The 60,948-nt window shown below is 40.7% G+C and overlaps 2 protein-coding genes across 2 annotated transcripts; both read left to right on the top strand.

Moving 5' to 3' along the window:
* Positions 1 to 4,026: 4,026 nt before the first annotated feature.
* On the top strand, positions 4,027 to 32,414 carry GPR149 (G protein-coupled receptor 149). The gene is made up of 4 exons (XM_072868686.1): positions 4,027 to 4,995; positions 6,038 to 6,230; positions 9,189 to 9,646; positions 31,842 to 32,414. Exons 1-4 carry the CDS (start codon positions 4,027 to 4,029, stop codon positions 32,412 to 32,414), a joined length of 2,193 nt encoding a protein of 730 aa, XP_072724787.1.
* A 7,085-nt stretch (positions 32,415 to 39,499) lies between these two features.
* DHX36 (DEAH-box helicase 36) lies at positions 39,500 to 60,705 on the top strand. The gene is made up of 25 exons (XM_072867674.1): positions 39,500 to 39,748; positions 40,324 to 40,445; positions 41,263 to 41,464; positions 42,161 to 42,199; positions 43,440 to 43,610; positions 44,536 to 44,615; positions 45,622 to 45,696; positions 45,833 to 45,999; positions 46,585 to 46,666; positions 47,159 to 47,299; positions 48,567 to 48,669; positions 50,276 to 50,363; positions 51,250 to 51,305; positions 51,408 to 51,472; positions 51,966 to 52,109; positions 52,767 to 52,884; positions 53,537 to 53,635; positions 54,635 to 54,808; positions 55,110 to 55,196; positions 55,854 to 55,937; positions 56,040 to 56,139; positions 56,226 to 56,316; positions 57,935 to 58,055; positions 58,615 to 58,767; positions 59,793 to 60,705. Exons 1-25 carry the CDS (start codon positions 39,500 to 39,502, stop codon positions 59,976 to 59,978), a joined length of 2,997 nt encoding a protein of 998 aa, XP_072723775.1. The 3' UTR covers positions 59,979 to 60,705.
* The last annotated feature ends 243 nt before the right edge of the window (positions 60,706 to 60,948 follow it).

The raw sequence follows: 60,948 nt of genomic DNA on the forward strand, positions 1-60,948 counted from the left end.
GAATATTTAATTCTCTTTACAAGCACTTCTGAATTGTTACATGCAGCATGTCTCTTAGACATCATTTCACAGACTGTTGAGTAGTGCTGACTCTTCCTTTGAAGAGACATCGTTGTGCAGTGCTGTTTGAAATAAGGCCAGAGAGGAGATTTCCATGCCTAACGTATTTTCTCTTTGTGATCATTCCTTAGCAAAGAGAATTCACGCCAGGATAAAGAATATATACCTATATTGCAAAGGACAGTATTTGTATTAGGATAAGTCATGAGGCTCAATGCAGAGAAGAAAGGGAATAGGTAGTAAGGATGTTAATCTACAAATTCATGCCTGCCTTGACACAGTCCAAACCAAGGACACAGCAGCAGACAAAGGTATCTTTTTCTTTATCTTGGTTTCTGCAAGATCATTACCCATGGCTTTTTGGCAGTGCTGTATTATTCCATTCTAGCACCGTTTCTTTAGAAAATTTGGGAGAAGGGGGGTTGTCATGACACTGTCTACCTCTCTGCTTGCTTACCTGTCCTTGCCACCCCCAGCCCTAGTTGAGTCTGTTCACGAATTTCAGGGAAATTTGGGAGTGAAATTACAATTGCAAAGATAGTGTTCCTGTAAGTTTTGAAAGATTGCAATATAAACTCATCCTTTAGAAGAGATCAGAGAATCTAATTCACATTCATTTGCCCCAGCCGCAAGAGAAGTTTCAGAGCTTACACCTTACTGGGCGTGCAAGTCAACTACCTGGAGGCACAGCTGTGTGGAAAATCATGCTTCTCTTTGTAGAGTTGCTTGTTTCTTACTGCAACTGAATTCTCTCTTTAGTTTTAAGATGAATTTATCAGTCATGTTAAAGATAAGAAGGGAAGCTGCTTGAATTCATCGCTCCTAAGACCTTCGATTTATAACTATGAAATGACCAGAGGAAAGAACATTTCACCATATTGTAAGTTACGGTAAAAGCTGCCACAGAGAATGGCAAGGTGCAGTTCATATAATAAAATACATTCTGTGGGAAGGTAAACTGAAGTGAGTAATATGTGATCTGCCTTGAATGGATATGGTGATAAATAAAAATGACTTTCTTCTTAAAAACACTGATGAGCATTTCATTCCAAATACAGACAGAAAGCACAGGATGGACTGCTCTTACCAAAGTGTCCAAAAAGCTACAGAGGGGCATAGAGGCTGTATATGCACAGCCAATAAAGCAAGGTCAGTAAAGTGTGTGAAGAGGGTTGTACTGAGGGAACTTTCAGAAAATTTGTGATTGATATCCACTGTCAGGGCTATTGGACATCCAGTGTAGGTACAATGACTCAGGATACAGGAGAAAAATTTTCCAAAGTAGGGAAAATAAATTTCCCAAGCATCATTAAATTTGTTTCTAAACACCCAGCAGTAATGTGGCAAGAGCAAATGAAGATGACACAGGCAATGGAAACAGGGAATTTAAGAATGAAAGTAACTGATCGCGTCTCAGGAAGCACGAAGGCATGCCAGAGTGAATGAAGCTGGTTTCCTGCAGTTTAGCATCCAGGCTAATTGAAATTTCAGCTGAAGCTTTCTTTATGCTTGGCGTATTTATAAAGCCTCTGCTTTGGGTTCACTAGTTTCTACTGAAGAGGGAACTCTGCTGCAGCCTGCTGTGATCTGTCTCCTCTGATCAGCTGCTCATTTTCATAAAACTTGTGGGAACTTAATAGCTTCAACACTGTCAGACTGAGATGAAAACAATCATTTTGTCAAAAGGTATTGAGGGATGGGGAGTGGAAGAGGGAAACATGCACACGTATGTACCCCCACTCAGGAAGCATGATCATGTGTTTCCTGAGGAAGCCAGGCTAAAAAATAAGGGTCCAAACAAGGGTGAATGATGCTTCTTTCTCTTCTTATCTCTTGACTGTACATCTGACCAGGCTCACACTGTTAATCTTAAGATTTAGAACACTGTCCTCAATTTAAAGTTGACTTGCGGGGGCAGAGGTGACTGTGATTTGTAAATAGAAGGAAATGAGCCCTGGCCTTTAGCTGGCACAGCACAGATTAACAATCAATAGTCCAGCAGGACAGATAAATCACACAAGCCAAGTCAAATCCTATACAGTTAAAGGCCAGATGGATGGTCCAGATCCAGGACTGTGCCTTGTGTGGAAGGCAGGATGGATGTTCCTCTCTTCTGCAAATTTCTGACATGAGGGTTGACAGCAGGTCCTGATAAATAATGCAGAATCCTCAAAAGAGGGGCAGCTGCCATGTGTACGGGAGAACGCAGAGGCAAAGGCTCCCAGTCAGGCTGCATAGGAGGAGCGTGGCTTTACGACAGGTCCTGCAATGAGGACAGTTCTATGGCTATATGGGGCACATGGTGTGACTGGAAGACCTAGCCTTTGGGGCATAAGCCTTCCCAGTGCCATGGCAGGGCAGCTTGGAAATCGGAAATGAAAGAGGGGTTATTCAGATAAGTTGTCATTGCCCTTAGCTGTGATCCTTGTATTGTGGGCTCTTGTCACACGACACAGCTGCGGCCCTGTGTTCTCTTCCACTACCTGTCCCGTTCGGGGCTCCAGCACCTCTGAAAATCGCTGCCTCCAACACTTCCCTGCCCTGGCAGGAGGGAAAACACCCGAGGAATCCAGCTGTTGGCTTCACACAGCTAATACATTTCAAAGTGGGTAGAATTGAGCAAGGATCAGGTTCTTAATAACACAGATTTCTAACTGAGTGGATTTGTAATGTTACCCAGACTAACAAGTAATTGCAGCATCCTTACAATATTACCCTTAGTCAGGAAATGTTTGTCCTGCATCCCTATCACGTATTTGAACTCAGAGTGGTGCCAAAAAGAAAAGAGAGGCAGAGTCCTCAAGAGCATTGCGTTGAACCTATCTATCCACTTACCATCTGAGTGTTGGAAATTTCATCAGCTTATAAGTTTCACTGGTATTGCACTTTCCCAAGAGAAAACATTCATAACGTGCCAAAATGCACTTGGCTGTGATTCTATCCATGTATTCAGCTAGAGCAGACAGTCAGCATTTGATGCGGCTCAGGTTTGAATCATGCGGGGAATGAAAGTTTTATAAACCTCAGACTGAGTTGAGATACCACATAGGCAGGCAACACCCGGCTAACATGCATGGCAGTTACCTGTCATTAATGAAAGGTTGTCACTAAGTAACTGTACGGTTAGCATCCATGTGCAGTGTATGCACGTACGCACGCACGCTTGCAGTGGGAGTAGGAATACAAAAAGGCAGAGCAGACACACCCCTTCTGTTTCATCTTCGTAAAAGGCTCCTGTGGCTTTTCCCCTTGCTAAGCTTGGAGTACAGAAGTGCGAAAGAATAAAAGCAGCACTCTAGCTCGTGATGCACAGTCCTGGAGCAGCCATGGGCTTTACGGGAATGACATTTATGGCTGACATCAGATCTGAGTATTTGCATTGGATTTCAGTGTCGGCATCGGAGGTGTGGCTTAGCAGGGACACTGTTTCAGTCTTCTGATCCAGCTAACAGGCAGCTCCATCTGAGAAGATACTCACTCCCCTCGGCTCTGCTACCCTGCTTGCATCTGACTCCTCCCTCCTGCAGCTCCGAACAGCGCAGGGTGAATCCAACAGCCTCTCATTTCTACTATGTTTCTCCCTGAGCTACTAGAGCTTGAACACACCTGATATTCTGCCTTCGTTTCAACTGAACTCGTGAGTAAGGCACATCGCCTGATATCTGTCAAAAGTGAATGGCATGTTATTACCTGAAGAGCCTAAATTAACCATCTTCCAGTACTGAAAGGATTAGGAAGAATTGCATTTTTTTCAGCACCTTTGATACTTCGTTGTTGCCTGATTTTTCGAGAGCATGAGTTCTGGTTATCAAGGGTGCTTTCACCTGAATATTTCTTCATCAGATGCCAGAAAAGAGAGTCTAGGAAAACAAAGAAACTTGTGATGTGGAGCTAACAGTTCTGGTTTTAGCTAGTGAAAACTTGCAGAGTCAGTGAGAAGGCAAAGAAAAAAAATTGCCAAGGACAATGTCGGTAACGCCTAGTAATTTGTCACTCAATGGGACAAGCTTCTTCGCTGAAAATCATAGCATTATGGATAAGCCTAGCGAGCAGAGAACTTTGAATGTCTTTCTGTTTTGCTTGACTTTTATCATTGCATTCACAGCACTTCTGGGCAGCATTTATTCACTAGTTTCCCTGTTGAAAATGCAAAACAAAACCACCGTTTCAATGATTGTGACCTCTTTGTCAATAGACGATTTGATCAGCACTGTGCCAGTGATTATTTTCATGCTCACCCAGTGGTCAAGTGATGTCCTCCCCCAGCCTCTGTGCACCACCTCAGCGCTTGTATATTTATTCCAGGGCATTTCTAGCAACCTGAAAGGGTCTCTTATAGTTTCTTACAACTTCTACACCATCAACAAAACTGAGACAATGAGCTGCAGCACTTCCAAGCGACAAGTGAGCATGGTATGGGCCATTCTTACCATTTGGATTGTCAGTTTGCTGATCTGCATTTTGCCTCTCTGTGGTTGGGGCAAGTACATCCCCACCTCCTGGGGTTGCTTCACTGACTGTGCCAGTTCCTACATCTTGTTTTTATTTATTGTCTACTCGCTGTGCTTTTGCCTCCTCACAGTGCTGTCTGTCCCTCTAACTTACCAGCTGTTGTGCTCAGATGAGCAACAGCTATTACACATTGATTACCAGGAAATCTCTCGAGGCTACATCACCCCTGGGACACCTGCAGGCTGCAGTACTGCCACCCTATCTCTGTCACCGGTGGACCCTGTGGATAAAACCCTGAAGCACTTCCAAAACGCGTGTCCAAGCTCGGAGGCAGTTTTTAGGAAAGATGTGGCTGAGAGTGGTGCACTCGAGCCCGGTTGCGTGAACAGCATACAGAGCAGGAGCTTCACGGTGGGCTTTGCCCAGAAACGATTCTCACTGATTCTTGCATTGACAAAAGTCATTCTCTGGCTTCCAATGATGGTAAATCCTCAGATTGTTTTACTTTCTAACGTTTACTTACATTTAAATGGCATGTGAGTTGGTGTGCCGTGAATTGAAACAGATGAACAGTAGCCATTGCAATTGTTCCTTATAGTATAGTTTGTGCCGGCAAAAGTCCTTTTAAGCAGGTCTGTGTCACCACATGAATTTAACTGGCTTTCAGCAGGTTTGGCAGAGCCTGATTCATCAGTATGTTACTCCATCATCACATCATTTGTATCACCCGAATACAGGGATGAATAAGGTCCACCCTTTTGTATTGCCAGCTGTCTGACAAGCGTTTGTTCAGCACTATGGGGTCTGTGAATCGTACTAAGCTAGCTCTTCTGCCCCTCCCCACAGCTGTGAGTCATGTCCTTTGCCAGACTCGTTAAAAAATAGGAATATGTTAGAAAAATGAGGTTTGCTTGCATCTTTGTAATCTCTGTAGCATTGGCGGATTGGGGAGGGGGGACGGAGGGCAGGCTATCCATGTGCATGCACCAGTGTATTTGGGAACAGGTACATTCATGTATAACTAGAAAGGAGTCTGTTGAGAACATGGAACGTGGGTCTGGGGCAGTGTTATCCCTGTCCCCGGGACGTGTATAGACTCAGCACCTGAGCTTCTCTCAATGGAAAGAGAGCATTGCAGAGCATCTGCAGCGCAGCCCTGTGTGGTGCTAAGTTCTCTCTCCTGTTCCCCATCAGGAGTTGGGGTTCCTCAGTACCATGCAGGAGAGACTGAGCTAGCAGTCTCTTCTAAGTTGCTTGGATTGCGAGTTGCTTGTTTTAATAGTGCTCAGGCATCTATATTTAGCTTAAGCAAGGGTTTTTCTGAGAAATGCAGCATGAGGAGGAGAGCCTCTGTCAGTGTGTTGTGTCCACTCTCTGTTAGAAACAAAATTGTTAGGCTCAGCAAACATTAATGACAACCTGTGTCTTTTACTTGTGTCATATTCATAGTGAGATGTTCTGTTTATTCCTGGAAGTATCTCATGTGCCTGAAGCGATTTACATTTCAAAATGCTTTGTCTTTCAGATACAAATGGTTGTCCAGCACATCACTGGTTTTCAAAGCCTTTCATTTGAGACACTTAGCTTCCTGCTGACTTTGCTGGCTGCCACAGTCACCCCAGTATTTGTCCTGTCGGAACACTGGATCCACCTGCCCTGTGGATGCATCATCAATTGCAGGCGGAATTCGTATGCAGTGTCTTCAGAAGAACTCAAAAGTAAGTATAGAAGGATGACACACAGCTGGAACGTATCTCGTAGTAAAAAGCATAGGGAGTTAGCGTCAGTAACAGTACTTTGTGCTCCTTGAAATAATTTACCTGAATTATACAGACATTATTCAGAACAGTAAATGAGACTCACAACATTCATGCAAGACAGCTGGATGGAAATAGTGGATACTGAGGCACAGAAGCTTGGCTGATTTTCCCAGGTCACTGTTGGATCTTTTAGCAGAGTCCAACAGACTCTGAATCCTAGTTCCGCTCTCCTCTCCTACCCTGGGAAAAATGTATCTGCCAAAATCTGACTTTTACTAATCAAATACATGGACCATGCTAAACATGTTTAATGTCATGGGGTAAAAAACCCATGCTAATAGTGAGCAAATTCTAAGAAGGAGAGGAGCTACTGTTTGTACACCTGCGCTGTAGGTACTAACCAGAAATCACAGCGACACCAATAAGTGCACAGCAAAGGATGTGATTTATGGGAGGGGCCTGTATCGCAGGGCATTCATGCTGCTTGTTGAAAGCAGAGAAACTCCTACACAGCTTTTGCCTAAAAATATTTCCCTTCATGCTTATAAAATTTACCTAGGTGTAACAGAGGATGCCAGACCTTCACTGGTAACCTTCTTGGAATCTTCTGAAGCCCTGTTTTTCTCTGGGCCTCCATGGAAAACCAGCTGGAGGAATCCCTGCACACCCTGACTGCCACAGCCTGTCTCCCAGTTACACGACTTTTGTTCTTTTCATAAAGAACTTGATCATGTGGTAATAGACAGAGAAACAGAAGACAAAGAAATACAGCTATCAGTCCACGAACTTATCTCTACTGAAAAACACATTTAGGCTTCTGCAAACATGAATGACACTGTCATACGTGTGGCTAAAAGACTGCATAATGCTTTCCTGTAAATTTCCTGGCCACAGGTATTTATGAAATACCTCAGTCTCCAACATTCCTGTATCTGCACAGAGGGATTGCATTTTGAATTACAAATGAAAATACGTTTCCAGTATTCTTCTGAGAGAAGTATTTGTTATTAAAATGTTTTATTGAACCTTATTATACCTACTGATGTAAGTTCAGTATCGTTAGTAGTGATTAATTTACATTAATTACACACAAATGTATGCATATATGTTCATACATGTTTGCTCTCTGGGACAACTGAAAATGTACGAACTTACAAATCAGCTGTTCAACGGTCGGTAATTACGGAAGGCAGAAATCTGCCACAGGATATTAAATATATCTGTATCTGTTAGATCTCTCTTAACATATAACAAATACGTTCTGGTAAAAATATCAGTAAGGAAGCCTACAAGGAGGGAAGATAGAGCAATAGCTGATTTTTTGATTTATGATCATAATTATTATCAAGAATAATTTTAACAGAAAAATAATTTCCATTTCCTATTTATAATGCTGCAATTATATTCATATATAAAAATGACAGATTTATGCATTAATCTTTCAGAAGTGAGAGTTGCAGTGCTAGAGTTTGATACAGTTGTCCCTTGAGGCCTGGTCAAAGGGAATTGAAAGTGCTGGCAAGTTTTATTTAGAAAGTTAGAATTAGAATTAGAATTAGAATAGAATAGAATGGAATGGAATAGAATAGAATAGAATAGAATAGTTCAGTTGGAAGGAACCTACAAGGATCATCTAGTCCAACTGCAAAAATTAAGAGCTAAATACTTCTGAGGATCTGGATGGTGTGATGGTCATTCTCTGGAGTGAAAGTCCTCTGACATCTGTGGATGAATTCCTGACATTCTCTGCATGTTTAGGGAGATAGCGAGCTCCTGAACCTTAGAGAAAAGCCACTCTCATTCATGGCTTCCACTTGCTTTGAACACGTTCTCCAAGTGCAGAATGGCTTGTGCTGCGGCTGATGCCGTTATAACTGCTTTCCTGGAGAGGATGACTGCAGCTCCTCAAGAAGGCAGTTTATTTCAGATGTGTTTAATAATGCTATTTAGAGAGATAAATGTACAACAGATGGAAAACTAGCAATTATAAAATTATTTTAAATAAATCTGTGACTTAGATATTTGTACTAAAGACTATTCTCAAGTTTAATGCACTGACGGCTAAGGGCAGAATTTCACCTATAGTTATAGGTGATCCAGTAAGCACGCAAACTGTTGAGTAGAAATAGAGGTTGTATAAGTCTATCCTCATACCTTTTATTTTATAATTTAGCATGAAAGGTTTGGTGGGAAGGTGATTTCATTAGTTAAATAAAAGGCACTTCTTTAGTTACTACATAGCGTAAGGTGAAAAGGGGAAGGATGAAGAATCTCAGGTGATTTGTGTTAGAAAGAGGGAGAATGAAAGGGTATTAAAAATGATTGAGAATTTTTACTTAATTGTTCAATTACTGAGTAAGATTAGTTGGAGCACTGAATTTAGAATGGAGAATATACAAAAAATTAATTGTGTAAATACTTCAAATATATTTTTTTTTGTAGAATTCTGTTTTTCTTGCTTGACTATTGATATTGAAGGTCAGTTATAGATTCTCAGAAATGTTTTCTCATTTGGTACAATTTTTCACCTTTAGGAATATAGCTGAAATAGGCTGTGAAAAAAACAGTATTACAAAATTTAAATATTTTCTTCTTGTGTGTATCCCATAAAGCATCATATATCGTGTGTTTTTGAAAATGGCAGATTATCTGCCAGATTACCAGTTTCTGGGAATCCATTAACTTTGGAATGTGTAATTTCTGAATTCATTAAGAAGGCAGTATAATAACATACTATCTGAGAAGTCGTTCTTCTCAACAGTGCCTTCCTTTTATGGATAGAAAATTGACTGTTTCTGACAGTAGTTAAAGAATTTATTCCATGTTCTAGAATGTAATTTTAATTGTGTATGCAATCTCATTTTTCTTCTCGGTTTTGACTCTTCTGAACACGGCATTTCTTCCCTTTCTGTTTAGCCAAACGCAGGGGTTTCGAATTCAGCCTGTCGTTCCAGCAAGGTTATGGAATCTACAGAATATCCCATGAAAGCCACCACCACCGGCATGGCGATGGTAAATCCACGTCCTACCACAACCTGGTGAGCTACGACTGCGGTAACTCGACAGAACCGGGGCGAGGCAGCGGCGATCCCCCCCGCGCCGGGACGGCGGGGTTCAGCACCACGGCCCCGGCGGACAGCTCCCGGGACGCGCCGGCGGCACCCGGGGCCGGGCGAGAGGCTGGCGAGGAGAGGAGCACCGACCGCCTCCTTCCTGACAAGCTGGGAGCCTTTAAAAGAGAAGAGGCCAGAAGTTTGGAGAAGTCGACTTTTTCTGAAGGACCAGAAAGGAGGCTGTCTCATGAGGAAAGCCATAAACCTGAACTCACAGACTGGGAGTGGTGCAGGAGTAAATCAGAGAGGACCCCTCGGCAGGTAAGATACGAATTTGCCCTTATTTTTTTCTGATCATAACAATTACCTTACAAAAAAATAAGAATAAGTTTTACTTACATTGAAATTACTGTTACTCCTGTTGGTAGTGTAGTTACTTTTAGTAAAAATCATACTTAGCCTTGTGTATTTTAGTAACCACACACCTATTTGCAGATTCTGATCCTGCAATAATTTCTCACTCGTCTTCTTAATCATGGGTGTTTAATTATTATTATTACTTTGTGTGCACCTGCATGATCTGTATATGGTAAGAATGCAGTATGAATTATGTTAATTCATCTTAATGCATAGGGCTTTTCTCTCCAAAAGACTGCAAAAGATTACATTTTCAAGAGTGTTTCCAAGAATCTGGTGACTTTTTTTGTCATGCTTATATTTTGGGTAGGGGAAAAAAGAGAACTGCAAAACCAAACGTGAATGGTAAGTCCACAGATAAATGCAGATTTCAATCTGGGCACAAAGATTCCTTTTAGATTCAAACAAAAAGGTTCCAAATATTATGTTGTTCATCCCTTTCCTTTAGATTGTGGACAGTTGTTGGGAAGAAGAAATTCTGAGAAATTTACTAGTTTTCAGGAGCTCTGAGAGAAAAGTGAAGGTGGAGTCTTAATACATTAGCACTTGAAATTGGAAGACTTATTAAAGGTGTCTGTAACCTCAGCTTGTGTCATTCTTTGCACGGAGGTTCTGATTCTGCACTCTCACATTTGCTGTGCACTGTATTGAATCCAACAGAGCTTTTCACAGCTTGGGAGAAGAGGAATATCAAAAACCATAGCCTTTAAGGACATACTGTCTAAAATTAGTAGAGAGAGCTCCAGTCTTGCTATGTGACTCTTTCATCTAAATGTGTGTCCTGTTGAATGTACCACCATTGCCACAAAAGTTGGGGTTTGCTTTCAGTTATCAGATAGCAGGGTTATGGTCAGTTCTCAGTGCAGAGCCTTCATTTGCCTGTTCCTTGCCATCCTGATAGTGGCATATAAAGAACAGCAGGATCACTGATTTCCTCAGCTTGGAGGCGTTTTGGTTCTGCCATGACAAACCTTGTTGTTAGAGCCCATACTGGGAGGGTCTGCACTGACTTCTGGCTAGAGTTGGGTTCAACACTAAAGAAGAGCTGTGAGAGAGAATGGCCCAAAACTGCCATTTGTAGAATGGCAGACTGAAACTGGATCTAGCAAAAGGACAGTGTGGGCCTAAAGGAGAACTGCCAAGCTCTACTTTTATTTTCCATAATCAGTGTTTGTTTAAGGAGAAAAATGTCACAACAACTACTGCAAGTAGAATGCTCTTAATGAAAGAAGGGAAAGATCGTTAGCCATTCCTTGTCAACTGTCTGTTAAGCAGGCAATGAGGATTTTCTGTCTCCTAAAAATTCATTATTATGAACCAAAGGCCAAACACTGGCACAAGGCACCAGGTGAGCCTGCAGTGTGATATCTGTAGTGGAAACTGAAATGAGCAACAGCTCTTTATCCCTGTGGAATTTACATGCTGCTTTCGTCACATACTGGACTCTAAAAAGTGTCTCACAGTGGCCTAAGGAGTGAAAAGAGGTAACACCGTATTGTGCAGTTATCTGCTCCTTCTGTGTGCACCTTTCCCACGCTATGGCATTTATGCCCTGGTGCACAATTTTGGTCTACATAAATAGCGTATATAATGGTCTTCTGGCAGCATAGCTATATACCCATTTTCAAGATAAACCAGGGCAGTTCTATGTACATGTAAGTACAGTTTTCATGTTTTATATGTGACACAGTCACAGGTTCATCTTGCTGCTGTAAACTGACTCTGAGACAACTTAAAATGTCAGTTCTGCCTGCTCACCTTTGGAAGTTTCACTTGGTGGAATCCAAAAGGAGCCAGTATCAGCTTATCATGGAACAGGAAACACATGCAAAAGGACTAAACGAAAGAACATTGAAGTATTTTTAAAAATATTTTATTACTATTTGAGTAATAAATAGTAATACTATTTGAAGTTGAGTTTTCATTTTATTTGATTAAATTTCAGGATCTTTTGTATTACATGGCAAAATTACTGCTTTTCTTCTGCTACATTTGCACAGTGAGAAGTTCATATTGGCCATAGGAAAAGCATATCTTTGGTTTTTCTCTTGGATTGTGACATTGAGAGAAGACAAGAGTGTGTATCTCTCTTCTGAGGAATGAACAAAAACTTAATTGAAAACTTAAATGCTCAGGAGGATGATTTTATATTTGGGGAAAGCTGTTTCCCGTGTCGTGTGGAAGCAGTTATTCTCCCACTGTCGTTCAGTGGTCACAGAAACTAAAGTATCAGTTGCCTGTCAAGGGGGTTTACGTGTCTCCATTGAAATAAGCAGAAGTCTGTAAATCTGAGAACACGTTTCCAGGTGATGTAGTTGCATGGTTATGCCCTATGCAAGGACAGCGGAAGATGGTCAGTAGTTTTCCTGGAAGGCTTACTGTTTCCCAAGCTATCCCACCAATGTTTGGAAAGGGAAACTTGCATTAAGGAAGTTGAATTTTAAGGTCCGAATGGGAGGGAAGGACTTGACCTTGCCCGGGTTATGAGAACCCTGTCTTCCGGAGCGTGTGCTGACTGGGCTAGGTGAGACTGTCATGCTTTTGCGGCATTTCCTGAACTGTGGCTTCTGTTAATCTTTCCAGCGTGTCACTTCAATAAACTCCACAGTTGGTACAATCTCTCCTTGTTTATTTGAATTCTGATACCTGCTGATGCCTAGAACCCCAGTCCTTCTTCCCACTTCAACCCCGAGGTGATGCAGGAGGCAGGAATTTGGGGCATGATGAAGTCAGAAGCTAAAGCCAGTCTGCCTGGCTGAGTGTTAACTAGACTGTGAGGGTTTGAGTGTGCACTGTGGAATTCAGTAGACATTTGACATTACAATGGGTGGCAGTGGGGTAAAAGCCTATGTGAAGTCCACAAGACAGGAGCTGCAGAAGGCTTTAGGTTGGAAAGCACCTCTGGAAGTCACCTAATCCAGCCTCCTGCTCCAAGCAGGGCTGACTTCAAAGCTAGATCAACTTGCTCTCGACCTTTGGCACATACATAGGTAAGATGTATAAGATGTATTTTATATCTAAATAAGGGAATCCGCTGTCCCTTGGATAAACACCATTTTATAAATTGAGTCAAAGTAGGAATTTGTTTGATATTTCAGGTTTGATTGATCATCCCCTTCATGAAAGAGCAAATGTTCACTCTATTGCGGTGTGCAGTGATGAACTACTGTGTTTGTGGCCAAAAGTAAATGATGACTCAGCCTGGTTTTAATCTACTAGTTCTTGCTAACCCCTTGTGTGCCATGTATAGTTTGTTTAATAAAGTCAGTATATCACCAGGTTCATCATTAACTGTGGCTCTCCTTGCAGTAGTTTCCAGATGGTGTTTACAAAGAAATTTTAAAAAATTCCTTTTCCTCTCTCTTGTGGCTGCCATTTCAAATTGCTAGGCCTATGACTTCCATTACAGCAGGTACAAGCATCTCCTTGTGAAGCAGCTGGCAATGACTTCATGTGGATGGCTTTATTTGCCCTGGGGCTTTATAAGTCACTTCTGGACATACTTCTTCACTACTTGCATTACAAGGAATCCCAATTCATCCTTTTCTGACATTTTCCAAGTTATAATCCAGTGTGCAGTTGCCAGGCATTAAGGCTCCTATGGTCTAAAAGTTCAAGGCTTCTAAGTTACAGATCTCGGTGTTTCTGACATTCAGCATGAGCTTCCAGAGCTTCACAGCGCTGACATTTGCTTTGCTGCTGAAAAAGGGCAGAATATGAAACTCCAGCAAGCATTGCAAAGATAACTTTAATGCATTTCTCAGATGTATGTTGGATGAAAGATCAATTTGGGCCAAAATTAAATAAGTCAAAACCCACCCCTTTTATTTATCCTGTCTGGAAGTCCCTAAGTATCTAAGAAAAGTCACTTTCCCCTCATCACCTTCCATTTCTCACCTTTGTTAAAAAAGGAGTCTTTCCCTAGCATTTATTTGCCATGTACTTCTGCTTAATTTGTCAATTAAGCTATCCAGCTGGGGAGAAGATAGCAAACCTTACAAAGAAATGGATGATTATCCTAATAGGATAAAAGTTGCCCATCTTCAGTACTTTCAGACTATAAATGCTTGATCACAGAAATAAATATGGATGTTCTTATTAGAGTAATTCCAGCTTTCTTTTCAATAAGCAGAACTTGTAATAACTTAGAGTTGGAAGAAGAATAGCAATTACACATGGATTTTCAGCTTAGCTGTTAAGTGATGTGGTGAATGTGTCCTTACATGCTGAATTTCCCCATAGCAAAGGGCGTAGATGCTCGGCATGAGAACTTGAGAAAAACATAATCTCAGTCCTTCTGAACATACTTGTTGAAAAATGGACAGTGAGTTGTCTTACAGAAAATTAGAATGCATTTTTCTTACATTAAAATTCTTTATCATTTCTGTTGTACTACCTGGTTTGAAAGCTGTTGAAATTCAGAGCTCCCATGATGGCCCTGAGAGCAGCTGGGTCAGGGTGTTCCATTTCCCTGATGCTGTTACTGGGGTTGCCCCTCCTGTCGTTGTGCCTCTGTGCTCTTTTATGTTCAAGGAGAGAATCTTTTGCTCACACAACCAAACAATTTGCAGTTCTGCAGCAAAATGGAGAGCATTGTAGTAATCAAATCTAGAAAATACCATGCCGATTGAAGTTACAGTTGGGAGAACTACAGTCAACTTCAGCCAGGTATTGCAGAAATCATTGTGAGAGTTGCTGCTGCTAAATGAATAATATGATGTGCATTGCTGTAGCTAACAGGTGTCCCATTTGGAATAAAAACTGTTTTGCCAAGTGCAACAAACCGGAACACTTTGGTCAGGGCCAAAAAGGTGGAATAGTCTCATCCTGATCTCCAAACAGCAGCTAGCCAGGCATACAGATTTTTCACAGAGGACAAGTATTTCTTACCAGCAGGACAAGTAAGCCCTTTACAATATAATCCTGCTGTTTCCATCAGTGCATCCGCATTGATTTTGCTATGCACATGAAGCATGAAGTAACTGCCTCAGTCTTCACCTGGTGCTGGCCACAGCATTTTCTGTACTGCGCAGGTCAGCAGAAATGAGCTGGGTGTCACCAGCTTTCTAAGGGCCTGTTGTCATGCCTTTTTATTAATCCTTCTCGTAGTCGCTTTGCAGATTGAACAGGAGAGGAGAGAGAAAAGGGAGATGAGATGTAGTGTGCAAATAAAAGCAGGCTTGAACAAACATCATTTCATGAAAGAATAATTGCCCAAACTTTCTCTGAGAAAGCTCAGGAGGAAAAGAAGCGACATACTGGAGAACAGTCCAGTCTGAGCGTGCTGTGGTCCAGAAACAAACGCAGCACACATCCTGCTCCGGGTACCTGTGGCAGCAGTTTTATCCTTTACAAGGTCACCTACTACTTCAGCCCTTCAAATGGCACAAGTTACCTGGGGGACAGCCTGGCTTGAGGAAGCTGTTGGCACAAGTGGCAGTGACGAGAATCTCGGAGCGGGCTGTGCAGAATGGTCTGATCACCATTTCAATAGAGGGATGGGTATGGGGGAAAGGAAAGGCAAGGAGGGCTTCTCCCACAAAAGAGAGCGCATCCATGCTCCTGTTTTGCTTGAGGCACCTGTCTGAAACACACAGACGTGTCACTCTGTGTTATTTAAACAAGCTATGAAATCATTAAAAGGTAAACTGTTAGCTTGAAATAAATTCTGCTTTCTCTGTAGACCCTGTTATTTAGTGTTGCTTGTGTAAGGAAACGTAATTAGGATGTATACTTCTGCCGCAGATCACCTTACGGCCATGTCGAATTCCAGAGTTCATAGCAGTGAGTGAGATTTTTACTGGCACTGATTTATAAAATTGACATTGTTCAAAGAAATTTGTGTGTGTATGTGCGCATGTTGATTTATCTTAAGTTGGTTAATTAGTTATGCTATTTTTGTAGGTATCTGTAATGATATGGAGGTAGAAGTACATTAATCTGATAACATTAAAATGATGATGCTACTCAGGAGATGCAGTGCAGCTGCATTCCATGTGGTGCGCTTGGTCGGCACATTGCTTCTGAGAGGGTAGCAGGGATTGCACCAGCTCTCCGTTGCCTTGCAAGTCGTCTTACCAGAGAACTGGTGATGAGATCTTTCAGCTGTTAGTTTTGTGCTTCTGTTTACACAGAACTGGGGTAAAAACAGAGAAAAGCAGGACGGGAAAGAGAAAGTTTAGTCACGTGCGTGATTGTAGTTTAGAGAGAAAGGGCTTTATGTCTGCTCTGACAAAAATCACTCTCCAAAGCTACTGAAATAGTGCTGGTCAAATGTAAGACAATTCAAGAAAGATCTGTGTTCTTTTTTAGCCTTCTTTTTTGAGGGGTGTCTAATTTACTATATACCATTATTTATTATTTTTTTTAGCGTTCACCAATTTATTCCGGTTCCTCGCCCAGTCTTGTGCTGTTAGTCAGTTCTAGTAACTTTGCAGCGGCTGCTCTTCAAGCTTGTAACAGACCACAAAAAAAAGTTACTGCAAGATCAGGGTATGACGCGTTCTGTTTTTCATTTCCAGAAACATACATACATACAGACTGTGTTTTCGCTTCTACTTACCTACAAAACTTCTGATTATTTTGCAATACATCTGTTACAAGCTCTGCCTGTACTAGCAGTACTTTAAAGTTCTCTGCAGTTTTTTGCAGGCTGCCATCAAAAAGAATTGACCTAATGTCATGGAAATCAGTTGGTCCCTTGCTTGATCATAGACACTGCTGCTCTCACTGACCGTTGGTCCTAATTCTGGTCTTAAAAAAACTGGGTTACCCAAGGAGTTGAGTACAGGCAGCTCCTGCACCCCTGTGGCTTTATGCTGCTGACAATCTACTGGTTTCTTCTGAAACCCAGATGCATGTAATACAAACACTGCGAGGTACTAAAACTGGAGATCTAGGCTCGTGGAACTGCGGTGTCTCTAATCCATTCCCTCTGCCAGGGAGGAAAACGATGTGTGAAGCAGCAGGCACTCTGCAGTGTCCAGTTCTCTTCTCTGCTCCTCAATCTGCTGGCTCCCGTGCTGGGAGGGCCCAGGGGAAGGAACCCCAGGCTGAACTGGAGATGGGAGTCTGCTTGCTCGGCCAGTACCAAATCCTCTTGAGAATATGGAGGGAACGTGGAGTTTAGCTCTGTCCTGCACATCATCTGGATAAACTCTACTGAGCTTCCCACAAGTCACGTCGGGGCAAAATACACATACAGCCCAGCGGTACTACAAGCTGCTGCTGGCTGCCATCTGCGGTCACAGCACAGGTCCAGAAAAACTAAAGTTTGTTACGGCTCTGAATGACAGCAGATCCTTCGCCTGCCAGTTGCCTGGTTAGAGACAGTTTTGTCTTCACTTTCTGGAAGGAGCCCAACACCAATGCCACAAAAAGCCAGTAGAGATGCAATGTTTGCTTGTTCCTTTTTTTGTCGTATGGGCTGGCAGTCCACTGGGTGGAGTAGGAAGAAATGTCTGATCAGAGGAGTCTGAGCCTGAGGCAGACTTTGGGAGTTTCCTTGCCAGGACTTCAGTGCTGGAGCTGAAGGGCAGCTGGAGCTGGGATGGGGATGGGGTGGGGGCTGGTAGAGCCTTTCTGTGCTATAGGAGAGAGGACACATACAGGAGGAGGTGCTAGGAAGGAAAGGGAATATACAGCTGCCCTCTTAGGCTACTGCAGTAAATTCATCCTTGGAACTCCTTTTATGAATGCTTTTATCCCTATGATATCACAGTCCTAAAGAAATGCAACAATTTCCTTGGCTTGTGTTTAGCCTTTCTTCTAGTTTTCTTTTCATAGCCAGAGCCTGACACATTGCTCCACTGTAGAAGTACTGCAAGTGGCAGTACATTAATTTCAGCAGAACAAAACTTGATGGCAGCTGAAGGGGGACATCACAACGTGGCTCCCTGTGACCGAGAAGCAAGTGGAAGGAGCAATATGGCATAATAAGTGTAAAGCACGTGAATGAAGACATACATTTCTTTAACACTGGTTTACATATTATAAGACTTCAGACTGACGTACCTTCCTGCATGTCAGTATATGAAGAGGCAAAAAATGTCACCTTTTCCACCCCTCCCCCCCCAGCTCCTTCCTGCCATGTCATGTCCAGTTTTTTCTTTCTTTCTTTAGCACTTTCCAGTAAATTTCAGCCCTTTCACCTAAAAGCTGTGGTTTTGCCTCTGTTTCAACCTGGGGAAAAGGACCGCAAAAATAAAGCTTCCATAAATCTTGTCTTGCTGGCACATGGCAATGGCTGTGCTGATGAAATGAAGGCAGAGGTGGGAATACTGGGTGCAGTGCTGTGTACTAAATGGCAGTGCTTACAGGCAAAAATACCCTCTTGGGCTACATCCTGAGGGTAGGGACATAGCAGTGTTTTCCCCATTAACACTAATGGAAGTCAAGAGGCTGAAGCACACGCCATGCCCTGGAAATGTGCCCCCTTATGTTTCTGTCCTACAAAGCCATCTTGTACATTTCCTCCCAGTTCTGCTTCTATAGCAGGAGGTGTTCAGAGGTGTTAAATGGTTATAGTCATCATGCTGATGGTCATATGTGCTATTCTCTCAGTTACAAAGAAATGTTAAATTTCCTGGTTTGCTACCCCCAAACTTACAGTGTATGTTGGGCAGATTGGCCCAGTGTGCACACCACTTCTTGATAGTAAAAAAACCCTGTAAGGCAAAAGACTTGCTAAAGTCGGACTTAATTTTGTGTGATGATTTCCATCTTGCTTGAAGGTGGTTTGCACTGCTCGGTAAGGGTAAGGATCCAGTGAAGGCTTTGTATCTCTGATGGATGCAAAATTAACAGAGTAAGGAAGTAGGACTGCTGGTCTCTCAGTGTTAGGTCAGGTACAGTTGGAAGTAGTGTCTGGTGTTCTGGTATGATCAAACTGCTCAGCTGCACTGTGATTAAGAACTAAAATGTGAAAACCTGTGTACTTGGCTAAAACCTGGTCAGCCACCTTGACAAAAGGTGATTAGTTCCAGCTGAATGGAAATTGGCAAGCATTGAGGACTCTGCAGCTTGAAATTTAAACCCTGCCAATAACACCTGCAACTGCATCCTTGTGAATAGGACTTTGTCTTTGGTGATTTTGAAGTTATCTGCTTCACATAGCGAGATAAAGGCGTAAGGATTTCGTATTCAAACACGCAATCCTGCAGTTACTGTAGAGGTGGTCCTCACTGCCAGCCTCTTCACACACTGTACGAGGGGTGAGAGTTGCAGGCTGACCAGCTGACTGCATGTCAGCAAGCAGAGGCGTGATACTGGAATAGTGTTAAAAAGTACAGCTCTCCCCAAGGAGACTCGGGTAATAAACTGGGGTTGGCTTTGGAAGTTGGAAGGTCAGAAGCAGATGTGAGTATGTTGCCTTTAGCAACTCAAACTTTATCAAAATGGGAAAAAAAATCCAACCACGATTTACTAAAGTTTGTAAATAGCAAGGTTAGTCAACAGTTGGTCTGATCCGAAGGACCCCAAGTCCAAACATCCCAGTTTTTAGTCAGGTAGATATTCCATTATATTTAGTGGGGCTTTGTCACAGTCTGCATAAAGCTTTCATTTGAAAAACTGCTGGTATTTCATATGTCTGATGCCAGCAGCCACACCAGTACTTCAGGGGTAGGTAACGCTTAGCAGGACTGAATATTTTTCAGTGCTGTCTGCTGAGAGGAGGGGTAGCGCATGCTAGCTGGCCTGCGCTGCTCAGTTGGCCTGAAGTGATTCAAGGAAACAAGGGATAAGAAGTCTCTCCCTACATTACTTTTTTTTTCACCCTCTGAGCAACAAATGGTACTTGCAGAAGGCTGCCCATTTTAATTTGTATTGTGAAAGCAGTATTTTTTATTCTGTTATTTTCAGACCTTAAATAAGCAGTGAGAAAGGTATCAATTACTTTGATTTAGCTTTTTGAAGAGGAGGGTGCCAGACAATATATGTGATGCCTTTGATTTTCTGTTGAAGCTCTGTGCTACTTGGAAGATGGCACTACCTTGGAGTGATAGTAATGATGCCGTAGCTGGTTGTCTCCTCATCATCTGTTCTGTGAGTAAAGAGTTACTCCATCAAAGTGATTTCTCTGGAATAAAAGTGGCATGAAAGGAGAATGAGGCAGTGGGTTTTATTTAATACTGATACAGGCTACCTATAATTGAGAGGGAGAGCAAAAATGGTACTTGTCATTTCTAGCTCTTGCTCAGCTGCATTTTTGAAAGATACCTTTAACATATCATAAAATACCAGTGTATCTCCCTTTCCTAAAGAGATTGAGTGTAAATATGTCAGGTAATTTTTTGCCTATACTTAAGTGCCTTCAGGCAACAGAAATCTCACAGGCTTGCAATGTGTTACAGGCTTTCTGATTATTTTTTTTCTTTGACTTGATACCTCATCCATGGGTTGCCTCAAGCAAACTCGTTCAAGAGACTCTCTGTATAGAACCTATTTATGTGCCCTGCAAAGAGAAAGAGGGGGAGGCTGTGTAAATTATTTCACTTAGGAGGAGTCAGCACTGTATCTCTGTACATCTGCAGTTTGAAGTTTTTTTAGCAGTGATAAATACACAGGATCTTTCTCACGCCAGGAAAGTTGTAAACATTCCAGTAAACACCAGGCACAGCATAGAAGCTGAGTTACAAATGGACTTGAAGATTGTATTTGCTTTCCACTGGCCTATACAGCTATACCCATGCTAATCTGCTGTGATGTTCTCGTCTGGTCTCTTCCTGCAGGTGGTGTTCCTTCGGTTGGAAAATCAATGTAGCATTTCACCATCATCTTCTAACTTTGCTCCAAGTGCAACAAAGCGGTGCGGTTCTTGCGATGCTTACTGACTCTCTGCTTGCAGTTAAACTTCCGTTGGCACTCTGTTGAATTGCACAAACAGGAGAAATACTGAGAGTAGAAACATTTGCCCAGGAGGGCAAGGCTGAATATAGGCAAGCTCCTATAGCGCTTCCTTCTCGCTGACACCTCAGTGTGAAGCAGCTAGCTTTCTATGGCTGCTGTTTATTGTCTGGTTCAGATAAATAAGCAACAGCTTTCAGATCTGTTGCTTAAACAGTTTTCTATGGATGCTAGATACAAGGATACATGCACACATGGAACTAGAGAAAAGAAATAAAAAACTGGGCTGTGGAGAAGTAATGAGGATAAATAAGTCTTGTGGAGCTGACCAATGACACTATGTCAGAGGCTCCTAGAGGAATCAATCCTGCAAAAAGCTGCCACTGATTGATATCAATGTTCTTTCTCTGAGAGAACAGACAATGCTGCAAAGAAAATCAATATCACACTGACCAAGGGATCCTTGTACATTGGCCCTAATGCCACTTAATGGAATAGGAGTTACAAAAGCAGTGCAATTTAGACACCTTTCAATAAAGCCATTACATTGTAGGCTGATATGTTCTCCATTTTTTAAAGGCTTGTGCTGTTCTTCAACATATTTTTCTTCATTATATTTTCCTAGTAAGCAAAAACACCATTTCAGTTTAACTTTACAATACCTGCAGCTCAGCAGAAAGCCTGTTAGTATGATGCTTGCAAATGAACTCAGAACTTTTTTCCAGGACTGGCAGTACACAGGTCGAATAAACTTCACCAAGTCTGGTGAAAAGGGTAAGGCCCAGTTTTGCAGCTATTACAAAAAAAGAGAATGCATGTCAGCGCATCATCTCCTGTGCAGAGAGTGACCACCTCCCGATAGTGGCGTGAAGGAGAGAGCTGGCCCAGGCATCCCAGGCTCTGATTTCTGTACCCACCACAAGCTGCCCAATAGACCTCTTCTCCCTTCTGCAATACCAACCTTCTGCAGCAATTAGCCCTGTCAGTCAAGACCATAGGAAGTCATTTTCAAACATTCATGTCTGGAAAGCTTTGGCAGATATATGTGTCTATGCAAAAGCCATATTCTTTAGAGTGTGATATGTAGGTTGCAGAGTTGTACCTTTCTAAAGCAGGAAATGTCAGTTCTGAGTACGCTAACACTGCTTTAGTGGTCCAGTTGACAAAACCCTTATCGCTTGAGACTGATGGATACTGTGTGATGGGGATGCAGGGATGGAGCACTCTTTACAGCTAGGAGCAAGGTGGTTGCCTCAGTGTAGTGCTAGCCTCATTGTTCTGCTTTTAAAACCTCAGGTAGCTTCTCCGCCTGCCTCTCTGTATGAACATAGGTGTACACATAGACCATGACCTTAGCCTTCAATTGCATGGTCAGTTGTTGCCCACATTCACTGTACCACATGAGGAAACCACACAGGACAGAAATACAAGAGCCAGAATTAATTCACCCAGGTAGCCACAGTGCTGGCATTTTTATACTTTCAGGTGCATGACTTCACAATTTCAATGTTCCTCTAGTGTAGATTTCGAATGATATCTCTGTGTCTCTTGCACACCCCAAATGTTTGTCTTCATGCAAATAATTAAAACGAACACTGAAATTTTCATTCTGCGCACTCCTTTTTACCTGAAAGTGTAAATAAATTATTAGAAATTGTCATAAATATCTCACACTGTGTTGTGAGAACAAATGCACAGAATTACATAAGGACCAAGTCTGTACTTGTTCTAAAAATCTTATTAAAAATAACAAACATGCAAATCAAAACAGGCACTCCCGTTTTCCCAGTTATTTTTGAAAGATCAGTGTAGGATGTGAGACAGGTGTCTGGAAGGCAAGAACTTTGGTGAAAGCCAGACATTTCAGCAAATCCCGTCAGGCAAGCCTGTTTCCATATTGAAGAGAGTTGTTTCTTGTAAAAGCAGCTATTCTGTCTGTGAGGAAGGCTATTTAAATGTAATAGATTTGAAACAGCAAATCTTTACATGAAAATATAGATTGTTTGTAATAATTTTAGCATAAGTAGGTGCAGAGCATCTAGATTTCTGTAGGACATCAGCGATTACAGACCACAGAGAAACTGAAGCTCATGGCAGATGACTCCCATGAAGCCCAGCAGTAAGGAGAGCCACGGAGTCATCTGAATGGCCTTAAAGCCAGGCGCCTTCTGAGCTTCTGTCCATGCTGCACCCATGGTGCAGGGAGTCACTAAAGGTGCCATATGCATTATTTGTGGAATATTAAAGGGCTTTCTGTTGAGCTCATTCACTTCAGCCCCAGACAAGTAAGTACAGAAGAAGTAGATGCAAGTATTCTTACTTTGGATGCCTCTGTTGCACTTTCTGTTACTAATTTGCTCCAAATAAAGGTCTGTCCACATTGGGCAGGCCAATGATAAATACTGGTTTTCAGGTCATCTGAGGTGAGCTTGTCTATTCTTGTCATACCCTATTAGCTCTAAATTTACTGCAGTCAGCTTCTCAAAGGGCAAATCATTGCAGTAATTAATTTTACTGCAGCTAATTTTTATTTTTAGGGAAGTGGAAGACTAAGCCTCTATTTTAAAATAAACAGAAAACACATTGTCTCTGGAAAGAAATGTCGGGATCCTTACTGGAAACATTCTAAAAATAGAACTTTTCAGCTAGAGCTGTGTTCCACCAAAGTAATTAGGAATGCAAACTTGTTAGAGCTTTATTTAGATTGCTGCTATTTCTGTTTGGGAAGGCATGGCCCTATGGGAGTGGCATTGGACTGGGACACAGCAAAACCTGCTGTCTGTTCTTGGCTCTACCTCTGCCATTCAGCAGGCTTGGGAGAGTTGCTCTCCATTCTGGGACCTCACATCAGAGCTCTCCTACCTTTGCCAGAGACGAGATACACACTCTAATATGATCTCTATTTCGCTGTAACACTAATGTTACACCTGTCTTATTATTCCAGGGCCTGTGATTCACAATAGTTGAAAATTAGGAATCGTGAGGGAGAGTCTACAAACTGCCTTGTGCTTGAGTCCGTTGCCCAGACACAGGCATGTAGAACCAGTTGAGAAGCCTTAGGATGTCCCACTTGGCCTCCAGCTGCTGCTTCAGGAGGCTGTATGTCTCCCACAGTCCTCTGTTATATTTGAAAGTTTTTTGAGGATATCTTGAATCCTCCATGGCATCTCTAATGGCACTAGGCAACCGTGTCTGGGCAACTAGTTCAAACTTTAAATGTCTGAGTACACGGCCTTCTTGCATAGTCAGGGAGGGTGGCTCCTAGCTTAGGTGTGCTGGATTATCCTCCAGACAAATTTTCTTCTTCCCCTTGATCATGTAGGAATTCCAGGCTCTTGGGAATTTCCTTTCTTCCCCCAGGTAATCTTTTTTTTTTCTCCACTGGCCTCTACCATATTGCAACAGCAATTTATTGTCTTTAAAATCAAACTGAGCTGTGAGCTACATGAGCCACCATTCAGGTCATGTGGCTCTGAACAGTTTATCTTTGATTTTGGTTGCTAACAGGCGTTACCTAGCTAAGGATCCACTTCTGGAACAGAGTCAGCTTTGTTCTTAGGAGGTGAAGTATTACTTGATAACTGTGTTTGGAGAATGGAGCTGTTCATGCTTTCCTTTCCGTGCTGTGCAGTCGTCCGCTTCCTGAAACAAAAAATTACAAGGAAGTCCTGAGAAGTGTGTGCTTATGCAGACTGGACAATGGTTTCTGCAGGTGCTAAGCACTGGAGAACTGGGACCGCTCAGTTTAAGATCCTTGTAACAGGATGAATCCAGTTACACTTAATATAAAATGTGAAAAGTATGTAGAAATGTTTGGTACTTGAGATATTAATATGTTAGCCTTAAAGAATTTTCTAGGCTTCTAGCAGAATAAATTCTTGATCACTTGCAAACAGAGTTTTAAATTATTTTGAACATGACATGTAAATACATCAGAAACAATATTCACAGCTGATTGCAGTCATACATTCCTGACTTTTCTATAAGTGCCCAGCTCTGCAAATTACTGATGAACTCCTGCAGACGCTAAAGGGAAGCAGAGGGAATGTCGTACACCCTTGGGAGGCTCTGCTTTGGCAAGTGATGAAATTAACATCTTCTTCAAGTGTACTTGCAGCTTAATACCCCTTTATTAATATTTCACATAAGTATAACTATTTCATGGCAAACCAGAGAGAAAAGTGTGGTTTTCTTTGGTTTCTGCCAGTTTGCAAGGAGAAATACAGTCATAGATTCTGTAAAAGTGACCTTCCCCTTCCCTTCTCCCTCAAAAAAGCCATAGGGATCAAAAACTTATTTGCTATTCAAGGAACGCTGCAGAGTTTCTAGGTTCCATAAATGGCCTTAGTAGGATCATTTAAAAACTGTAAGTCAGATGGCTCCTGGTGGGCCCTTTCTCACTGCTTTGAGCATTTCCAAATTGAAACCTTTCTGCCAGGGCCCGTTGCCCAGCCGCTGTGGGGCTCGGTTACGTCCTCTGCAGAGGCTGAAGCCTCCCCTGAGTGACAATATTCTCCCCCAGTGAATCTGGCTCAAACTCTGCTCAGGCAGCCGGAACAGGACAGGGGAGCCTGGTCTTAAACTACGATGATTACGGGGAAGGTTTGCCTCATAGCAACAACAATTACTTTCTGTCTTCTGTGAAATCAGGAAGGCGGATAATTTAATTTAATAATGAAAAGATTTGCTTTATCAATTATGCAGAGATTTCTCTGTTCAGAATGCATCAGCACTCCTTAAGGAACAAGTACATTTGTGATTTATTTAATTGTAATTTTTTGTCCTTGCTTGTTAAAGATGCATGTGCTGGTACATGTAGTTCTCCAGTGAAATCCCTGTCCCAGATTCTAACAGACAGAATAGCCTCCAGCCATCTCGGGCATGCCCTGTGGTAGGACGTGATGGAAATAAACGCTCTCCACAAAAAGTAAAACTAGGCAAGGGAAGGGCCAGCTCCCGTTGGCAGGAGCTCGTGGCAGACATCACGGCGTTAGAGATCCTGCAGCGTTCCCGAGTGATGAAATGCGTGTAGATATATATTAAGCAACTTTGAAAATTACCAACTTGTTTCTGTGATGCAAACCTGCAGAAAACGCTCCTCCAAAGGGATCGCTCAGATTTAGTGCTAGACTGCAACTTCTATGAGACCCAGCAGATATTTTGTGGTATTCAGTTAAAGCTGGCCTCAGCATAAAGATAGCGATTTTGGCTTACAGAATGTTTTGATTGGGGAATGCCATGGGGTTTTTAATTGAAACATTTGAGCATTTCCAAATTGAGACCTTTCAATCCTACCAGAAATTAAGAAATTAATTGTAAAAAGGAAATTTTTTATATACATATATGCATGTGTACAATGAATAAATAAATACTTGTGTGTATCTGTGCATGTGTGCATGCAGAGAAAAAGTATCTATAAGTGGGGATAAGAACCAGAACAGACTCAATTTTAAATCTGCTGTGTTCAAGCAGATAAGTGTCTGATCCTTCCTTCACCTCTCCTAGCTGAGAGTAAGGTCTCAGAAAGACAAGCCTCCACTTCACAGGATCAGAATCATTGATAGCAAGGCTTCCTTGTCCTGTGTAGTTGCCATGGATGCCAAACTGGTTTGGGATGCCTGAGGGTTAGAAAGAACGCACTTCAGCTGTGGGGTGTCTTTGTGGTAGTACTACAAATCCTGGTACAACAAACACAGTACTGGAGTTGTAGAAAAATTTCTACATTTTATTCAGGAATAATGATAATTATATATGCGTGTGTAATACGCTGCAAAACTGCTGAGGCACAAAAGCTGCAAAATGGCAGTTTGGTTGAAAAGATAGGGTTTTATTTTATTTCACACAGCTCTCTACCTTTATGCTAGTGCCCGATTCCTGCATGCGTTGTCAAGATAGTGTCAAAACGTTGTCTTTCTGAAGACGATCCAAGAAACAAGTGGCTGTAAGTTTTCTGTACCTTCTTAAAAAATCTGTGTAGAAGTGCTTTAAAAAGAGAATGCGTAACATAAATTGTGTGGGAGGAGTTAATATGTGTGTTTCTTTTAGAAACTAGGTTTTCTTTTAAATACAGGAATACAGAGCGTGTGGGCAAAAGAGTGTGGAAAGAGCCCGGTGGAGCAGTACCCTTTCTAAAAGCATTTTGGGCCCAGGCTGTGGAGAGTGAGATGGCAGATGTTCAGAAACAGCACAGTGGATCTCTTTCTGTTTTCACTGAAGGAAAAATGAATCATAACCCTTCTGCAACTGTGGATGCTCTTGTTCATGCTAAAATAATGTAGAGATGAGATACAGGAACCTGAATGGATGAACTGAAGGCCACTGTTAAGTGTTATTCAAACTGCTTCCTCTTCCTACTGCTTTAGAACTAAATTGCATTGTAAGGCTTAAGATCGGAAAGCTGAACTGTAGGTAACAACGGGAGTGGACGACAAAATACTTCTTCACAGGATGTACCAGTAGAGTCTGGTTTGCTAGTAGATTCCTATTTATTGCCATGAATGTTTAAAAATTAAATGGATATTTAATAACGATATCAAGGACAAGATAAGGGTCACATTCTGTTCTCCTTACTAGTAATTTATACTGAAAGTAATTCCAGTAAGAATCAATTTTACCTGGTTGTACATAAAACCAGAAATACATTATTCCCTCTTTTGGGCTAACAGTGTTTTTACTCATAGCATTTTTCTTTTGGGCTGCTTGACTCCAGAGCGAAGCTTGCCAAGCAAGCGCAAGGTGGGTGACAGCTCTGGACCCATAAGGGAGCCTGGCTATGGTGTTCAGTGCCCTGTGCATTGCTAAGGAGCTGAGGGGCCGGATCCAGTTCTCGGTCGCTAGCCCCTTTCTGGCTCTGGTGCAGAGTCCTTTCAGGTACACTGGTCACAGAGGGACGGCCACCGTCTGTGGCCGCAGTGTCTCCCCTCCAGCGTGGAGCACAGAAGTCTTCCTGTGGCTGTGACATTTTCGGGCCAGCCAAGGTAGTGCTAGTTCCCCTTAGCACTTAGTGGTGAATTTCCAGTTCAGTGGCTCAGATCTCTCCCTCAGGCTTTATTCCTGCCTTCCCCTGTTCATGTAGTTCCAGGGTTTGATTTAATTTTTAATAAACTGCCTAGTAAGTTCTGTGGTATCATGCAAATGCTGCTTACTTTTTTCAGTAATTATTTGGATTTTTTTAAACTTTGAATATTTTGCATTGGTGATGAATGAGGTTGTTTCACACACATGTACTTCATCAAAGCTTGCAGTTAATAGTCTAGTTTCCTTGCAACTTGGTTGCCGCACTGAGGGAGTTTAAGCTGTGATTTGAAAGCTGCTCCCTGCAAGGGCGGTGGTTACTAGGCAGGCGCCTGTCACAGTCACGAGTGCATGGCGTTATGGTGCACAGTGTGCAAAGAGACAAATGGATTCTCTACTTGTAGAAACAGGTGAAGGTGTCTGTAATGGAACAATATTTCTGCTGGAATTGTTCTAGTAGAAAATGATGTCATTTACTGGCTTCCTGGTTGGTGACTGGGAAGTGGCATAGAAGACTTGGTATATCCTTTTCACTTCTAAAAGTAAATACTGATTTCTCAATAGAAAACAGACTTTCGGAAAGAGCCACTAAATCTGTGGTCATTGGAAAATTTCTCTTTCTCCAGGGCTGGAGTATTCATTCCAGCGAGTGAGGATTACTCATTCTCCCTCCAGGTGCCTCAGACATATCCTCCATCTTCTTGACATTCAGTCTGACAAATCTGCAGTGTTTTATTAAGTAGAATGTAACCTTGCACTGAAGTAATCAGTTCTTATTTAACTTTTTTTCTCATACTCTTTAGATGTCTTTCTGTATAATCTAAGTGCTGTTTTAGACTGTTCTTCAGACTCTGAGCTTGATTAACAGCCAGAAATGCAGACACTCGTAACTGACCCTGGAAAGGACTTCCAGTGTTGACTGCAGAAACTAGACAGGGGGCTGGAAACAGAAGCTATGGGGCTTGTATCCAACAGAAACACCATTCTCAATGTGCGTTACCAAAATTGTTAGGTATCCAGCAGGCTCTATCTATAGCAATATCCAAGACACTACCTTGTGCCTCTGTCTGTGCTGCTTAGAACAGTAGGCTTTGCCCACTTGATCTTACCCAGAGCTGGATTTGTTGCTCTGTCCTCTAGTGGCCTAAGTAAGCACCTGGGATGGAAGACAAGTGGTCAAGAGCTTCCTCAAGCTGAGAAAACAGTTATTCTCACATCACTCCTGTCCTGGAGGAGTGATCCTAATTACTAATTACTGCAGAAAATGTAAGTGCCAACACCTAACTGTGCTTGAAATAAAAGCTCCCTCATCATTGCTTTGAAACAAAGGCTGCTGGTGCTTACCTGTAGGAGAGCTACACTTGAGGGAGCCCCTGTACCCGCCATGGCTCTGTACTTGAACAGCGGCCAGGAACTGGCAGTGAGCTGCTCTCCTCTAACATTCACCGATCTAGCACCTTTGCCGGCTCGATGCCACAGCACGATAGCTGCCTCTGTAACTGCACATTGGAAGAACACTTGAGGACCATTTGTCTCTGACAAATCTATTAAGGAGACTAATACAACTTTGATTTCCTTCCAGCAAGGCAAGCCAGCTCCTAGGGTTTTGTCAGGCAAATTCCTTTGTCGAAGGACCACATTAAGTCGCAGTCTGGCAAGATTTTTCTACACAACAAAACCTAATTTCCTTTTCATGCTCTTCAGTGAAGGTGAGGTAATGTGGCACTTGATTTAGCTTTGTGGTTGTAAAGTTGTGCCTAATTCAATAAAAGTCTCATCACAACAGCTTCCTTTAATAATCAGCAAATAATTGCCCTTCCCAGGTCCCTATGAACAATTTCACCTTTCTAATCGGTATCCTAAACCTCTCTGGTTCTACTCACTTTCTCAGTTTTACTAGAAAGGAAACATTAAACAGAACTGGTCCAAGTGGAAGAGGTCCTTTCAGTGCTGAAATAAGGCTAGCTCTTCTCCATACTGCCCATTATTAGACCTGATCTTTCTGTCACTCCTCCTTTTCTTCCTCTGTATTCGCATAGTTCACACAAGACAAATCAGTACCCAGGAGGACAATATTGGAGCTTCTGCTTCTGAGGCTGAGCTCGGGGCGTCCCACTGTAACTTGCCCAGGAAAGACTGGTCCTTTCCAAAGACCAGGGTTTCTGCGGTTTGTCTCTTGGTTGCAGGTAGATTAATCACAACACTCACAAACGAACAGGCATATCCTGCTCTCCTAGACAGCTGTCTCCCTTTCTCATCTTAGCCCTCCCTTGCATGGACAGGAAGAAATGTGAGTGCTGTCCAAACTCCTTAAATGCCTCAGACTTACACATCCTAATAAATCATCTGTCTGTCATTTTTTCACCTCATGCATTGATTGCTGTAATACTGTTTCTTATTCCCAAATCATCCAGAAAGTTACATGCTACTACAGAGGGTCTCTGCGCGTGTGTCTGTGTGTGTATAGAGGAAGGACAGGGGAGGATGAGGTTTGGGCTGGTGATTTGCCCTGCAGGCAGCAGCAGCAGCAGGAGGTAGGGAGGCACCTTAGCTGGAGGGGGAACTGCAGCGCAAGAGGAGTAAGGTTGCAGTTCACATAACAATGTGATCTGGAGATACTTGAGGTAGATCTAAAAGATCATCAACGGGTCCTGAAAGCAGCATAGCAACAGTAACACAGAAGACTGTACAGGGTGATTCACCTTGCTACCTGGCAGCTTTTCATACCCTCAGTGCACACTTCTCCCTAGTGTCTGTGTGGGTGCAGAGCTGGATTCTGCAGCTTCCCCTGTTTTCAGTAGTCTTCTCTGTTGTGCATTTCCCTCTAAACCAGTGCAGCCCTTCCTCGTGAGCTGCCCTGTCCCAAAGTCAGCACTTTGCTGCCTGCCAAGGAGTCTGCTTTTGGCAAAGCTGCGGTTCATTTTAATAGTATTTTTTGCTGAGTAAGGGCAAGTTTTCAAATGGTAACCCCTGCCCTTCTCAGTAAGCAGTCAAAGCCCAACTGTAGCAAAGCAGATGAGAATGGAGCAATAGATGAGCCCTCAATGAGATTCTCCAGAACCTGAGTTTGCTGTGTGTCTACTTCTGCCATCACTTTTGTTCTGTCCAACATGAGTCACTGAATGGACGACCTCCACAGTTAAAAATGAGAGTCTTTATAGCGTGAGAGAAACAGTCAGGATATGTCCTGCAGCAGTATGGAAAGGAACATATAACAACCTACCACTGTGTCAGCTACCACAGTCCACATAGGAGCAAGCCACGTCCTCTGTTCTCCAGACAGGCACTGGCAGTGATTTCTTTGTGTAGTGTCTTTATTTATTTACAGCCTCTGAAACAGTATTTTCAGTGCAACTCCTAAAAACTCTTGGTTTGAGCATGACCTTTAGTACTGCAGAGCTGTAACTGAATTTTCTTTCTCTGCCTTCAAGTGTGTGAAAATTTCTCTACTGATAAGTTCAGCTTTATTCTAGAAAAGATGTCCTCTATTGGCTTCTAGAACCACTGTGAAATGTGTTCGGCAGCGAGGTTCTGGATGGGCCCTCTGGCCATCAGGGTAGTGGCGCTGTAAATCCTTACTATAGATTTCCAGCTGATACCGTTGAATGAACCGTATTTCCACTATAAAAATCAAATGCACAAAAACGTTCCTTGAATAATATCTGACCAGTTGTTTTGGAAAGTTCAGCTTGGTAGCTAAGCCATCTAACTTTAGGCAGCTAATTTAGTTAAGACTAATTAAGACAGGGTGCCCAAGGGAGACAGATGTTGTCAGCGTAGGGTCTTGGTTTTGAACAGTCCTCTACTGTCATTTCTCTCCTTTTGGCCACTGTATGAGAAGCTTTAGGAGATCAGTATCATGATCTCATTTAAGCAGAGTGAAAACACTTTCAGAGGTGCCTGCGAGTACTAGCTAGAGAGGTGCCTGCTAGTGCCGGCTGTCTCGTTGTGGACTAGCTGCAACGAAACGTTGCGTGTAGACTATTCTAATAAAGTGTGTGCATCCATAAGCTGTAGCTGAGTCACAGTCACTTGGGACTTCACTTTTTATACTAAAGTGTATAATTATACAACACTTCTTTCTACTCTTTAAAGTCATAAATACCAGGTTTCTACAATACTGCAAGGAAAAGTCTAGAACAGCAAAATAAGTTAACAAACTAAGCATAAGTGGCTTATTTATAATGGATTCTAACTTCAAAAATTAGCATTAGATAATGGTCATTCTTTCTCTTTTCAGCGATCAGGTGGGGCCTTAGCTATCCCTCTGTGTGCATTTCAAGGAACTGTATCTCTTCAGGCACCCACGGGAAAAACGCTCTCTTTATCTACATATGAGGTAAGCACTGAAGGGCAAAAAATAACACCCACATCAAAGAAAATTGAAGTATATCGATCTAAAAGTGTTGGTCACGAGCCAAACCCAGAGGAGTCTCCTAATACATTTGCTGACACAAGTGTTAAAATTCATTTAGAGGTACTTGAAATTTGTGACAATGAAGAAGCCCTGGATACTGTGTCAATCATCAGTAATATCAGCCAGTCCTCCACACAGGTAAGGTCTCCATCCTTACGTTATTCACGGAAAGAAAACAGGTTTGTCTCATGTGATTTAGGGGAAACTGCCTCCTACTCCCTCTTCATACCATCGAACAATCCTGACAGCGATATTAACATATCAATTCCAGACACTGTTGAAGCTCATCGACAGAATAGTAAAAAGCAGCATATGGAAAGAGGTGGTTATCAGGAAGAAATACAAATGTTGAATAAAGCATACAGAAAACGGGAAGAAGATGGCAACAGCAATTAAAAGGCATTTAATCTAGACATTTAAACTGATTTCACAGACATTGCTTCTCTTGACTCAAGTTACCCTTGCAAATACAATGTCAACTGTTTTTTCCTAACATAGAAATTAATTTTATTTGGGTACACTGTTAAATAGGTGAAAACTTTTAATGATATATGGATGGGATAAGAAGTACTTAAGTGCTTTACAGCTTTGCATAGTGAATTTCAAGTTATTTATATATCTATTTATTTGAGGAACACGTGTGTCTAAATGGAATCCTAAATAAAGTCTTAAAAACCAGCTTTGGTTGCTTGTTGGCACTGGGTGGTCTGTCTGTGGGAACCTGCGGGAAATCAGGGAGCAGCTCCACAGGTGGGAAGTTATAACAGTTTTGGCTGACTTGCAATTCTGCTCTTACTGATGTGCCAGACTTGAAACATTTATCTGAAAAGATGTAGCCCAAACCTAAGACTAGCTCATTTAGTTGACTAAGTAGAGGATTAAGAGATATGTAAATGGTTTAATTTTCTACTGCTCTATACATGATTCATATGTAATACCTATGTAAGTGGCCATTGTATAGACCTTCGAATATGGGTGGCTGAAATGTAAGCATGCACATTTTGTAAATATGACGTTGTGAAACTTATGAGTGTTCTCATGGTTGACATTTCTTTGACCAAATGTGACAAATGTTGGTTAATTTTATGCCAGTTACTCTGAAGAGTCCCCTTTCTTTGCCTCCAGGATCTCTTACCAAGTTAAGAAGTTTCCCAACCTTACAGAATATTTGCAACACAATCCAGATGAAGGCAGCATTTGAAATGTTTGAAGAGTTAGGACGTCAAAATTAATTTGAGTGATTCTTCATGTCTGAGTTGTCCTTAAGCAAGGAATAGTTTTACAATGTCATCTTCCTCCTCAAGGCCCATGTGAAGGTAATACTTTTCTCAACAGAGCCACGAGAGCGGGCATAGGTTGCAGATAGTTGCAGGAGTCCCACTGGCTCACAGCAAGAACTCTACTGTTTTTTCTGCCATATATATTCTGTCAGTAAACCTGTCATCACTCCTCTTTGGATGGACCCTCATGCTTTAGATCTGAGTCAGAAGCTGGGGGTTACAACCGATTTGGCACCCCTTAGGAGAGGGGAAAGGAGCTATTCAAGGTGACCAAACTTAGAGACTGAGCTTAGACATCGACCTCAAGAGAGTGGTCTGGTTACCTAAATCAGGTCCCAACCTGTCCCACCCTCAGGAGGAGCCGGTCTCTCCACTGACTTAAAAGGAACCTAGAACTAAGTCTAAAGCCAACCTAAAACCAGTGAACACTCTAATTTGTGTCAAATTCAGACAAGGCAAGGTGGAAACAGTGAATGGAGTCCTCAAGTCTTGCATATGCTTGAAATGCTAGCGCATTTTGACTGAGAGCTCTTTTTCTGAGGGTTTGTCATTCATTTCAGTTAAACAGAAGTAAATATAATCTCAGGACTTTGAGCAATTTGATTAAAAATTACACTGCTTCTTTAAGGAATAGATTTAATTTCCAGTGGTATGCGTGACGACATAGTCATTTAGGTGTCTGTAGTCACCCTGTTTTCCACTCAGTGAGAACATGCAGGGGAAAATAAGCACAAGCCTATGCAGGATTCCTTTATGGGTTATGAACAGACAGCAAAAGGCCCAAATACTGTGTCTGTTTGCACTCAGCATTCGATATGGAGGCATGAAAACAAGCAGACGACTTGCCTTCTCACTTCACCAAGACAAATCGGGCCTGCCATCGCAATCAGTGGGGCTGTGCTGTTGTGACAGTGATGTAGCACTGAAGAAAATCAGGGTCAAAGACTGCAGGTTGCTGTGATAGAGATGGATCACTCTGCAAGTTGTGCTTTCCGTGTGCTGCCTTTCCAAGGTGAAAACAAGGGCTTTCATAAGATTGCCTCAAGGGTCTTAGTTCCACTAAGATGCTATGTTATATTTCAGATTTAACAAGAAACTACAGTAGAAGGAACAATTAGTGGTAAGTCTGTTGAATAAATCTGTATCCATACACGTAGAGCAAAGAGACACATTCTGCTGTCTCTGAATATGTTGCTTTTCTTTGTGTTCTGTAGAAGGAATGCAGAAAGTGTCTTTATAGCAACAGACACACTCAATCCAGATAAAGGCACTAAAGTTGTGATGGAGGATGCAGTCCATCACAACTTTGGTTTGGTCAGGTGTTCTGTTTTCCCTGGAAGGGATTTGGACTATGTTAACAAGATTACATGCTGATGTGTTAGTCTCTGATGGATATATTTACAAAGGGTTAAAATTTGGAGGCATTAAAATTCTGCATAGCTGTGACCCAGAGCTTGACCTAATTGTAGAGTCTTGTCTTGCTGCTGTAATAAGACATAGATTTTATTTAATGAATCTGTAAATTTGATAATGTACAAATGTCTGATTATTTTTTGCTCTAAACGACTCACATCATTAAACAAAGTGTCTGAAAACCCAAGTTGTAATTATTGAGTAGGTATCAGCTTCTTGCACAACGCATCAGAAAACTTGCTGTTTGAGAAAATTTGCTCCTGGTTTGTTCATTCACGTAAGTGTTAAGGTGTCTTCATTTATCATTTGGACTTAATTTTTAAAACAATTATTTTATAAGAGTTTTTAAGGAAAAATTTTTTCTTCCTCCTCTGTTGTTTTTCCTCTGTCTGACCTTTTAATGTATTTCAGTGACAGCTTGACATTTGAGGGCAAAGTGTTTGTCAATGACCATTTGAAGGTGACTTGAAAGAGACCTCATCTCTGTTCAGACACCACAGCAACTGACTGAAAAAAATCCCTTGGAAAATGTGACTTGAATCAGTGCCCGGGCTTCCCCTTCTCTTAGGACATGGGTTGTTGAATAATGTAAAGGACAGAAAACAAGAAACGGGGAAATAATTTTTGAGATAATCTTGGGTAAGCAGTATATCCAGTGGGTCAGAGTTTCCTTTCAGTGGCTCTCACATACACTGAGAATAGCATTACATTAACAGAGTTAAAAGAAAAATACATCTGTAATACACAGGGCCAGGCCCAAGAATTCCAAATGCCTCAAAGGATTGTGCTTCTTGAAATAAAAGATATAGCCAGGTGCTGAAATGTAAATTTTCTATACTAATCTTGATAGAAAATACCTCTTACAGCATCATACTATTTCAAAATACAGTAATTTCATAAAAAAATAATAAGTGTTACTTATACGTTATTTTACCTTTGTAGATTTGGGGTTGATGCATAGATTCTGGAACATGATTTCACTTCCCGGTATGTATCACTATAATGATTTCCAAGATGAGTGTTATGTTCCTCTCTCTTAATGAATTTTGCAGATTTAGATGTCTCAGAGCAGAATAAATTCTGCTTTTCTAGACTCCAGCAACAGCTCCTATAAGAATTACAGTACCCATATCTGTACACTCCTGTATGTTGTACACTCTATATTTTATAAAACAAACTAATTTTAAAGACCTTCAGTCCTTGCACAAACAACCTTTACTCATAGAGACAGTCCTGACTGCAGTACTGCTGGCGTGCAGTAGCAAGATTTACTCACTGGATTGAGAGCTGTAACATGGGATCCTCTTTTATTGTGTCTCCCCCTTCTCAGTGGTTACCTGATGGGTTTCCTGTTTCCTCGTTAGGAATTCGACTTCAAGGAATCTCACTTCAAAGTACTGAAAGGAGAACACTATCTTCTGTCCTCCTTGAGAGCAGCTACTGTGTAGAGACCGTTATGTACAGATGCATTACTTCACATCATGATAGTGTGCCACGGAAGTGGATAAAAACTGAATGTGAACAGTTGTTAAAAGGCCCAGTAATGTGCAAACCACTGAGATAATTTCAAGAAATGTATCTTTTCATACATATTAGAAAATGATCTTTACATGAATAGGTGCACATTTACTATCTTTCCAACATCTAAGTCTACAAACCTACTAAAAATATCTGAATTTGTAATGTTTTCTTTAGAATGTGTGGTTTCTTCGCAGTGTTAAAAAGACATGGCTGAAATGCAGTTGCTACATGCATGCGTATGGAAATTTCCTCTTGCACTAAAATCCCATTTATTTCAAATGTGTGCACTGCTTAGGTGTCCAAATACACTGTCATGGAGAGATACTGGATCAAACAGAATAAATTTGTTGAAGTCACCCGAGTGATTCAAGGTAACCCTAGAACATTTTTCTTCAATAATTTTAAGGAGATACAACAGACAAAACCACCTTTTTGACGGCTTGCTTAGGCATGCAGAACCTAACACGAGATGCGGCGGCGTGTCGAGGTCAAGCGGCATCTGAGAGTGTGGCCAATGCATTGCTGACGGGATACGTACCGTAAGGCCTGGCAGGTGGTACCTGTTAAGGACGGTCTCCAGAGGCCCTTTCATTCCAGGCTTTGCTAGTTTCAGATTAGCATCAGTCACATCTCCTGTCCTGGTATATCTAAATAACAGAACTAGAGATAATAATTGCCCCAATGTATATTCACCTGTAGGCTAAAGAAGGCCCGGAAGGCAAGCTCGTTTGTGCGTGGGTAATGTGCCACTGACATGCAAGTTCATACGTGAGCAGTAGGATGCGTTTTCCCCTCTAGTATCCTACCCCCTCTGTCCTTTCGGATGGACTTATGCCATTCTTGTTTGGCCTGTATAGGTATGCCAGTGACATATTTCAATGGGATCTTTTAACATGTCTTAGATTTTGGAATAATTTATTTTGTGCTACTTTTCTTTGGCTCTTTTTTTTACTCCCTAGTTGGTTGCTACTGTGAAACTTTTGAAAAATGGTGTGAAATTACTGTTAGTTCATGTAGGATGATGAATGCAAGAAGCCATGCAAGAAGCCATGGAGTGTGCTTCCCTAGTCTGCATTAAGCCGCAGATGCAGGATGAGAAGAGGAGAAGGAAGGAAGTGTCGTGGTTTAACCCCAGCCGGCAACTGAACACCACCCAGCCGCTTGCTCATTCCCCCCCATTTGGATGGGAGAGAGAATTGGGAGAGTGAAAGTGAAAAAATACCTCATGGGTTGAGATAAGAACAGTTTAATAATTGAAATGAAATAGCAATCATAATAAGTGTAAAAGAATATACAAAGCAAGTGATGCACGATGCAATTTCTCACCAGCTACCAACCGATGCCCAGCCGGTCCCCAGGCAGTGGCCCCCCGGCCAGCTTTCCCCCAGTTTATATGCTGAGCATGAGGTCGTATGGTGTGGAATAGCCCTTGGGGCGGTTGGGGTCAGCTGTCCCGGCTGCATCCCCTCCCAGCTCCTTGTGCATCTCCAGCCTTCTCCATCGGTAGAGCATGAGAAGCTGAAAAGTCCTTGACTAGTGTAAGCACTACTTAGCCACAACTAAAACATCAGTGTGTTATCACATTATTCTCGTGCCAGATCCAAAACACAGCACTATACCAGCTACGAGGAAGAACATTAACTCTATCCCAGCCGAAACCAGGACAGGAAGAAGTGTATTTCCTCCTAGATCTCTCATTTCTCTCCCACGCTCCTTCCTGTAATTTGCCTTTTGGATGATGTCCCTCAGTATCCTCCGGTCCTTGTACTCGCTGTTCTTGGTCCCCTCCTTTTCCCTCTTTTCTCTGAGTAACCTCACCCAAAGTTCAGCTACTCGTTGTGCTGATGACTCGGAGATCTTGCTCTCTATTCCTGACTTGTCTGTTTATTCAAATTAAAATCCAAGCTTCTCTGAGATTTCCTTGTACCTGAAACTGGGTGTAGCTAAAAAAAACCCACACGATGTTTCTTGCCCAGACCGTCCCATGCAAGACGGTGGCATGATGCTGTGCCATTTTGTAGACGGACAGATCAGCTCTGGGCGAGCTGGTAGCTCTGTGCAGGACACCGTGGTGCACCGCGGGTCTCGTCCCCAGCACGGTGCAGTTTCGTCCTTGGAGGGACGGCCCTGTCAGCCATCTGCCACCCACTGCCACGGTCACTAAGAGGAGCTCCAGTGGCTGCCTTGGCACTCGTCTCCATCACCCGAGGTGTCTGTGTGAAAGATGTATGCTATGACAAGGCGTTATGATCTTGCTTTGCATGTTTTAAGGCCATAGAAATAAGCATTTCCTTAAGCATGGGGAAGGATAACCCTACCAGCAAGACCAGTGTCTACTTGGATGCATAAAGCATTTTGTGAGGGGAACGGAAAAAAGAAAATGCAGATCTTTAACTCGAGCACCTAGTTCTTATTTCTTTACATAGCCAACTGCTGGGAGTTGTTGGACTAACTGTAGGTAAACTGTAGGCAGAGAAAAAAGGAGATAATGGTTTCCTTTGAAAAACGCAGTCCTTTACCCGAAAGAAGTTTGAAAATCAGTGTGTAACATTGTATTTCAGAGATCTGAATGCTAGTAATTTTTAAATGAATGTAAATCTTACCAACAAAGAAGAAAAGGCAAAAGAATATGTAAAGAGATTGAAAAGGCATTTATAGCTGCACAATGGTATTCAAGGAAACAAAAAGAACATTAATTATCTGTTGAAAGAGTAATAATTCTGTGAATAATTTTATCTAATTTAAAAGGTTTAATTTAGCAGTCCGGAGAACTTGGACAAAGTACGCCACATACAGCAGCAACCAGCCAGCAGGCCCAGAACTGGTAGCTATTTAGATGTGTGTGTTCTATTTAAAAAAGAAGCAATAGAAACGCCCATCAGGTACTCGGAGGGGGTAGTAACCCCACATGTGATGATGGAGGCCAACGTTTGATGTTTCCTTAAAGTCTTACTTGCAGGCTCGGAAAGGGAAATCAGAACTTGGATCTGTAAACTGGAACAAGATGAGGCGTTCGTGCAGGATGAGCCTCAGTGATGTATTGCGGTGAATGTATTGCCTTCTGCAGGCGCTGCCGTGCCTCGCTCCCAGCGGCGTTCCAGGGCAGCGCTGCCGTCCTGACGCCCGGTGCCGCGGGGCCGGCGGAGGCGCGAAGCGCGGCTCTCGGTACGCGGGGCAGTCGGGGGCCGGGCTCGAACCCGCGGCCCCCGCAGCGGGGGCGGGGCGCGGTGGCACGGGGCGGGGCGGCGGGCGGAAGTGAGGCGACGGATGAGGCGGGTCGCGGCGCTGGTGGGTGCCGGCTGCCGGGCGGCCATGAGCTACGAGCACCGCCGGGACTGGGGCCGGGGCCGCGGCGGCGATGGCGGGGCCTCCTCCGCCTCCGCCTCCTCCGCCGGGGGACACGGGGGCCGCGGCGGCGGGCGGGGGCGCCACCCCAGCCACCTCAAGGGCCGCGAGATCGGGCTGTGGTACGCGCGGAAGCAGGGCCAGAAGAGCAAGGAGACGGACCGGCAGCAGGTGAGGGGCGGCCGCGGGCTCAGCCCCGCCGGCCCTCTTCGGGGCCAAGGGCAGCCTTCGTGCTCCCGTGCTGCCGCCGCCAGCTGCGCCCCGGGAGCCTTTTGTCGGGCTGGGCTTGGTCCCGCTCCCCGAAGCAGCGGGGCGGGAAGGAGCGCGGTGGCCAGAGCAGGCGGGGAGGTCCGGCCTAGCTGGTGCCGGTAGGTCAGGGCGCGGGGCGGGTAGCGGGGGAGCGGCGGCTGAGGGGGGCGAGGAGAGCGGCTCCTCCGCCGGGCTCGGGCCCGCGGCTGGCCCGGTCTGCGCCCCGCACTCCGCGCTTTCTGCTTGGCTGCGTGCGCAGAAGCGCCGTGTGCTAGAAACGCCTACGTTGATTAAATGTTTTGCCTGACACGGTGAGGAAGATGTGTTTGTCTGTTTCTGCCCCTTGAAATGACTCGTAAGGAGAAACTTAAACCGTTTCGGATCGTGCCGGAGAGCCTCGCTAGTTTGAGAATAGCATTAAAGTGTTAATAATGTAATATCTGTAGATCTGCTCAGTACGTGTTGATGAAAATTGTACTTCTTTTTTGTTTTACTAGAGAGCTGTTGTGCGTATGGATGAACGCCGGGAAGAGCAAATTGTGCAGCTGTTGAGCACTGTCCAAACTAAAAATGAGAAGGAGCAAGAAGCCATGTCCTGGTGGTCTGGGGATGAAGAAGGGTAAAGAGAAACAATTACTAATGCTCTTATTTACCTTGAATTGAACAAACTTCCCACAAACTGGTAGGAAGATATATCAGGAAATGTTTACGTTTAGTGAGTGAATTAGGTTAACAAATACACTCAGTTTTCTCTACATGTACTGTCATACTGCAACAGTTGGTTGTACCCGTTGCTGTAAAATGCTTTTCCAGGTTATTGTTCAATTTGGGGTGTTAAATTTTTACTTAAAATCATAAAATCTTGTACTTGATCTCCAGGCCTACTAGAGCAGATATACAGAGTTTTTCAGCTGGCTTGGCCTCTGGAATTACTCTTCCAGAGTGACATATGACTTCATTTTTCAGTTATTGTATGGTCTTGGAATGTTTTCTCGACCTCAGTGAAATAGGTTCCGTTCTTTACACTTAAAGGATTTTAATTAAGAGCAGTGAAAAGGGCAGCCAGGTGTGTTACCCTGAGTCCACTGAAATTAGGTGTTTGGATCTCTGTTTGGCTGAACAATCCGGTTACAGGGCAGCGGGTTAAGCAGCAGTTCTCTGGAGGCGTTTCGCTGCTTTGTTAGCTTTGTTTTGATACAAAAGAACGTGTTACATGTCTAGATACTGATGTAAAATTTTTGATGGCTGGTAGTTTTCAGACTTTAATTGCTTTAATGGCATACGCCATATTCTTCTCGGCCGATGGTCAAGTAACTCGTGAATGTAATGTCTGAAAAACAAATGTAAGGTTTGCCTTGAAACGGTTCAGTGTCTCTTCACAGTGGCCAAGCACATCTTGGATAATCTTCAGTTTCTGTTCTCTGCACTTACTTCAGACCTACTCCAGAACAGCCTGCAAAAGTGAAACCAGATGCTGAAAAAGCTCCTGTAAGACAGAGAGCAGTCTTGGAGAAAACATTTCTTGATCGGGATGTGGAATATCTCTTTGAGAAAAGTGAGCAGGATACTGATTTAGATGAGCAACTTAAAGAAGACTTAAGAAAGAAGAAATCTGATCCTAGATATATTGAAATGCAGGTACTTTTCCATGTGCTAAGTAGAAAGCTTTTGATTGGATTTTTTTTATTTTTAATTAAACTAACCGGAAAACATAATTCTTGCAGTTGATTTACTAGGAAGTTGTCATTACGTTACTTTGGCTAAAAATTACCTTCAGAATTTGCAAAATGCATACCTATCAATAGGACAGTGATTAAAAAACAGGCTTTCAGCGGCAACTTCTGATTGCATAAAAGCTAAAATTTTAAGCTTACACATTTAGTCGGGGTGGGGTTTTCTCTTTGTTTTATAATGGACTGTGTCCCTGCATTTATGTCTAAAACTGAAAGCACAAAAATGGGCTCTGAAGGAATTGCCTCTTAAAAATGTAGTTCATGTTGTTCTAATAGCCATATATAAAGCTGTCAAATAAAACAGTCGTACCATGAGCAGGCAGTTCTGCCTTTGATATAAGGCCCTAGTCTTGCAACTGTACATACATACCTCTTCATGTACTGAACTGTTGGTTTTAAATAATTTTGCTAAATTTAATGAAACTGAAAACATGCATGGAATTAAACTTACTTCTAGTGGGCCTGTGTTTATGTAAGTATTAGCCAAATGGTTTGTCATGTTATTTCACAGTTTAGCCTAGATCATAGATGAAATCTGTTATATTACTTCAGTGTTGAAAAGGTGTTTAAAGATACGTACTGTTATTTTCTTTTTCCCCAGAGATTCCGAGAGAAACTCCCTTCATATGGGATGAGACAGGTAAATGTCTATTTAATTTGAAAGAATATGTGTTTCTGTTGCTCTGTTGTAAAATAGGAGAAAACAGTTCTGTAACGGACTAGCAGGAAACCTTTGTTGCTTTTTGTGAAGGTGCTGAAGCTTCCCAGGCTCTGGTGCTGGGTGTGACTTCTTCCCCAAAAGTAGCTCAGGTTCACTGCTTCATGATACGTATGAAGTTACTCTGGGGCTGTATACAGTTTTATCAGTAGGAGCAGCATTATTCATGGAAATGGTATTGAATGCTAGATATGCTTAAGTACACTTTTTTAGAGTACAGGTCTCTTCTTCTTTCTCTGCCAGTTAAACTTCTAGAACCTTCCTAGTTACTTGGATTTTGTGGAGAGTAGTTGACCACTACATAAATTGTTATGCTTTCTTTTTCTTACGTATATAAAATTGTGGCCATTTGTTGAACATTTGCCCAATTTAGAATTTAATATAATGCTGATTAAACCTTTTCCTTTTTTTCATGACAGACTTAATGGCTGTACTGCTGGCTCTTACTGCCATTAGTTTCCCAGTCAAAACATAATGTCAGTGATAGTATGTGTTATTAATTGATGTTAATTCTTCATTTGTTGTTGCCTGTATGAAGTAGAAATTGAGTATTCTGTTACGTTTTCTTTTGCAGGTTCAATGAATGATTAGTGAGCTTCCTTTCTAAAGTTAATGTATTTGTCATAATGTGGCCCTTACTGTTCGTGTTTGTTTCTTTAAATAGTTATACGCCCCTTTACAATCCCTTGGATTGGGAGGTAGAGGCTGGGAGTGTAAGAAATCTGTTCCTCTCGATATAAGAAACGTTAAAATATTGCACTGAAAATCTTCAGCTAGTACAGTCTTGAAGTCCAACAGGGAAAACACTTGTTTTCAGTCACCAAAGATATCCAGAAGGCAAGTAGGAGGGAGAAAAGTTTAAAAATGTATTTCAGGCTTTCATTTTAGTTATTTTATGTTGTTTTCATACAGGATCTTAAGTATTTAAAACTAGGATTCAGATTTGATATGTTTTAAACCATACATATGTGAAGGGCAGAAATTATTTGTGTGGTTTAAACTAAACTTTTTAGTATTACGAAAAACAGATGGGTATCTGTTTCTTTAGTTGCTATGACAGTTTCTTCTAAGTTCACCGCACAGTAGCAGAGAACTGTCAAAATCCTTCTAAAATCTGGTTTGAACAATAATACAATAACGTTTTCTCTTTGTTTGGAAATAGGAACTTGTAAACCTTATAAACAATAATCGAGTAACTGTGATAAGCGGTGAAACTGGTTGTGGAAAGACAACCCAAGTTACACAGTTCATCTTGGATGATTACATAGAGCGAGGGAAAGGGTCCATGTGCAGGATAGTTTGTACTCAGCCTAGGAGGATCAGCGCTATCTCGGTAAGTGCCATTTTGACAAAACGTGTAACTTATTTCTTGTGACCCACCCCCCCCCTAAATCTGAGGAAAAATTACTGCCTTACTCAGAATCATTGAATGAAAATATATGTCTTACTGGGCCTAGGATCCATGGGCGAGCTTATGAACTGAGTGTACAATCTGCTAGATGATTTGAAGTTAAGATCTGAAAAAATTCTAAATGACCAGATAGGCACTGTGCACCTCTCAGAGAAACTGCTCTGCTGTCATATGTACTCATACTAAATTTAAAGCTGAAAATAAGCATTCAGCCTGTAGTGGACAGTGAAGATGGCTTTTTGTGCGTTCGTTTTCAGTCATCTTACATTTTATTGCAAATAACAATTTTGTTAATATACAGTAATTTGATATTTCATAAGTTTTGGTCGTTAATGGAGTACTGGCACTGCAAGCCTCATTCTTCCCTGAATTTAATCATTGTTTATATCTGTGATTTTAATGGATTTGGGCAGTGCAAATGTGAATTAATGTAAACACTAACGTTGTGTCAGGCCCTTTAGAGGTATATTAATGAGGAAGAATGCATTTGGCTTTTAAGTGCACAGTAATTACTCTTCTTGATAGTTAAGTGTCAAACGAGTATAGAACCTTACTTCCTATGAGGAAAAGCTCGCCCTGCTGAAAGGGTGAGTGTATTGCTAATGCCTGAATGGTTGTGTTCCTTTAAAATATGTCCTGGGTCGCAAACCTGTCCTTGGGCTGCTGACAGGAAACACTGTTCTCAGCGGAGGAGAAAAAGTAATTTTCAGGGTGTTTCTTTGTTGTTTGCGCAACATCTTGGTTCTAGGTATTTCCTGCTGATGAGTAGCTAAATCATAGATCAGCCTTGTGGGATTTTTTAAAATTTTCTTTCCTGCACTATTTTGATTTTATTTATTTTTCTAAGGTGGCTGAGAGAGTTGCTGCTGAAAGGGCAGAAGCATGTGGTAATGGCAAGAGTACAGGATACCAAATTCGTCTACAGAGGTAAGAGAGGCTCCCTTGGCAGTTTTTCTGCATTCATGTAAAGTAGTATCTATTGTTATTCAAGCAAGAAAATTTGAAAAGTAGTTCTTAACATAGATGACTGCTTTCATTCTGATATTTTCTCCAAAAGGAATTCTTGTGAATAGCTGGTGTAGGGAATAAGGTTTTTGAAATTTAGCACAAAGTTTGAGTGCGATTATTGCATTTTATGCAGCGTGTAACAATGGCTACCACCAAGTTGTGCTTTGTCTAGTACGTCCTTTTTTCAGCTCTTCTGAAAGGTTCTGCTATAGATAGAGATAAAACTGATGTCCCTAATGCAAGAATTTCAAGGAAAAATGGAAATGCTAAAGGAGAGAATGCTATAAGCCATATTTCTGTGGAAAACTATGTATTTGCTACACTTATCTATCGAGTAATCCCACTGAGATCAGGTAATAAAGTTGGGTGCATTGACAAGAGCTCGTAGACCTAGTGCCGTAAAGCAGAAGTTATTACATTTGGAGTCATCTGCAATTTAAAAAAAATATCTGAAATGTTACCAGCAAATAATGGAATTTCAGTTATCGTTGAAGGATAAACTGCTGGTGAGAGATGACAGCTTAGTCCTTTCTGCATTTTAATTTGAGTTTATAGAATCTCATTTATATTTTTCCTTACTATTTAATCAAGAATGTTATACTGCTGTATACTTAGCTGTCACCTGTGCTGAGCTCAGCTAGCTGCAAGAATTTGGGGTCAGCAGATCAATGTGCAAATGATGAAAAATGATGTCTGGGAAGTCAGGACGTCTGTCAGATTACAAGTAGTTCATTCCCCATCATCAAAAATGCTGCAACTGTGGCCTAATTCCTTGTTCCTCCAATGGAACTGTAAGTGAGCAAGTTAGGGAATGAGGCATACTTCATGATGTCCATAATGACTTTCTGCATCTTGACTTTAAGCTTTTAAAGTATTTTGTAAAATAGAGAAGAGAACTGAGGAATTCTTAATGTATCTCTTTCAGTCGGTTACCAAGGAAACAAGGTTCAATTTTATACTGTACCACAGGAATTGTCCTACAGTGGCTCCAGTCAGATAAGTAAGTTTTCCTATTTAGTAAGAAACTGAATACAATGATGAAATGATTTGACTACTGAGCTGTTTCTAACAGTCTCGGCTCTGTCTTTTTAATTTTGCTAAAAACAAATGTTTAACTTCCTGCTCTTCTATTTTAGGCACTTGTCCAGCATTAGTCATGTAGTCCTTGATGAAATTCATGAAAGAAATCTTCAGTCGGATGTTTTAATGAGCATTATTAAAGATCTTTTGAATATTCGTTTGGATCTGAAAGTAATACTAATGAGTGCTACTTTAAATGCAGAGAAGTTTTCGGAGTATTTTGGTAGGTGAAATGCTTCCTGTGAATGTTCCTTTTTAGTAGTTCAGGCTTCTACAGTATAATGATGTTCTCAAATTTTAGGATTGATTTTTATCAAAAGAGGTAATGACTTCAATTTTACAAATAGTTGCCAGCTGCTGGAGGTGCTTATTCCCTTAGTGTTATCTCATCATGAGCCTGTGTTGCTTCTGTATTTGCTGTTCAGACATATAGTGGAAACAGTATCTCCAGAGTACTTAAATATTAAATATTTACTAATATTTACCATATTTTTAGAAGTCTTGAAGTGAGTGGGCAACCAGATTGAAGCCTTTAATTGTTCAGTCTTCCAGCTTTGTCCTGTAGCTGGAACCAGATGAACATGCTGAAGAGCAATACACTGCTTGCTACTTATGCTTTTTTTATTCAGCAACTTTATTTGGAATCGAATTTGGCATCTTCCATGAGAATTTAAAAATAAACGAACAGAAAAACCCTATAGGCTTGGCAACTATATTGCAAAAATAGTGAAGAATGTTTATTGCCTCTATTATTTCAGTACAGTATTTTATTTGCTGTTTAAAAACAGAGTTATGCTTTCCTCAACAGATAATTGTCCAATGATTCACATACCTGGGTTCACTTTCCCTGTGGTGGAATATCTTCTCGAAGATGTCATTGAGAAGTTGAGGTAAGTGTATTTTCTGAACACCATTATAGATAGTATTTTGGGGGTTTTTGCTTAGTATGTCTTTTCAAAGATTATCTTGGTATAAATAAATACCCTGTGGAAGAATGAGCTGTGTTTTTCAACAGAAAACCTTTCAAGGGAAGTTTAGTAGCTTTTACAGTATTTAAAAATGGCACATAGCTACCTGGAAACACTGGCTCGAGGAGGAAAAAAAACTCGTCTGTCTTTCAGTTTGGTGAATTTTCAGGCTACTAAAACAAGCTAGTCTTTCTGTTTGTTCAGACCTTTTTTCCCCTACATGTTCTCCTGCTTACTAGAGATGATAACTGTTTTTATGAGTAAGATTTCTTTCAGAAAAGAAATTTAAGAATCTTATTTACATGGTATAGCTAAAGCGCAGCATATTGTGCATAGTTTGGAAAACTACTATGCAGCTGGCTTTAAATTACTTTAGTTTCAAAACTTAATTATGTTTGTTATATAAATTTAAAGGTATACTCCAGAAAACACAGACCGTCGGCCACGGTGGAAGAAAGGCTTCATGCAAGGACATGTAAGCAGACCAGAAAAAGAAGAAAAAGAGGAAATCTACAGGGAACGATGGCCAGACTACATAAGGCAGCTGCGGGGCAGGTTGTTCTCAAGTTGCTCTTTTGCATTAAGATTTTAGACACTTCTTACCTGCGAAACATAAATTAGTGCTGTATGCTAGTACTGTGCTTTTATTAATGTGATAGTTGCTACTGTGGAAAACAATAATGATGGAATTGCCAGTACAGTTGGCTGGCAACCATTGAAGTGCTTGAGAGTTATCACAGAGAATTTGCTTCCTTTGCATGTGCAGACTGTGGGAGAACTTTACAGCTGTCGAGTCACTTGCTAGTGATGTTGGTATTGTCCATTACAGCCTTCAGCATCATGTTAGGCTGCTTGAGCTTTGGTCATTAGTTCTCTTCTGATGATTTCTCCCCTTCTTCAGTCTTTTTCTTTGAGAGAGATCTCACAGTACTTTAGTCTCATCATCAACGTAAAACAAAATGTGCTGGTTTAAAAAACAAAAACAACAAACAAAAAAACCCCAAACCCAACAAAACAAAAAACCTACCACAACCTTTTCCTCAGAATGTTGTAATATTCCTTTAGAGTGGTTTAAAACCAAGCTAAATAATTTTGCCTCTTGAGCACCTAGTAGAGATTGTCCACTTGAAACACTCTTTTGATTGCCAGCATTTGACTGCTTTTGGTAATCTGGATAAGTTGATTAATTGGATAGCCTGGCTGATTTATTTCAGGAACAGCATCTTCCTGATTTTTCTCCTGTCTTATTTGTCCTCTGCATTTTTGGGACTGTCTATATACCCAGCTTGGTAACAATAATGAATATAGGTGGCTCAGTTTTATCTTCCTTTCTAAGGGAAAAGTCCTCAATGCTGTATCTCTGTCTGGCCTATCCCGTGCTCTGCTCATCCCATTTGTACTCCTCCTTCCCTTTCCCACTATGTCTTTTGAACCAGTTGGCGATTCTTTCCATAGCGTTAGCTTTCATGAAATCAAAGGGCTGAACTGACGAGATGCCTCCTGCACTCACTGTGAGTGAGGGAGAAATTGAAGGGTAAACTCAAGATTGTTTAGGTCCTAGGTAATCCACAAGGAGGAGAGAGATCGTGTAAATGCTTCAAAGGCAGTTCAGTCATAACATGGTAATTCTTAATATTCTAAACTGACGATAATTGCACTAAGCTAAATCTCAAGAGTATGTTGGAGGTACAGTAATTGAACAAAGAAATAAATTGAACAGTAGTGGGTTACATAGACGTGTGATTGCAGAGCTTTATAACAGACACAGGAGTGCATGACTATGTTAGTAAGTTACCAATACATATGCTTTCAATGCCTGTAGGTATTCAGCAAGTACTATAGATGCCTTGGAAATGATGGATGATGACAAGGTTGACCTTGACCTTATAGCAGCACTTATCAGACACATCGTTTTGGAAGAAGAGGTACACTTCTCTCTCCTATCATCACATTTTAACAATGTGACAATTGTTTTCAGTGGCTGTTGGGAATGTCAGAGCTGATAGTTACTTTGCCTTATCATACGGATATAAAGAAGAAGAATTTTTTTGGTTTGGTCTTTTGAGAAGTAATCTAACAGCTTTAAACATCTAATTACTATTTAAGCCCTGAATTTAGAATGTCGTTAGTTACAGTGTTTGTTGAAATGATGGGATAGAATCCATGTTTAAAGGGGAGCACGCATCTAAACATTTTCTTGAATAGGGGTTGTGGGTAGCGAGAGCTATGTACATAAGAAACTTGGAAAACTGACAAGTACATTTTATATGCTCATTTATGGTCCCTTCTGAGGAGGGGGTAAAAAAGAGCCTGAATTCTTTCACTGACAGTAGGGATTGTCTCGTAAATTAAATGGGATAGATATCTGAAGGTTTGGGTGCCGTTTTGATTCAGATTGCTGCATTTTTTTTCTGTTGGATAAGCTTTTAAATAAGCCTTCAAATTAATTATACACCTTAGTTATTTGATGGAAAGTAAGACAATTACAAATTAAATTTTAACATTTAGTTCTTTCTGTGACTGTGTGTGTGTTTGTCAAAGGTAGTATTCTTTGTAGTCTGTAGTAAAATTTAGGTTTTGTGAAATAGCTGTAGAAAACTGTCTGAAAACCTCTTTAGTGTACAACTAAATCTCCGTTCTTAATTCCTCAGCAATGGGAGGGAGAGGGCAAGAGCAATACTTAGAGCTGATGTTCACTGCCTCATGTGTACACTGTGCAGTTGGCTTTAATGATTTTTCTGCCTGAGTAATCTAAATATGACTTACATGCTGTGAAGGCTGAATTTTTAAACAGCCTAGCAAAAGTCTGGTCACATTTACTGAACACACAGTTAGGAGACTCTTCCAACTTCCAGCTTGTCAAGATTAGTAGTTAATACAGCTGCATTAACAGTTATCCCCAAATGTGCCTTACCTTGTTATTTAGTAATAACATCATCAGAATATTAATATCAGAAGGATCCTGTGCCTGAAGCAGTGACACACGTGAAGTAAGAATAACTTCTGTTACCGTAGGTAGAATGTATGTAGATTGTCATAACCTGAAGTTATGTGTTTGTTTCTGTGTTCAAAAACATCTGTGGATGAGCTGACACCTTGGCTGATTCCCTAAAGAGAATTTTGATTATTTAATATTTTAAATAATTTAGTATTTCAGTTGATAGATCATTTAAGCCATGGATAATGAGGATGAGTTGCTCTTTCGTATTTTGTTCTTCCTGTGTTGAAAATTATACATTAGTTTCTCTCTGTTTTATTTGCAGCTCAAATTCTTCTAGTGTTGACATGACGGTTTTTAAAACACTGCAGGGGAAAAATGTTTAAAATTTTTATTTATTATGTTCAGATAAATATATGTAGCTAACTCTTTTGTAGAAAACAATCTTATAAACTTTGTTCCAAATTTGAGTCAATGAGGTTTCAAATATCACCTATCCAACATATACGTATCAGTGTGCAAGTAGGTGGTTCTTTACATAGCATATAATTTATTCTAACCTCTTTTCCCTTCACTCCCTCTCTTATATATAGGATGGTGCAATTCTAGTGTTTCTTCCAGGCTGGGACAACATTAGCACTTTGCATGATCTCTTGATGTCACAAGTCATGTTTAAGTCAGGTAAAACCAAAATTTTACATGGGAGTTCTAGCAGTAGCGTTAGTGACAAACTCTTAATTTTTGCATGCAATTGCTGGTATTGTGCTGGATTTACTTCCCCCCCCCCCCTCATTCTCTCCTAATAAGATGACTGCAGTGTATTCGGCATTTTTTGCATTTCTATGGTATCTTTTATCTGCTAATAATAACAACTCATTTTCCTCAGTGTAGGAGTGAACAATCTGAAAATCTCAGACCTGTATCTTTTTCCTTTCTCCTTTCTTGTAGCTATGATAGCTTCCATCCAAAACTAAACTCTCTTTCTTCATTCTGTGGTCATTTCCTCTTTTCTTGATTCTTCAGCAGCTGCTGTCTACTGCTTTGCTGATAGTTCTTTTAAATCCTATTTAATCCTAGAAGCTTTTTTAATAGGACACTAAAATACCCTATGCCTGTCTGATACACTTTAATTTGTCCTGTTTGCATAACTCATATTTTCATCTAACTTGTCTAACTACACTCTTGACTACCCAGTTGTCTTACAGTTCATGTTGTGTACATTCCATAGATAAAGAATTTCAATTTATTGAAAGATTGAGGAGAGTGTCCGTTTGTTTATTAAACTTGAGCAATTATTACATAACTTGAGAAATTAAAAATGAAATATAAATTACTGAACACAACTTCATATATTCTTAAACTTGTCAAGTCATCATAGCTTAATAAAAAAATTCCTTTATACCTTTTACTTTAGAATTTGCCATTATGATACATATACCTGTGAATTCAGAATAAGAAACAGTAGACTGACTTGCAGCGTATTTTCTCTATTCTGCATAGTTGATTTTCCTGTAAAATTAAAGTTTCTATGCTTACACCATATCTTTTACTGACTTTTAATTTTCAGATAGGTTTATTATCATACCTTTACATTCATTGATGCCTACTGTTAACCAGACTCAGGTATGCTTTTCTTTTATTGTAATATTTCACAGCTACAAAAAAAATTAATTAAGCCTATGTTTGGTTTTGGCAAACATATAAATGGGCCATGGATAATTACAGGTTTTTAAGAAGACCCCACCAGGAGTAAGGAAAATCGTGATTGCTACCAACATTGCAGAGACTAGGTAAATAGCTAGCTGTACAAACCAAAAAAGCTATACATTTAACAAAATAAATGAAAGTGGCAATCTAAAGTCTAAACTTGTTTAATGTTTCTAAATTACATGTTTTTGTATTTGTACCATTCATTTATAACACTTTATCTTTAGAAATGTTTATAGACTAAACAGGAGTTTTCCTTTCATTGTTTAAAACAATTAAAACATGGATGTTACTATAAAGACTTGCCTTTGTTGTACATGATAAATCTGAGCTGCCTGTCCTCTCTGCAGACTTCATAACCCCATGTGGTGACTTTTGCCAGACCTAGGAGAATAAATCGAGCTGTTTCTTGAACTGCTTAGTAACGTAATTCTTAATGAAATTCCAAACACAATTTTTTTGTATTGTTGGCTCACAGTTTGGGAGGGGGTAAAGAGAGGTTAACTCCCTTTAATATCCTAGGTCAAGCTTGCAAAGATGAAGAGTTGCATTTTTTTCCTCTCTTTTTTTAAACAGCATTACAATAGATGACGTGGTGTTCGTTATAGATGGTGGAAAGATAAAGGAAACTCACTTTGACACGCAGAACAACATTAGCACAATGGCAGCAGAGTGGGTTAGTAAAGCTAATGCCAAGCAGAGGAAAGGTCGAGCAGGAAGGTAAGAATAATGGGGATAGCTAGAAGAGTTTTGTGATGTTAGGTTTCCATCAATCTTGGAGCACGTGCTGCTGAAGATACTACTTTGTTATTCCTATGTTCAGTAGCAGATGGTAGCACAACTGTCTCTTGTGCTTCTGGAAAGCATGGTTTCTTTGTCTTTCTAGGAAACTGACTTAACTTGTGCATTTAACTCATGAGTTTTCCTCTGTCTTATAGAAGAATAAGTCCTGCATTTTTTAAAATTTTTGTTGGTAGTGTTTGCTTTCACACCTGATTTATGAGGCTATGGTACATTCAAGTGAAAATTGCCTGCAAATTAATGTCACTTAGCTACATACCAAATTTTTTTGAAATTTCTCTCCCTCTCAAAATACCTTGTGGAATATTTTCTCTCTTGTTCAAACTTACAGTTCTTCTCTGGTCTCTTCATTACTCCTTTTGAGCTGTTGATAGGAGGTTTCAGTGTTCTGCATGCCTCTCTTCCTGTTGATGGGTCTGTGTTTCAGAAATCTGAAATGGCTTTTACAATTGAATATGCTTCAGTTCTAATTCCTTGAGGTGTTTTGGGAAGCTGTTTATAAACAAACACAATCATAATGTCACAGTGTCATAGGAAAAAAAAAACCAACCCAACTGTTTATTTAAATAATTCCAGAGTTCAGCCAGGCCACTGTTACCATCTATACAATGGACTACGTGCTAGCCTTCTAGATGATTATCAGTTACCAGAGATCTTGAGGACACCTTTGGAAGAACTCTGTTTACAGATCAAGGTAAACATAGGAATCTTCAAACGTATTTATTATTTACTTTTCCATTGGAATAAGAGGTTGAGAGATTAAGTTAATGCAACTGTGAGCCTAGGGTTGTCTTCAAGTCAAAATTCTGTTACACTAGAAGTACAATATATTTAGCTAATAATTGCAGCTGTTTTGCAAAATGCATACTTGTATCTAGATGCATCAAAGCCACAAAAAATAGGATGGTCTAGTATAAATAAAAGCTGAAGTCTATTATTTGGACTGTGCTTCCCTCCCTCTCCCCCCAAATATCATTCAGTTAGAGGAGCTTCAGTGAGAATGCCAGTGAGTCAAGGGATATGATGTCTTAAAATAATTTTACTAAAAAGTAGTTTTAGAACTGACGTGAGTTTCCTTGTTGGCAGTTTGTATTGAATTCCTTATGCATGCATAAGGAATACCATGTGTATGCATACTGAATGAAGAATAGATCCTTATGTTTCAAATTTCATCATTAATACATTTTTATTTTTGTCCTTAGTTCTTAGTGAAATTCTAACTCAAGCTGTGAATTATTCACACTTTTTTAATTAGTGTGGTTACTGCTTACTAATTTTAGGTAGCCATTTTTCTCCAATTGCTGCAGGTCTTATTTTTTGGTTTTGTTTTTTTTTTTCTTCCCCAGATTCTAAAGCTTGGTGGAATTGCTTATTTTCTGAGCAAACTAATGGATCCACCCTCTCGTGACGCTGTAATGTTGGCCATAAATCATCTAATGGAGCTGGTAAAGTATTGCTTAATGTACATGCAAGGAAAAAGTCTTTTTTAGAACAACGTTACTGCATTGTTTGTTATCAGACAGTTCTGTTTGTACAGGTCCCGACAGTTGCAACCCCTTATCGTATTGTGTAGACCCTTTATATACCCTCATGAACAGAGGAAGTAATTTCACATAATACATGATGTTTATGGGCTGCACAGAGTAGTTCCTGAGGAACTTTCTAAAAGACTCAAAACATAGGGATGCACCTCGCATTTAAGTGCCTTACAGATACTTGCTGAACTCGCTGCTCCTGTAACACCCCGCTCATGGCTGCATCCACCAAGCCTTCCTATCCCAGTCAGAGTAGTGAAGAGTTTGAGATACTTTTTCTGTGGGCAAATAAAGCATATAGGAGAAAGATCTTGTATGTCATTACCCCTTTGGATGCTGGGGAGGGAGAGGTTAATGACACATCTGTACTACTGACTTCTTGCTGTGGTGGTATTTGTACAAATCAGTTGTAGCAATAAATTGAAACATCTGATTTAGATGAAGGGCAGTACTTAAACTGATGGCATGAGTCTATAAACATTTAGATAAAATTAAAATTCAGCCATACATTTGGTGTTTTGTGACAATGCTGTATGGTAGCAAAGGGTAGAGTAAATAAAAACAGAAGTGATATTAAGGGTAAGATACAAGTCTAAAAATAAGCTTGATCAGGAGAATAGGAAGACACTCAAGTGTTAATAATTCTTCGTACTTTCGTCCAGAAAGACACTAAGCCCTAGTAAACCACTTGAAACACAATGAAAGATGGTTGCCGTTTTCTTGGATCTAATTGAACATCTCTATTTCTCCATATCTTGCTTGATTGCTTTCCTACCATCCCTTATTTCAGCTAGCTGCGTTCTCCAGCTGTTAGGCTTTCCTTTGTTCTCTAAGTATACTAGTTGCTATTTCAAGGAAGTCCTCCCCATTTCAAATGCTGTGTTTCTTCTTTTTTCCTTCTTCTGACAGAATGCTTTGGACAGACAAGAAGAACTGACTCCACTAGGTGTCCATTTAGCACGATTACCAGTTGAACCGCATATTGGAAAAATGATCCTCTTTGGAGCTTTATTCTGCTGCCTGGATCCAGTACTTACGATCGCGGCTAGCCTCAGCTTCAAAGACCCTTTTGTCATTCCTCTGGTAACGTTTCTAAGAGGAGAATTACACATAAGATTTTAAGAATCTCAGAAGGATATGGGGACTTACTGAGATGTTATAGTTTAAAAGCACTTTAATCTTCTTTTCATGTTAATTACATTTTTATTAGTAAAAGATTGCCTTCACATACTATGAAGTATTGTCTTTGCCTACAGAATATTGGAAGTAGCTTTAATTTTAATGTATGTAGCATACAAAGTAGTGCTGTATATATGTACCTTAATTAGGAAAAGAGAACTGGTGTGTCAGTCATGAATATTTTATAGATTCTAATTATTCTTAGGGCAAAGAGAAAGTAGCAGATGCAAGAAGAAAGGAACTGTCAAAGAACACTAAAAGTGATCATCTAACTGTGGTGAATGCTTTCACGGTAGGCCTGTTTTAATGTTTGGGGTTTTTTTCTTGAATTTTAATTTGAGTAATATGGATTATTTTAAGGAAAAAGCTGATCAGTTTATGCTCTGAAGTATTTCTTTCTTGGCTTCTATAGAAGCATAAAACTAAATTAATTTTCACCCTTCTAGTGCTGAGGAATCTTGTCTTCAGGCTCAGTAACCTAATTTCTTGCGGATAAGTCTATGAAAGAGACAAAGAAAATGTAATGTTATAGTTAACTTGCTGAAGTCGTTAATTCTTGTCCTTCCGGCCTCTACAAGAGGCTGAAGCCAACTTCAAAAGTGTTGGAGATTTAGTTGTATAGTGTTGGGGCGAGAAGAAGAGGAAATAATTAGCCTGGAATGCAGTTTCTACCCAGGACTGTTAATAGCAGCAAATGAAGTTCTGGCAAACTTAGCTAGATTTCCCTCCTTCCAATGGAAAAATTAAGTTTTTGATTCAAAATGTTGTAAAGTTGTGTTTTTCTACTCTGAGATGCATATATATAAACAAAGAGATCAAAGAATTTACTTTCTCTCTTGTAGAGAAAGATGTAACTATATTGCTTGTTCACTTCCAGTTTTTGCTGTCCTTAGTTTTTTAGTGTGTGTTCACTTACAAACACCTTTGAACTATGGTTTTTAACTTTCAGGGCTGGGAAGAGACTCGGCGGCGTGGTTTCAGAACTGAGAAAGACTATTGCTGGGAATATTTCCTTTCTTCAAATACACTCCAGGTAACATCCTGGCAGTTTAAAAAAGAGGATCATGTCTGTGGGGATGAGGGGAGGAGCCTTTTGGCACAGCATCATTCTGGGACAATTTTTGTTGTTTTCTAGATGCTGCATAACATGAAAGGACAGTTTGCAGAGCATCTTCTTGCAGCTGGATTTGTGAATAGCAGAGACCCCAAGGATCCCAAATCTAATACCAACTCAGGTAAACAGTGGAAGGAAACGGAAAATTTCTGATAGCTGAAATCTCAGTTTGCAGAACTGCGTTATTTACTTTGCTGTCTTCTACAGATAATGAGAAGTTGCTCAAAGCAGTCATCTGTGCTGGTTTGTATCCAAAAGTTGCAAAGATCCGGCCAAGCTTCAGCAAAAAGAGAAAAATGTAAGGGTTTGGTTTAATGTTGGGTTGTATTCGAGGTGTCTTCTACATTAGGTGTTTTGGCATGGTGAAGCAGTGGCTTGAGTGCATGAATGAATCTCTGTATAGCTCAATCATGGGTGTGGGTTACTTCATTTGAGAAGGGTAGATGAGAGCATGGGATTGTTGATCTTTACTTTGTTTGACATTTGGATACCTGCTAGTCAGTGAAATAATTTGTGTGACCTTATCGTGCCATGGTTGATGTTACAATATATCAGTAACACTGCTGCTAAAGGAGTCCTGCCATCATCTTTGATCTACAGCAGCAGTTGAAACACTGTCCTTTCTTATTATTTGGCAGCAGAGCCCAGAAATTCTGGTTTGTTGATCTGTTGCTACTTATATTATTGGACTATTTATTCTTATTAACTGTTACTCACAGTAACAGTATACTTGTCAGAATATAGACGTCCTTCTTTATGGACCTGATTTAAGACAGAATGAAGGGTTGAACATTTAGATTGTTTTTTCTGGGTGTGTAACGTTGAAACAGCAAGCTAGGAGTAATCATTATGCCTATAATTAAAAAAAAAAAACCCAAGTGATTATTTCTATGAAAGGAGTAAGAATAGGTGGTCAAAATTCTGCCTTAGATTGTGTAGTTTAGACCCGTCTATAGGTGACACTGCTAGTCAGTTGATACTGCCTTTCAGACTGAGTCCAGTGTGCTGGAGTCGCCTAAATGCAGTAAGTTTGCAAACCTGACCCAAGTAACTGTGTCGCTGTATCTTTGCCGCATGGTGGAGCTAGGTGTAAGCCAGCTGCCCAGGAAGGTTCAATTTTATGATCTGCTAAACAAGAGATTCGTTACACTTTGCTGGAGAAGCTCTCCCACCCCCTGTTTCTGTTTCAAAACACCGAACTTCATGTTTTGCAAAATACTTCGGCACACAGGGAGCAGAGAGCTCAGTGATCCACACCCAAAGAATTACATCTCTGAAATGTGGGAAGGAGGAGAGCAGTTGTGTTTCATACATATTGTGCTTGGCTTCTGCTTTTTATTGTCTGATGGCATTATTATGTTAGAAGGGAAATGTGATTTTGGGTAGTACGTATAACCAAAGCAGCTGAATGTTACCCCTGTCCAAAGGCACATGGTACAAGTAGAGGTACACCGCTCTAGACAGGTTGACAGTGGTATAGCTGGTCCCTTGTTCCACACTGACCCCGCTTAACGCTGAGCAAAGAATTCAGATACGTAAGTTCCTTATGTGTTTTTTTCCAAGAAATGGCTTGAAACTTGGTTTATGTAACCAAATTCAGTAACTCAAGAGTCCTTCATTTGGAAAAAGAATGCCACTCGTTTTTACTACTTGAGAGAATGACAGGGTTTATTAAGGGGGTAAATTTGGCAAAGAATTCAGACTTTTTAAATGCAGAGAGAGATGCCTAAAAATTCATACTGTGGATTCAGTTGAAATCTTTTGGGAAAGGAGTTGAAGTTTCTTTGAGTGACCTTGTACTTTCAGAGTTGAGAACACTAGCGGATAATTGGAGAGTTTTTTAACTTGGGACATGATTGTGCTAAACTTTCAAGACCTTATTTAAATCCTAAAATAAAACCTTTTTTTCTTTTAAGGGTGAAAGTTTGCACCAAGACGGATGGAACAGTTAATATTCACCCTAAATCGGTTAATGTGGAAGAAACAGAGTTCCATTATAACTGGCTTGTGTACCATTTGAAGATGAGAACTAGCAGTGTATGTGAAGGTTTATACTTGTGTAATTTATTTTTGTAGCTCTTTCATAAGGTTGGATCAAGGTTCAAAGGGGATGTGAACAGTGCCTTTGTTTAAAGCCTTCCTGTCTTGGGTCATTTTGTTTACGTGCCATCAGATTATGATCTTTGTGATGCTGGTGGTGGTGTTCCACAAATAACTAATATACTACCATCTGGTTTTCTGGTTGTTTGGGGTTTTTTTAAAGGTTCTGGCAATGACAGGTGTAACTTTTATTACTATTTTCGATCCAGTGTAGCACTTTTGAATATGCTGAAAAAAATTTTTTTTCCCTCTGATTGTTATGGAATAGTTGGTTTGATTTCACCACTTTGTGTGAAGGATTGTATTTGGGACCATTTCTGCTCCTGTTTAATCCAATTTCATGTAACTTTTCCAACTGAGTTGCTTTACATATGTCTTGCAAATTTATCAGTTACTCTGAATAATGATCTGGAATTCTGTTACAAGTTTCATTAAGGGTTGCTGATGTCACTTAAGATGTTTTGAAGGGTGATTGGACAATTTTGTCGTCTTGCAGATTTACTTGTATGATTGTACAGAGGTTTCTCCATACTGTCTCTTGTTCTTCGGAGGAGATATATCCATTCAGAAGGATAAAGATCAGGATACCATCGCTGTGGATGAATGGATTGTTTTCCAGTCTCCGGCAAGAATAGCGCACTTAGTTAAGGTGACTAATAATAATAACGTATATGGAAGACTTAGTGTAATGCTGATTCTTCTTAGAGATTTCTATATTTGTTATTACTGTGTACCTACTGATTTATCACTATAGGGAGATGATAATGTTTTAAATGTATTCCCAGTAAGCAGTTCAAGTACACAAAGTAAACAAAAGAGATCTACTAAAGGTGTGTAGATAAATGCAAGTTAAAACGCAGTAGTAAAAATAACATTCCGAACAGTCGGTATCACGTGGTAAACTGGGCAGAAGTAAACATTAATGTGCTCCCTTGTGTTTGGCCTTAGGAGCCAGATTAGGAGGCACACATGCTCAGATTTTTGTGTGTGTGTTTGGTTTCCAGTGTGATAGCTTGACTAATGAGACTGTGTACCTATTGAGGCATCGGGAATATGGCAGTGATATTCTTGTGCAGCCAGTGCAGCCTCTGCTGAAAAATTCATGGGGATATTGAAAAACTGTAGAAGCTTCAGAGAAGAGTCACAGGGTTTTATAAACATGTCTTACGGTGAGAGATTTGATGAGCTTAATCTCTGTAGTTTTCCATAGCAAAAGCTGTAGGATGACTTGGTCAGTCCATGAAATGTCCACATGGATATAGAAACATGAGGATGGGGCTCTTCAGCTAGCAGTAGTAAGTTCCAGTGGAAGGAGGGGCTGAATTAGAGCTCTGTTTAATATTAGATCCTAGAAATCATACCTAACATTTTTTTTTAAACCCAAATATTTTTAATCCTGAAATAGTCAGCTAATGGATGTATAGCCTGTTAAAGGCCGTCACATCCAGAGATGGTCATCTGTCATAAAGGTAAAACTGCTGGTTTTTGAGAAGCAGCTTTTGATCCTGAAAATAGCAATGTTGAAATGGATTGGTAGGAGAACAGCAAGTGTAAAGATTAGGAGAAGAGAGGGCCCAAGGGATTTGAACTTGTAGTAATGTTGTTGTGTGTAGCGCTAATTGCCTGTGTCTTGTCTCTTTTTTCTTTTTCTTCATGCCAACAAACTCTTTGCAGAATTTAAGACAAGAGCTTGATGATCTTCTACAAGAAAAAATAGAAAACCCACATCCTGTGGACTGGAATGATATTAAATCCAGGGATACTGCAGTACTGACAGCTATTATAGACTTAATCACAACACAGGAGAATGAAAGTGTCAGAAACTACGCTCCACGATTCCAGAGTGAACGCTATAGTTGACACACTGTCACCTGTACTGATAAAGCCAACATTTTCACCTTTTTTGTTTTGTTTTTTTTTATAGCATTTATTTAGCTAGAGGAAAAACTTTTTTAGGGTAAGCTGGTAATTCCCTCATACTGAAGAGCAGTTACTTCAAAATAGTTGGTAATATCTGTATATGCATGGTATTCTGTGTTCAGTGTAGCTTTTTAAATAAGAGAAATGCAATGCTAGCAATGTTAGTTGATGTATGGTTCTTGTCCTGCTGTAGCTTTTTTTTTAACCCATCAGGTAACAGATAAATATTCAAAAAACCTGCTGAAATACTGCTTAATAATACTTAAACTGTTCTAGCTATTGGTCGAAACATCTCAAAAGACTTTTTTTTTTTAATTGGGGGTGGTGAGTAATTATACTTACTGTGTTATTCCAGCTGTGCAGCAGTCTTCTCACCAACACTTCCACAGAAGGTAATTATAGCTTAATTAAACTAAACTTGAAAACACTTGTTAAATTAGTACTGTGGGAGGCAACAATCTTCAGAAATATTCTCCCCTTTTGCCTTTCATCCCATTCAATTAATCTTTCTTCACTTTCTGTGCCCATCCATCATCACTACTGACTAAAATTTCAGACTACAGGAAACATGGTTAGATAAAAGTCACGGTGGAATACACTTTAAGGTTTCATTGCATTTTAATTTTTCTTTTTTTAAAACAGTCCATGTATGGATTATAGTATTACATTAAAAGTTTTTTCTTTAAAGTGTTATTTCATCTGTTCTTAGTTCTTGATGTTTTGAACGTCATTCTGTTTTGAATGCTTCCAGCTATGTAAGAACTTTTGAATAACAAGGCTTGTTCAGGATTTCGAGTAGGGTGACTTGTTTGAGAAATACTCTTCTGATCAAACTTGTGGTGGTGTGCCAGACCTGCTGTTTCCTTGAAACCCTAGGGCTGGATCTGGGGCTGGGCAGTGTTCCCCACTG

This window comes from Ciconia boyciana, chromosome 7 (assembly GCF_034638445.1).
Source record: "Ciconia boyciana chromosome 7, ASM3463844v1, whole genome shotgun sequence".
In the NCBI taxonomy this organism is placed as follows: Eukaryota; Metazoa; Chordata; class Aves; order Ciconiiformes; family Ciconiidae; genus Ciconia; species Ciconia boyciana.

Excerpts from the sequence above, each read along its gene's own strand:
- GPR149 (XM_072868686.1), top strand. The coding sequence starts at position 4,027 with ATGTCGGTAACGCCTAGTAATTTGTCACTCAATGGGACAAGCTTCTTC. Across the intron at positions 6,231-9,188 it reads GTCTTCAGAAGAACTCAAAA|CCAAACGCAGGGGTTTCGAA; the intron begins GTAAGTATAGAA and ends CTTTCTGTTTAG. Across the intron at positions 9,647-31,841 it reads CAGAGAGGACCCCTCGGCAG|CGATCAGGTGGGGCCTTAGC; the intron begins GTAAGATACGAA and ends TTCTCTTTTCAG.
- DHX36 (XM_072867674.1), top strand. The coding sequence starts at position 39,500 with ATGAGGCGGGTCGCGGCGCTGGTGGGTGCCGGCTGCCGGGCGGCCATG. Across the intron at positions 47,300-48,566 it reads ATAAGGCAGCTGCGGGGCAG|GTATTCAGCAAGTACTATAG; the intron begins GTTGTTCTCAAG and ends CAATGCCTGTAG. Across the intron at positions 52,885-53,536 it reads AACTCTGTTTACAGATCAAG|ATTCTAAAGCTTGGTGGAAT; the intron begins GTAAACATAGGA and ends TTTCTTCCCCAG.